Below are 64,156 nucleotides of genomic sequence, written 5' to 3'. Positions count from 1 at the left end.
AATCAACAGACCCCCCACAAAAAAACAAACCCCTACAAGCACCACCCCCCCCCCCCACCCCCCCCCCCCCCCCCCCCCCCTGTACAGTAACCTGAAAGTCTGTTGCTTTAAATCTATATCCGGAATGCACATTTCGACATTATAAAATACAAAATAAATAAAATTTACTAATCTCAAGGATTCGATCTCAAAAGTACGAGACTTGGATTCAATTATAAAGCTACTTTTTTATCTTAAAAATAAAATTTTAATATCCCAGATAAAGGGCCTCAGTGGTTGGGGCCCCTGAGGTTCCTCGCAGTTCAAACAAAGATAAAAAAAAATGCATCATAAGAAAGACATAATTAAAATATCACAGAATTTTTGTCAGGCAGCTTTCAACATGAATAAAGGCAGGTGACGTACACACGTATTATATACTCAAAAACTCACAGTAACACCATCAAAATCGACAGAAACCAGTCTATTATCGTTACAAAATATTTCTTAAAAAGCTTCATGTTATCCCGATTGCGATAATATGTGAAAATAAAAGAATTTTTTTTTCACTTAAATTTAAAAAATCACAACATTGGACCATTTCCTTCACTGAGCATCATCATATGCCTACGCTTATGAATGCAAAACCTCGCCACACTAAGAATGAAATCAACAAAATACCCATTCACATATTTCCATTTATCACTAAAACCCAGAATAATAAGTCCTTCATGATTAAGTGAGCTAGCATTATCAGGACCTACTTTCGAAAACAGATTCTCCAATATTTCAACCATAAAAGCTTTTAAATCTGATCGTTCTGGACAGTATACAAACAGATGATATAAATCTTCTGGCTGTGTCTGACAAACCAGACAATCAGCCGAATCCGAAATACCGCACCTTAGAAGTTTCTGTCTGGTAAAAATCGCATTATGAACAACTTTATAGTGCACTTCAACACATTCGACCGGATAATGAGGCACGTGTACAGCTCGAAAAATAGTATCCACTCGTTGGGCCGGAAAACTACTCGACCAGGACGACAACGCGCCCGGTGTTGTAAAGTGCATTCTTGCCAGCAACGATGTTATACATTGCACCATTTCGTGTGTTATCATATACATTGTACTTAGAAATAATTAACGATGATTCGTGTATTGCTGCAGGATATACAACCAGGACAAGGATATTATGCAATTAAATTAATAACGAAGGCCGCAGGCCTGAGTTATTAATTAGAATTGCAAAATATCCGAGTCCGAGTTGTATATCCTGCAACAATACACGAGTCAAAGTTGATTATTTCTATTCTACCATGTACTGTTTAGTTCTGAGATCGACCTCTTTCTAATAGAAAAACAGCAAAGAAACCCCAAGAAAAACCTTGTAATTTATTTCTTGAGTATTGCATTATTTGCTGATGAAATATACAGGCAATACAGTACTACGATCAAAAGCATCTATCATATGGCATTGATTTTGAAAAGAAAGAAAAAGGATAAAAAATTAAAAAAAAAAAAAATTAAAAAAAATGAGGGCCTCCGTAGGATTCGAACTCGCATCGTGATAAAAATTTATTGAAAGACTAACCCATTAGCCCACTCGGCTATAGTTACCCTTTTATGAAATGGGTGAATATTAGGTATATAAAATTGTAACAGCCTTGACTCACGAGCGTGTATTATTGGCACGAGCGTGTATTATTGGCACGAGCGTGGGTTATTGGAAAATAATACACGGTTTTAAACCAATCAAAACTGGCGTTGCATAGCAAACATGGTAGAATGGTAATTAATATACTCATAGACACTTGCTTTATATCTATAAATATAATTCACCACATATAAATAGAAATCATCACAAATACAGGTATAGCTGAAACGAATTTACAAAACGATCTAATTATAACTATTTTGCAAATACTTAATATACTGATTCATCAAAAGAAATTTACTGACAATTATGCCATTATTGATCCGGAATCGATTATTCGCACAGCTAGAAAACTGGAGCGACAATCACATATTGATCATCAGCTGCCTGATCTTGAACTGACCAGTAACAAAGGCCTTGTGTTTAAACTGACTTTCCGTGAATTCATGTTTTATATTTTCTTTCTTAATTTAAGAACATATCAGTGATGGTCCGAATTATATTAGAAATATTGCTAAAACTAATTTGTAAAAATAACACTAATATAGCGTATACAAATAGTTGAGCTCACGTGATTATCATATGATCCACGCCCAATAAATAACCTAGTGAATACAAAGTATGTACAATTCACCTTGTTACAATTACATCAAAGGCCTGTAAGAAACCATCAAGAGAATTTTTCGTGGTCATGGCATTGCTACAGCCATGAAACCTCACAAGACTCTTCAAAATATGCTAGTCCAGCACAAGGGTAAAACATCCAAAGTATAAAACATCCAAAGGTTAAAACATCCAAAGTATAAAACATCCAAAGGGTAAAACATCCAAAGGGTAAAACATCCAAAGTATAAAACATCCAAAGTATAAAACATCCAAAGTATAAAACATCCAAAGGGTAAAACATCCAAAGTATAAAACATCTAAAGGATAAAACATCCAAAGTATAAAACATCTAAAGGGTAAAACATCCAAAGTATAAAACATCCAAAGGGTAAAACATCCAAAGGTTAAAACTTCCAAAGTATAAAACATCCAAAGGGTAAAACATCCAAAGGTTAAAACTTCCAAAGTATAAAACATCTAAAGGGTAAAACATCCAAAGTATAAAACATCTAAAGGGTAAAACATCCAAAGTATAAAACATCCAAAGGGTAAAACAACCAAAGGGTAAAACATCTAAAGGGTAAAACATCCAAAGTGTTAAACATCCAAAAGGTGGGAAAAACAACCAAAGGGTAAAACATTAAAAGTATAAAACATCCAAAGTATAAAACATCCAAAGCATAAAACATCCAAAGGGTAAAACATCCTAAGTATAAAACATCCAAAGTATAAAACATCCAAAGGTTAAAACTTCCAAAGTATAAAACATCCAAAGGGTAAAACATCCAAAGGTTAAAACATCCAAAGTATAAAACATCCAAAGTATAAAACATCCATAGGGTAAAACATCCAAAGGGTAAAACATCCAAAGTATAAAACATCCAAAGGGTAAAACATCCAAAGTATAAAACATCTAAAGGGTAAAACATCCAAAGTATAAAACATCTAAAGGGTAAAACATCCAAAGTATAAAACATCTAAAGGGTAAAACATCCAAATTATAAAACATCCAAAGGGTAAAACAACCAAAGGGTAAAACAACCAAAGGGTAAAACAACCAAAGGGTAAAACATCTAAAGGGTAAAACATCCAAAGGGTAAAACATTAAAAGGGTAAAACAACCAAAGTGTTAAACATCAAAAAGGTAGGAAAAACATCCAAAGGGTAAAACATCCAAAAGGTAGGAAAAACAACCAAAGGGTGAAACATCCAAAGGGTAAAACATCCAAAGGGTGAAACATCCAAAGTATAAAACATCCAAAGGGTAAAACAACCAAAGGGTAAAACAACCAAAGGGTAAAACATCCAAAGGGTAAAACATCTAAAGGGTAAAACATCCAAAGGGTAAAACATTAAAAGGGTAAAACAACCAAAGTGTTAAACATCCAAAAGGTAGGAAAAACATCCAAAGGGTAAAACATCCAAAAGGTAGGAAAAACAACCAAAGGGTGAAACATCCAAAGGGTAAAACATCCAAAGGGTGAAACATCCAAAGTATAAAACATCCACAGGGTAAAACATCCAAAGGGTAAAACAACCAAAGGGTAAAACAACCAAAGGGTAAAACAACCAAAGGGTGAAACATCCAAAGGGTAAAACAAAAGGGTAAAACATCCAAAGGGTGAAACAACCAAAGGGTAAAACAACCAAAGGGTTAAACATCCAAAGGGTAAAACATCCAAAGGGTTGGAAAAACAACCAAAGGGTTAAACATCCAAAGGGTGGGAAAAACAACCAAAGGGTAAAACAACCAAAGGGTTAAACATCCAAAGGGTGGGAAAAACAACCAAAGGGTAAAACAACCAAAGAGTAAAACAACCAAAGGGTAAAACATCCCAAGGGTAAAACATCCAAAGGGTAAAACATCCAAAGTATAAAACATCTAAAGGGTAAAACATCCAAAGTATAAAACATCTAAAGGGTAAAACATCCAAATTATAAAACATCCAAAGGGTAAAACATCCCAAGGGTAAAACATCCATTCTCTGTCTAAGCTCAATAAATAGGCACTTACGGACCATTCTGTGCACCGAAAGAACATGATGGAACGAGAAAAATAGAAAAATCGTCGACAGGGAAAACCATCTACCGTCTTTGACATAACACCAGTCAGTCATAGTACGCTTTATATTGGTCATAAGTCTGATAAAACTGACAGTTTAGTCATCAAAACGTTACACTCTTAAATATCATATTGGTTGTGTTATCAAGCTTAAGAAGATAATTTATTATATATCTCCTATATTTTATTATATCTCTCCTATATTTTATTATATCTCTCTTATATTTTATTATATCTCTCCTATATTTTATTACATCTCTCTTATATTTTATTATTTCTCTCCTATATTCTATTTCATCTCTCCTATATCTATTTTATCTCTCCTATATTTTATTATATCTCTCCTATATTTATTATATCTCTCCCATATTTTATTGTATCTCTCCTATATTTTATTACAGATGCATCTCTCCTATATTTATTATATCTCTCCCATATTTTATTATATCTCTCCTATATTTATTATATCTCTCCCATATTTTATTATATCTCTCCTATATTTTATTATAGATGCATCTCTCCTATATTTTATCATATCTCTCCTATATTTTATCATATCTCTCCTATATTTTATTATATCTCTTCCTATATTTTATGATATTTCTCCTATATTTTATTATATCTCTCCTATATTTTATTTTATCTCTCCTATATTTGATTATATCTTTCCTATATTTGATTATATCTCTCCTATATTTTATTTTATCTTTCCTTTATTTGATTATATCTCTCCTATATTTTATTTTATCTTTCCTATATTTGATTATGTCTCTCCTATATTTTATCATATCTCTCCCATATTTTATCATATCTCTCCTATATTTTATTATATCTCTCCTATATTTTATGATATTTCTCTTATATTTTATTTTATCTCTCCTGTATATTTTATCATATCTCTCCCATATTTTATCATATCTCTCCTATATTTTATTATATCTCTCCTATATTTTATCATATCTCTCCTATATTTTATCATATCTCTCCTATATTTTATCATATCTCTCCTATATTTTATTATATCTCTCCTATATTTTAATATATCTCTTCTATATTTTATCATATCTCTCCTATATTTTATCATATCTCTCCTATATTTTATCATATCTCTCCTATATTTTATTATATCTCTCCTATATTTTATCATATCTCTCCTATATTTTATTATATCTCTCCTATATTTTATCATATCTCTCCTATATTTTATCATATCTCTCCTATGTTTTATCATATCTCTCCTATATTTTATCATATCTCTCCTATATTTTATTATATCTTTCCTATATTTTATTATATCTCTCCTATATTTTATCATATCTCTCCTATATTTTAATATATCTTTTCTATATTTTATTATATCTCTCCTATATTTTATCATATCTCTCCTATATTTTATTATATCTCTCCTATATTTTATTATATCTCTCCTATATTTTATCATATCTCTCCTATATTTTATTATATCTCTCCTATATTTTATCATATCTCTCCTATATTTTATCCTATATCTCCTATATTTGATTATATCTCTCCTATATTTTATTATATCTCTCCTATATTTTATTATATCTCTCCTGTATACTTTATCATATCTCTCCTATATTTTATCATATCTCTCCTATATTTTATCATATCTCTCCTTTATTTTATTATATCTCTCCTATATTTTATTATATCTCTCCTATGTTTCATTTTATCTTTCCTATAATTTATTATCTTTCTTCTATATTTTCATCCGCATTCACTCAATGACCTCTTTTGACATGTTCTCAGATTTTAGACCAATCCCAATCGAGCTATGCTTTTATTCTATCAAGCACTTTCATGATTCAACACAGAGTAAAGAAACCATTGTTCAACAAAAATTGTTTTTCTAACCCAGAGTAGATAAAACATGGTTCAACAAAAACGAGATAAACCATGGTTTAACCCAGAGTAGATAAAACATGGTTCAACAAAAACGAGATAAACCATGGTTTAACCCAGAGTAGATAAAACATGGTTCAATGTATCTTGTGACCTGTCGTGGTAACGATGGAAGTAAAACTAAAATGTAAGATGAGGTCTGTCGTGGTAAAGACGGAAGTAAAACTAAAATGTAAGATGAGGTCTGTCGTGGTAAAGACGGAAGTAAAACTAAAATGTAAGATGAGGTCTGTCGTGGTAAAGACGGAAGTAAAACTAAAATGTAAGATGAGGTCTGTCGTGGTAAAGACGGAAGTAAAACTAAAATGTAAGATGAGGTCTGTCGTGGTAAAGACGGAAGTAAAACTAAAATGTAAGATGAGGTCTGTCATGGTAACGATGGAAGTAAAACTAAAATGTAAGATGAGGTCTGTCGTGGTAAAGACGGAAGTAAAACTAAAATGTAAGATGAGGTCTGTCGTGGTAAAGACGGAAGTAAAACTAAAATGTAAGATGAGGTCTGTCGTGGTAAAGATGGAAGTAAAACTAAAATGTAAGATGAGACCTGTCATGGTCACGGCGGAGGAAACAGCTGTCTAACTGTTTGTTTATATATATAAATAACCAGATTAAGTCGTTGTTATAAGTTTTTATTTCGTGTGACAGTCATCAGTGCGGAATCATTTCGATGTAATCGATAATCATGGCGACATCCTCACCACGCCACGTGTGTTGCCATGAACCTCTGGCCTCCCAGAAATCCCTCATTGGATGGCTGGAGTGACCCCAGGGCTTGTAAGTGTCATACTGTCCGTCTCCAAAGAAATCTCCTCCGACAGCTACGTTCAGGATCAGGTGGAACTAAAAATACAATTGCATCAACGTAAATCACAACACAATTTGCAATGATGTAAGCTTCCTGTCGAAGTTGTACGGAGAACACGGGTCCGAATAATCTCACGGGAAAATTAACTTAAAGAGAATATATATATTGACACATAGATTTTCTCGTTTGTCCATTTTGATCCTTTGCACTTTAATTTATATTGCGTTTGAAACTCTAATTGTCGTTACGTTTGACAACTTACTGCCGTTCCGTTTGATATACTTACTGTCGTTACGTTTGACATACATACTGTCGTTACGTTTGATATGCTTACTGTCGTTACATTTGATATGCTTACTGTCGTTACGTTTGACATAGTTACTGTCGTTACATTTGATATACTTACTGTCGTTACGTTTGACATACTTACTGTCGTTACGTTTGACATACTTACTGTCGTTACGTTTGATATGCTTACTGTCGTTACGTTTGACATAGTTACTGTCGTTACGTTTGAAAACTTACTGCCGTTCCGTTTGATATACTTACTGTCGTTACGTTTGACATACTTACTGTCGTTACGTTTGACATACTTATTGTCGTTATGTTTGACATACTTACTGTCGTTACGTTTGACATACTTACTGTCGTTACGTTTGAAAACTTACTGCCGTTCCGTTTGACATACTTACTGTCAATACGTTTGACATACTTACTGTCGTTACGTTTGACAACTTACTGTCGTTATATTTGACAACTTACTGTCGTTACGTTTGACACACTTACTGTCGTTATATTTGACACACTTACTGTCGTTACGTTTGACACACTTACTGTCGTTACGTCTGACACACTTACTGTCGTTACGTTTGACACACTTACTGTCGTTACGTTTGACACACTTACTGTCAATACGTCTGACATACATGTACTTACTGTCGTTATGTTTGACATACTTACTGTCGTTATGTTTGACCTAGTTACTGTCGTTACGTCTGACACACTTACTGTCGTTACGTCTGACATACTTACTGTCGTTACGTTTGACACACTTACTGTCGTTACGTTTGACACAATTACTGTCGTTACGTTTGATACACTTACTGTCGTTACGTCTGATATACTTACTGTCGTTACGTTTGACACAATTACTGTCGTTACGTCTGACACAATTACTGTCGTTACGTCTGACACACTTACTGTCAATACGTCTGACATACATGTACTTACTGTCGTTATGTTTGACATACTTATTGTTTTTACGTTTGACATACTTACTGTCGTTACGTTTGACATACTTACTGTCGTTACGTCTGACACACTTACTGTCGTTACGTTTGACACACTTACTGTCGTTACGTTTGACACACTTACTGTCGTTACGTTTGACACACTTACTGTCGTTACGTTTGACATACTTACTGTCGTTACCTCTGACATACTTATTGTCGTTCCGTTTGACAACTTACTGTCGTTACGTTTGACATACTTACTGTTGTTACGTTTGACACACTAACTGTCGTTACGTTTGACACACTTTTTTGTTTTTGAAAACGGTTCACATTGTTTTGATAGCGTTATATAGATGACGCTTACAGGTTTATCAAATGGAGCATTCCTGCCACCACTGGACCAAATGTTGTTCCCGCTGAATCCGCCCCAGTTCCAGAATCCCTGACTCGGAGTATTTATCCTCAAGATCTCCGCATTGTCCACATACGTACTGTAATATTCAAACATAATATATTTCAATTACATAACGTATAATGACAACAAGAAGGATACCAAGATATTACTTTTATATCCGAATTACAGGGCTGAAATTTCTGATTGATATGCTCGACTAACATGATGTGGTCAGCTGTTACTCGACTAACATGATGTGGTCAGCTGTTACTCGACTTACATGATGTGGTCAGCTGTTGTTTACGACTTACATGATGTGGTCAGCTGTTGTTTACGACTTACATGATGTGGTCAGCTGTTGTTTACGACTTACATGATATGGTCAGCTGTTGTCCGACATACATGATGTGGTCAGCTGTTACTGGACTTACATGATGTGGTCAGCTGTTGTCCGACCTACATGATGTGGTCAGCTGTTGCTTAAGACTTACATGATGTGGTCAGCTGCTGTCCGACTTACATGATGTGGTCAGCTGTTGTCCGACTTACATGATGTGGTCAGCTGTTGTCCGACCTACATGATGTGGTCAGCTGTTACTGGACTTACATGATGTGGTCAGCTGTTGCTTACGACTTACATGATGTGGTCAGCTGTTGCTTACGACTTACATGATGTGGTCAGCTGTTGTCCGACTTACATGATGTGGTCAGCTGTTGTCCGACTTACATGATGTGGTCAGCTGTTGCTTAAGACTTACCTGATGTGGTCAGCTGCTGTCCGACTTACATGATGTGGTCAGCTGTTGTCCGACTTACATGATGTGGTCAGTTGTTGTCCGACTTACATGATGTGGTCAGCTGTTGCTTACGACTTACATGATGTGGTCAGCTGTTGCCTGCGACTTACATGGTGTGGTCAGCTGTTGTCCGACTTACATGATGTGGTCAGCTGTTGTCCGACCTACATGATGTGGTCAGCTGTTACTTACGACTTACATGATGTGGTCAGCTGTTGTCCGACCTACATGACGTGGTCAGCTGTTGCTTACGTCTTACATGATGTGGTCAGCTGTTGCTTACGACTTACATGATGTGGTCAGCTGTTGTCCGACTTACATGTGGTCAGCTGTTGTTCGACTTACATGATGTGGTCAGCTGTTGTCCGACTTACATGATGTGGTCAGCTGTTGCTTACGACTTACATGGTGTGGTCAGCTGCTGTCCGACTTACATGATGTGGTCAGTTGTTGTTCGACTTACATGATGTGGTCAGCTGTTGTCCGACTTACATGATGTGGTCAGCTGTTGCTTACGACTTACATGATGTGGTCAGCTGCTGTCCGACCTACATAATGTGGTCAGCTGTTGTCCGACTTACATGATGTGGTCAGCTGTTACTCGACTTACATGATGTGGTCAGCTGTTGTCCGACCTACATGATGTGGTCAGCTGTTGTACTACTTACATGATGTGGTCAGCTGTCCAGTCAAGTGAGTATGTGTGCCAGCCGTGCCAATCATCACCTCCGTCCTTCCTCCTGGAATCACATAACGTATTAAGGACGACAGCTTTATTGATAATTTAGTATATACTGATATATCACTTAATATGTCAACGACGTCAGGCGTAGTGATGGCGAAATTTATATTGAACACGTTAATTTCAGATGAAGATATTCAGACGATGGGGGTATAGATTTGTACATATAAAATTATTAATATGGATGACGTTATTGGTATTGATGAAGGTATTTATATCCATGACAAGATTTGTACACATTAATATATTGATATGGATGGTGTTATTTATAGATGACGTTATTTGTATTAATATGATTTGCATTTAGATGGTGTCATTTATTAGGATAAAGTCATTGATATGAAAGGAGTTATTTATTTTGATGAAGTTATTTATAGGGGAGACATTATTTATATTGATGAGGTTATTGATAGGGGAGACGTTATTTATATTGATGAGGTTATTGATGGGGAGACGTTATTTATATTGATGAGGTTATTGATGGGAGAGACGTTATTTATATTGATGAGGTTATTAATGGGGGAGACGTTATTTATATTGATGAGGTTATTGATGGGGGAGACGTTATTTATATTGATGAGGTTATTGATGGGGGAGACGTTATTTGTATTGATGAGGTTATTAATGGGGGAGACGTTATTTATATTGATGAGGTTATTGATAGGGGAGACGTTATTTGTATTGATGAGGTTATTGATAGGGGAGACGTTATTTATATTGATGAGGTTATTGATGGGAGAGACGTTATTTATATTGATGAGGTTATTGATAGGGGAGACGTTATTTATATTGATGAGGTTATTGATGGGAGAGACGTTATTTATATTGATGAGGTTATTGATGGGGGAGACGTTATTTATATTGATGAAGTTATTGATGGGGGAGACGTTATTTATATTGATGAGGTTATTGATGGGGGAGACGTTATTTATATTGATGAGGTTATTGATAGGGGAGACATTATTTATATTGATGAGGTTATTGATGGGAGAGACGTTATTTATATTGATGAGGTTATTGATGGGGGAGACGTTATTTATATTGATGAAGTTATTGATGGGGGAGACGTTATTTATATTGATGAAGTTATTGATGGGGGAGACGTTATTTATATTGATGAGGTTATTGATAGGGGAGACATTATTTATATTGATGAGGTTATTGATAGGAGAGACGTTGTTTATATTGATGAGGTTATTGATAGGGGAGACGTTATTTGTATTGATGAGGTTATTGATGGGGGAGACGTTATTTATATTGATGAGGTTATTGATAGGGGAGACCTTATTTATGTTGATGGGGTTATTGATGGGGGAGACGTTGTTTATATTGATGAGGTTATTGATAGGGGAGACGTTATTTATATTAATGAGGTTATTGATGGGGGAGACGTTATTTATATTGATGAGGTTATTGATGGGAGAGACGTTATTTGTATTGATGAGGTTATTGATAGGGGAGACGTTATTTGTATTGATGAGGTTATTAATGGGGGAGACGTTATTTATATTGATGAGGTTATTGATGGAGGAGACGTTATTTGTATTGATGAGGTTATTGATAGGAGAGACGTTATTTATATTGATGAGGTTATTGATGGGAGAGACGTTATTTGTATTGATGAGGTTATTGATAGGGGAGACGTTATTTGTATTGATGAGGTTATTGATAGGGGAGACGTTATTTATATTGATGAGGTTATTGATAGGGGAGACGTTATTTATATTGATGAGGTTATTGATAGGGGAGACGTTATTTATATTGATGGGGTTATTGATGGGGGAGACGTTATTTATATTGATGAGGTTATTGATGGGGGAGACGTTATTTATGTTGATGGGGTTATTGATGGGGGAGACGTTATTTATATTGATGAGGTTATTGATGGGGGAGACGTTATTTGTATTGATGAGGTTATTGATAGGGGAGACGTTATTTGTATTGATGAGGTTATTGATAGGGGAGACGTTATTTGTATTGATGAGGTTATTGATAGGGGAGACGTTATTTATATTGATGAGGTTATTGATAGGGGAGACGTTGTTTGTATTGATGAGGTTATTGATGGGGGAGACGTTATTTATGTTGATGGGGTTATTGATGGGGGAGACGTTATTTATATTGATGAGGTTATTGATGGGGGAGACGTTATTTGTATTGATGAGGTTATTGATAGGGGAGACGTTATTTGTATTGATGAGGTTATTGATAGGGGAGACGTTATTTGTATTGATGAGGTTATTGATAGGGGAGACGTTATTTGTATTGATGGGGTTATTGATAGGGGAGACGTTATTTGTATTGATGAGGTTATTGATAGGGGAGACGTTATTTATATTGATGAGGTTATTGATGGGGGAGACGTTATTTATATTGATGAGGTTATTGATAGGGGAGACGTTATTTATATTGATGAGGTTATTGATGGGGGAGACGTTATTTATATTGAGGAGGTTATTGATGGGGGAGACATTATTTGTATTGATGAGGTTATTGATGGGAGAGACGTTATTTATATTGATGAGGTTATTGATGGGGGAGACGTTATTTATATTGATGAGGTTATTGATGGGGGAGACATTATTTATATTGATGAGGTTATTGATGGGGGAGACGTTATTTATATTGATGAGGTTATTGATAGGGGAGACGTTATTTATATTGATGAGGTTATTGATGGGGGAGACGTTATTTATATTGATGAGGTTATTGATAGGGGAGACGTTATTTATATTGATGAGGTTATTGATGGGGGAGACGTTATTTGTATTGATGAGGTTATTGATGGGGGAGACGTTATTTGTATTGATGAGGTTATTGATGGGGGAGACGTTATTTGTATTGATGAGGTTATTGATGGGGGAGACGTTATTTATATTGATGAGGTTATTGATGGGGGAGACGTTATTTATATTGATGAGGTTATTGATGGGGGAGACGTTATTTATATTGATGAGGTTATTGATAGGGGAGACGTTATTTGTATTGATGAGGTTATTGATAGGGGAGACGTTATTTGTATTGATGAGGTTATTGATGGGGGAGACGTTATTTGTATTGATGGGGTTATTGATGGGGGAGACGTTATTTGTATTGATGAGGTTATTGATGGGAGAGACGTTATTTATATTGATGGGGTTATTGATGGGGGAGACATTATTTATATTGATGAGGTTATTGATAGGGGAGACGTTATTTGTATTGATGAAGTTATTGATGGGGGAGACGTTATTTATATTGATGAGGTTATTGATGGGGGAGACGTTATTTATATTGATGAGGTTATTGATGGGAGAGACGTTATTTGTATTGATGAGGTTATTGATGGGGGAGACGTTATTTGTATTGATGAGGTTATTGATAGGGGAGACGTTATTTGTATTGATGAGGTTATTGATGGGGGAGACGTTATTTGTATTGATGGGGTTATTGATGGGGGAGACGTTGTTTATATTGATGAGGTTATTGATGGGGGAGACGTTATTTATATTGATGAGGTTATTGATGGGGGAGACGTTATTTATATTGATGAGGTTATTGATAGGGGAGACGTTATTTATATTGATGAGGTTATTGATGGGGGAGACGTTATTTATATTGATGAGGTTATTGATGGGGACACGTTATTTATATTGATGAGGTTATTGATGGGGGAGACGTTATTTATATTGATGAGGTTATTGATGGGGGAGACGTTATTTATGTTGATGGGGTTATTGATGGGAGAGACGTTATTTATATTGATGAGGTTATTGATAGGGGAGACGTTATCTATATTGATGAGGTTATTGATGGGGGAGACGTTATTTATATTGATGAGGTTATTGATGGGGGAGACGTTATTTATATTGATGAGGTTATTGATGGGGGAGACGTTGTTTATATTGAGGAGGTTATTGATGGGGGAGACGTTATTTATATTGATGAGGTTATTGATGGGGGAGACGTTATTTATATTGGTGAGGTTATTGATAGGGGAGACGTTATTTATATTGATGAGGTTATTGATGGGGGAGACGTTATTTATATTGATGAGGTTATTGATAGGGGAGACGTTATTTATATTGATGAGGTTATTGATGGGGGAGACGTTATTTATATTGATGAGGTTATTGATGGGGGAGACATTATTTATATTGATGAGGTTATTGATAGGGGAGACATTATTTATATTGATGAGGTTATTGATAGGGGAGACGTTGTTTATATTGATGAGGTTATTGATGGGGGAGACGTTGTTTATATTGATGAGGTTATTGATAGGGGAGACGTTATTTATATTGATGAGGTTATTGATATGGGAGACGTTATTTATATTGATGAGGTTATTGATAGGGGAGACGTTATTTATATTGATGAGGTTATTGATAGGGGAGACGTTATTTATATTGGTGAGGTTATTGATAGGGGAGACGTTGTTTATATTGATGAGGTTATTGATGGGGGAGACGTTATTTGTATTGATGAGGTTATTGATAGGGGAGACGTTATTTATATTGATGAGGTTATTGATAGGGGAGACGTTATTTATATTGATGAGGTTATTGATGGGGGATACGTTATTTATATTGATGAGGTTATTGATAGGGCAGGCGTTATTTATATTGATGAGGTTATTGATGGGGGAGACGTTATTTGTATTGATGAGGTTATTGATGGGGGAGACGTTATTTATATTGATGAGGTTATTGATGGGGGAGACGTTATTTATATTGATGAGGTTATTGATGGGGGAGACGTTATTTATATTGATGAGGTTATTGATGGGGGAGACGTTATTTGTATTGATGAGGTTATTGATGGAGGAGACGTTATTTATATTGATGAGGTTATTGATGGGAGAGACGTTATTTATATTGATGAGGTTATTGATGGGGGAGACATTATTTATATTGATGAGGTTATTGATAGGGGAGACGTTATTTATATTGATGAGGTTATTGATACTATGAAGTTATAATGACATTACTTACTTAGAGCCGTGTGTTTTGTAAAACGCGTTGTGGTTGTAAGCAGGCCCCCAATGAAGTGTTGATTGTACATCGTTGACTCCTTGGTTTACACCTCCCAAAATAGCCTTGACGTTACCTGTGTTAAAAAACATGAAATATTCCGTGTGTTTGCCTTATAACTTGGATTAATATTCTACACCCTTTTATATACCATTAACAGAATACATTCGTTAGACCACAGTCTTGTCTATCTAACACCCGAACTGGCTTGTTTCCCACTTAAAACAATTAAACTTTCATTTCCGAAGATAAGGAACACTAATTCATTGAAATATCGAAATAACGATTTATAGATTGTCCAAATGATTACAAAAATACATGATTCATAAGACATATTTCTGATATACAGATACTGGTTCAGAATGTCAATATACAGATAATGGTTCAGGATGTCAATATACAGAAAACAGTTCAGAATGTCAATATACAGATAATGAAACAGTTCAGAATGTCAATATACAGAAAACAGTTCAGAATGTCAATATACAGATAATGAAACAGTTCAGAATGTCAATATACAGAAAACAGTTCAGAATGTCAATATACAGATAATGAAACAGTTCAGAATGTCAATATACAGAAAACAGTTCAGAATGTCAATATACAGATAATGGTTCAGGGTCATACGAGGGGAGGTATCAATGAGACACCAACAACCAGGGTCATACGAGGGGATTTATCAAGGAGACACCAACATCCAGGGTCATATGAGGGCAGGTGCCAAATAGGACATCATCAACCAAGGTTTTACAATGGCCGGAATCGAGGACAGACCAACAGTCTATGTAACATGAGGGCAGGTGTAAAATCTACACCGACAGTAAGGGTTCGGTCAGGTATCTGTGATAGGTGCTGTGGAGACGCCAACAGCCAAGATCATATTAGGCGGGTGTCTGGTGGGACACAACCAGCAAGGGTCGTATGACGACAGGTGTAAATTGATACATCAACAGTCAGGGTGAGACGAAGGCAGGTGACAAGGAGACACAAACATCCAGTCAGGGTCACATGAGGGCAGGTCACAAGGAGATACAAACATCAAGTCAGGGTCACATGAGGGCAGGTCACAAGGAGACACAAACATCAAGTCAGGGTCACATGAGGGCAGGTCACAAGGAGACACAAACATCAAGTCAGGGTCACATGAGGGCAGGTGACAAGGAGACACACACATCCGGTCAGGGTCACATGAGGGCAGGTGACAAGGAGACACAAACATCCGGTCAGGGTCACATGAGGGCAAGTGACAAGGAGACACAAACATCCAGTCAGGGTCACATGAGGGCAAGTGACAAGGAGACACAAACATCCAGTCAGGGTCACATGAGGGCAGGTGACAAGGAGAAACAAACATCAAGTCAGGGTCACATGAGGGCAGGTGACAAGGAGACACAAACATCCAGTCAGAGTCACATGAGGGCAAGTGACAAGGAGACACAAACATCCAGTCAGGGTCATATGAGAGCAGGTGACAAGGAGACACAAACATCCAGTCAGAGTCACATGAGGGCAAGTGACAAGGAGACACAAACATCCAGTCAGGGTCACATGAGGGCAGGTGACAAGGAGACACACACATCCAGTCAGGGTTTGGTTTGTTTTTGTTTAACGTCCTATTAACAGCCAGGGTCATTTAAGGACGTGCCAGGTTTGGAGGTGGAGGAAAGCCGGAGTACCCGGAGAAAAACCACCGGCCTTCGGTCAGTACCTGGCAACTGCCCCACGTAGGTTTCGAACTCGCAACCCAGAGGTGGAGGGCTAGCGTTAAAGTGTCGGGACACCTTAACCACTCGGCCACCGCGGCTCCAGTCAGGGTCACATGAGGGCAAGTGACAAGGAGACACACACAGAAGAAAACAGCAAGAAGACTAGCGATAAAAGCTTCAAATCTCCCAGTGCCAGCATTAAATGGCGTTAAGGCATCCCATAGCATATAACTGAATAATTGAATGTATAAGGAAAGGTACAAAAAAGAAACATCCAGGAGAGACAAACTGAGACGAAATATATTTAGATTACTGAAGACAATGTTATATATCCTATATATACTTCGCTGTGTATTACTGAAGACAATGTTAGATATCCTCTATATACTTCACTGTGTATTACTGAAGACATTGTTATATATCCTCTATATACTTCACTGTGTATTACTGAAGATAATGTTAGATATCCTCTATATACTTCACTGTGTATTACTGAAGACATTGTTATATATCCTCTATATACTTCACTGTGTATTACTGAAGACATTGTTATATATCCTCTATATACTTCACTGTGTATTACTGAAGACAATGTTAGATATCCTCTATATACTTCACTGTGTATTACTGAAGATAATGTTAGATATCCTCTATATACTTCACTGTGTATTACTGAAGACAATGTTAGATATCCTCTATATACTTCACTGTGTATTACTGAAGATAATGTTAGATAGCCTCTATATACTTCCCCGTGTATTACTGAAGACAATGTTAGATATCCTCTGTATACTGTGTTTTACTGAAGACAATGTTAGATATCCTCTATATACTTCCCCGTGTATTACTGAAGATAATGTTAGATATCCTCTATATACTTCACCGTGTATTACTGAAGACAATGTTAGATATCCTCTATATACTTCCCCGTGTATTACTGAAGACAATGTTAGATATCCTCTATATACCTCCCCGTGTATTACTGAAGACAATGTTAGATATCCTCTATATACTTCACTGTGTATTACTGAAGACAATGTTAGATATCCTCTATATACTTCACTGTGTATTACTGAAGACAATGTTAGATATCCTCTATATACTTCACTGTGTATTACTGAAGACAATGTTAGATATCCTCTGTATACTGTGTTTTACTGAAGACAATGTTAGATATCCTCTATATACTTCCCCGTGTATTACTGAAGATAATGTTAGATATCCTCTATATACTTCACTGTGTATTACTGAAGATAATGTTAGATATCCTCTATATACTTCACTGTGTATTACTGAAGACAATGTTAGATATCCTCTATATACTTCACTGTGTATTACTGAAGACATTGTTAGATATCCTCTATATACTTCACTGTGTATTACTGAAGACAATGTTAGATATCCTCTATATACTTCCCCGTGTATTACTGAAGATAATGCTAGATATCCTCTATATACTTCACTGTGTATTACTGAAGACAATGTTAGATATCCTCTATATACTTCACTGTGTATTACTGAAGACATTGTTAGATATCCTCTATATACTTCACTGTGTATTACTGAAGACAATGTTAGATATCCTCTATATACTTCCCCGTGTATTACTGAAGACAATGTTAGATATCCTCTATATACTTCCCCGTGTATTACTGAAGATAATGTTAGATATCCTCTATATACTTCACTGTGTATTACTGAAGACAATGTTAGATATCCTCTATATACTTCACTGTGTATTACTGAAGACAATGTTAGATATCCTCTATATACTTCACTGTGTATTACTGAAGACAATGTTAGATATCCTCTATATACTTCACTGTGTATTACTGAAGACAATGTTAGATATCCTCTATATACCTCCCCGTGTATTACTGAATACAATGTCAGATAACCTCTATATACCTCCCAGTGTATTACTGAAGACAATGTTAGATATCCTCTATATACCTCCCAGTGTATTACTGAAGACAATGTTAGATATCCTCTATAAATTCACTGTGTATTACTGAAGACATTGTAAGATATCCTCTATATACTTCACTGTGTATTACTGAAGACAATGTTAGATATCCTCTATATACTTCACTGTGTATTACTGAAGACATTGTTAGATATCCTCTATATACTTCACTGTGTATTACTGAAGACAATGTTAGATATCCTCTATATACTTCACTGTGTATTACTGAAGACAATGTTAGATATCCTCTATATACTTCACTGTGTATTACTGAAGACAATGTTAGATATCCTCTATATACTTCTCAGTGTATTACTGAAGACCATGTTAGATATCCTCTATATACTTCACTGTGTATTACTGAAGACAATGTTAGATATCCTCTATATACTTCACTGTGTATTACTGAAGACAATGTTAGATATCCTCTATATACTTCCCAGTGTATTACTGAAGACATTGTAAGATATCCTCTATATACTTCACTGTGTATTACTGAAGACATTGTTAGATATCCTCTATATACTTCACTGTGTATTACCTCTTGATTCCATAATGTCGATTTCCCCAGAGCGAGGCCAGCCACCATAACTCCAATCCCGGGGCAGCAACCATATCGCTACAGTAAAAAAATACTGTACAGACAGGACATATAATGCAATCAGTTCATGAGAAGTAGTACAGTAATGTCATCAATTAAAAAAAAACAATCAATCTCATTTATATAAGATAACGTTCCTGAAATTCCAATCTTACTGAATGGTTATTACAATACTAAAGTAGTCGGTGGCGAAACACCTTGAAGAGGTCAAATATAAACGAGGTCAAACCTAAACACCGAGAGGCCAAACCTAAAAAAAAGATGTTAGAGGTTTAACCTGAATAAATTAGGGTGTGAAAGGTCAAACCTAAATAAATTAGGATGTGAGAGGTCAAACCTAAATAAATTAGGGTGTGAAAGGTCAAACCTAAATAAATCACGGTGTGAGAGGTCAAACCTAAATAAATCAGGGTGTGAGAGGTCAAACCTAAATAAATTAGGATGTGAGAGGTCAAACCTAAATAAATTAGGGTGTGAAAGGTCAAACCTAAATAAATTAGGATGTGAGAGGTCAAACCTAAATAAATTAGGGTGTGAAAGGTCAAACCTAAATAAATCACGGTGTGAGAGGTCAAACCTAAATAAATCAGGGTGTGAGAGGTCAAACCTAAATAAATCAGGGTGTGAAAGGTCAAACCTAGATAGATTAGATTGATACATTAATGTACACAATAGTAGCGACATTAGATTTATACATCAATGTACACAATAGTAGTGACATTAGATTTATACATTATTGTACACAATAGTAGTGACATTAGATTTATACATTAATTTACTCAATGGTAGTGACATTTGATTATTACATTAATGTACACAATAGTAGTGACACTAGATTTATACATTATTGTACACAATAGTAGCGACATTAGATTGATACATTAATGTACACAATAGTAGTGACATTAGATTTATACATTAATTTACTCAATGGTAGTGACATTTGATTATTACATTAATGTACACAATAGTAGCGACATTAGATTTATACATTAATGTACACAATAGTAGCGACATTAGATTTATACATTAATGTACACAATGGTAGTGACATTAGATTTATACATCAATGTACACAATAGTAGCGACATTAAATTTATACATTAATGTACACAATGGTAGCGACATTAGATTTATACATTAATGTACACAATAGTAGCGACATTAGATTTATACATTAATGTACACAATAGTAGCGACATTAGATTTATACATTAATGTACACAATAGTAGCGACATTAGATTTATACATTAATGTACACAATAGTAGCGACATTAGATTTATACATCAATGTACACAATAGTAGTGACACTAGATTTATACATCAATGTACACAATAGTAGTGACATTAGATTTATACATTAATGTACACAATAGTAGTGACATTAGATTTATACATTAATGTACACAATAGTAGTGACATTAGATTTATACATCAATGTACACAATAGTAGTGACATTAGCTTTATACATCAATGTACACAATAGTAGAGACATTAGATTGATACATCAATGTACACAATAGTAGCGACATTAGATTTATACATCAATGTACACAATAGTAGTGACACTAGATTTATACATCAATGTACACAATAGTAGTGACACTAGATTTATACATCAATGTACACAATAGTAGAGACATTAGATTTATACATTAATGTACACAATAGTAGTGACATTAGATTTATACATCAATGTACTCAATAGTAGCGACATTAGATTTATATATTAATGTACACAATAGTAGTGACATTAGATTTATACATCAATGTACACAATAGTAGTGACATTAGATTTATACATTAATGTACACAATAGTAGCGACATTAGATTTATACATCAATGTACACAATAGTAGTGACATTAGATTTATACATCAATGTACACAATAGTAGTGACATTAGATTTATACATCAATGTACACAATAGTAGCGACATTAGATTGATACATCAATGTACACAATAGTAGCGACATTAGATTTATACATTAATGTACACAATGGTAGCGACATTAGATTTATACATTAATGTACACAATAGTAGCGACATTAGATTTATACATTAATGTACACAATGGTAGCGACACTAGATTTATACATCAATGTACACAATGGTAGTGACATTAGATTTATACATTATTGTACACAATAGTAGTGACATTAGATTTATACATTATTGTACACAATAGTAGCGACACTAGATTTATACATTAATGTACACAATAGTAGCGACATCAGATTTATACATTAATGTACACAATAGTAGTGACATTAGATTTATACATTAATGTACACAATGGTAGCGACACTAGATTTATACATTAATGTACACAATAGTAGCGACACTAGATTTATACATTAATGTACACAATGGTAGCGACACTAGATTTATACATCAATGTACACAATAGTAGCGACACTAGATTTATACATTAATGTACACAATAGTAGCGACATCAGATTTATACATTAATGTACACAATAGTAGTGACATTAGATTTATACATCAATGTACTCAATAGTATCGACATTAGATTTATACATTAATGTACACAATAGTAGTGACATTAGATTTATACATTATTGTACACAATAGTAGCGACATTAGATTTATACATCAATGTACACAATGGTAGCGACACTAGATTTATACATTAATGTACACAATAGTAGCGACATTAGATTTATACATCAATGTACACAATAGTAGTGACATTAGATTTATACATTAATGTACACAATGGTAGCGACACTAGATTTATACATTAATGTACACAATAGTAGCGACATTAGATTGATACATCAATGTACACAATAGTAGTGACACTAGATTTATACATTAATGTACACAATAGTAGCGACATTAGATTGATACATCAATGTACACAATAGTAGTGACATTAGATTTATACATCAATGTACACAATAGTAGTGACATTAGATTGATACATCAATGTACACAATAGTAGTGACATTAGATTTATACATTAATGTACACAATAGTAGCGACATTAGATTTATACATTAATGTACACAATAGTAGCGACATTAGATTGATACATCAATGTACACAATAGTAGTGACATTAGATTTATACATCAATGTACACAATAGTAGCGACATAAGATTTATACATCAATGTACACAATAGTAACGACATTAGATTTATACATTAATGTACACAATAGTAGTGACATAAGATTTATACATTAATGTACACAATAGTAGTGACATTAGATTTATACATCAATGTACACAATGGTAGCGACATCAGATTTATACATTAATGTACACAATAGTAACGTTATTGGTATCGGATCACTTACCCGGCCACAGCCAGTCTCCCTTTGGTATCTTTGCACGGACATTAACACGTCCGTAAGTCATGGCGAAGTTTGTGGTGATTTTTCCGGACATGACCGGAGGCAGGATCTCGTTGCCATGGGCGGTCTTATGGCAGCCGTTGTTGTCATGCTGAGTGCACTGTCCCCATATGGCTTGAGAACATGATATATATTGTAGCTATATAGATATAGATATGTAATAACTTGATTAATTGAGTATTAATTTTTAATAAGCTTCGTTTTATATTTTTTCATATATTTTTGAAGCGAGAAAACGAATGTAAGGTTAATTAATATGAATACGTAATAAACGTGTCCTTACAATAGAGGTTCATGTCCCCGTTGTACAAATTCTGGCCGGCAAAACGCGAACTGTTTGTTGTAAAAGTCTGAAAATGGTCAAATGATTGATATAGTCAATTAATTTGAAACAAAAAATTATCAAACTTAACTATCAACAAGCACACAGTATCTTGTCTAAGGAACAACGACGGTACAGACCGGTGCGTTTCTTATTTTCCCGAGAAACACAAACTGATACGGTTGGAAGTGAGCCAAAAATACTTCGTTTCTGAACCATTTACCTCGGATCTTTACCGACCTAATCATTTACCTCAGAATCTTTACCGACCGAACCATATACCTCAGATCTTTACCGGCCGAATCCATTTACCTCAGATCTTTACCGACCGAACCATATACCTCAGATCTTTACCGACCGAACCATTTACCTCAGATCTTTACCGACCGAACCATTTACCTCAGATCTTTACCGACTGAACCATATACCTCAGATCTTTACCGACTGAACCATATACCTCAGATCTTTACCGACCGAACCATATACCTCAGATCTTTACCGACCGAACCATATACCTCAGATCTTTACCGACCGAAACATATACCTCAGATCTTTACCGACCGAACCATTTACCTCAGATCTTTACCGACTGAACCATTTACCTCAGATCTTTACCGACCGAACCATATACCTCAGATCTTTACCGACCGAACCATATACCTCAGATCTTTACCGACCGAACCATATACCTCAGATCTTTACCGGCCGAACCATATACCTCAGATCTTTACCGACCGAACCATATACCTCAGATCTTTACCGACCGAACCATATACCTCAGATCTTTACCGACCGAACCATATACCTCAGATCTTTACCGACCGAACCATATACCCCAGATCTTTACCGACCGAACCATATACCTCAGATCTTTACCGACCGAACCATATACCCCAGATCTTTACCGACCGAACCATATACCTCAGATCTTTACCGACCGAACCATATACCTCAGATCTTTACCGACTGAACCATTTACCTCAGATCTTTACCGACTGAACCATTTACCTCAGATCTTTACCGACTGAACCATTTACCTCAGATCTTTACCGACTGAACCATTTACCTCAGATCTTTACCGACCGAACCATATACCTCGGATCATCACCGACCGAACCATATACCTCAGATTTTTCCCGGTATCATCATACCCCAATGCCTCTGAAGTCACAGTAGTACAATCGACATTCGTGTCGACGATGCAGGTTGATAACCGGCGTTTAGTAAATATCTTACAAAAATAACGAGAAACCCATAAAAATGAGTGTTATTTAGACTATTGAACTATTGGTGATATTGTATGTGATAAGACGGGCAAACGAAGTCGAGACGTACCGGGCGGATGTACAGGTGACCATCCCTCACGTATAGGTTTTCATGTTCCGGAGTGTAAACCTGGAACTCGTGATTCTGAAAGGTAATAACGTACAACATGTTATAGAGGTAATAACGTACAACATATTATAGAGGTAATAACGTACAACATATTATAGAGGTAATAACGTACAACATATTATAGAGGTAATAACGTACAACATGTTATAGAGGTAATAACGTACAACATGTTATAGAGGTAATAACGTACAACATGTTATAGAGGTAATAACGTACAACATGTTATAGAGGTAATAACGTACAACATGTTATAGAGGTAATAACGTACAACATGTTATAGAGGTAATAACGTACAACATGTTATAGAGGTAATAACGTACAACATATTATAGAGGTAATAACGTACAACATGTTATAGAGGTAATAACGTACAACATGTTATAGAGGTAATAACGTACAACATGTTATAGAGGTAATAACGTACAACATATTATAGAGGTAATAACGTACAACATGTTATAGAGGTAATAACGTACAACATGTTATAGAGGTAATAACGTACAACATATTATAGAGGTAATAACGTACAACATATTATAGAGGTAATAACGTACAACATGTTATAGAGGTAATAACGTACAACATGTTATAGAGGTAATAACGTACAACATATTATAGAGGTAATAACGTACAACATATTATAGAGGTAATAACGTACAACATGTTATAGAGGTAATAACGTACAACATATTATAGAGGTAATAACGTACAACATATTATAGAGGTAATAACGTACAACATGTTATAGAGGTAATAACGTACAACATATTATAGAGGTAATAACGTACAACATGTTATAGAGGTAATAACGTACAACATATTATAGAGGTAGTAACGTACAACATGGTATAGAGGTAATAACGTACATATTATAGAGGTAATAACGTACATATTATAGAGGTAATAACGTACAAAATATTATAGAGGTAATAACGTACAACATGGTATAGAGGTAATAACGTACAACATGTTATAGAGGTAATAACGAACAACATATTATAGAGGTAATAACGAACAACATATTATAGAGGTAATAACGTACAACATATTATAGAGGTAATAACGTACAACATATTATAGAGGTAATAGCGTACAACATGGTATAGAGGGTGTTTGGTATAATTAAGGGTGTTTGGTATGGTTAAGGGTGTTTGGTATGATTAAGGATGTTTGGTATGGGGTAAGGGTGTTTGGTATAATTAAGGATGTTTGGTATAATTAAGGGTGTTTGGTATGATTAAGGATGTTTGGTATGATGAAGGATGTTTGGTATAATTAAGGGTGTTTGGTATGATGAAGGATGTTTGGTATGATTAAGGATGTTTGGTATGATTAAGGATGTTTGGTGTGATTAAATGTGTTTGGTATGATTAAGGATTTTTATTTTGGGTTTTTTTTTTTTTCCCCCCTTTTTTTTTTTATTTTTTTTTTTTCCTTTTTTTTGGTTTTTTTTTTTGTTTTTTTTTTTTTTTTTTTGTTTTTTTTTTTTTTTTTTTTTTTTTTTTGTTTTTTCCCTTTTTTTTTTTTTTTTTGTTTTTTGTTTTTTTTTTTTTTTTTTTTTTTTTTTTTTTTTTTTTTTTTTTTTTTTTTTTTTTTGGTTTTCCCGGGGTTTTTTTTTTTTTTTTTAAATTGGGGTTTCGTTATTGGGGTTTGTTGGTTTTGGTTTTGGGTTTTTGGTTTGGGGTTTTTTTTTGTTGGGTGTTTGGTTGATTAAGGGTTTTGGTTTTTGGGTTTTGGGGGTTTGGGGGTTTTGGTTTTGGGGGGTTTTGTTTTTAAGGTGTTTGGTTTTGGTTTTTTTGGTTGTTGGGTGTTTGTTCTTGGGTGTTTTTGGGTTTTTGGGTGTTTGGGTTTTTTGGTGTTTTATGGGGTGTTTGGTATGATTAAGGGTGTTTGGTATGATTAAGGATGTTTGGTATGATTAAGGATGTTTGGTATGATTAAGGGTGTTTGGTATAATTAAGGATGTTTGGTATAATTAAGGGTGTTTGGTATGATTAAGGATGTTTGGTATGATTAAGGATGTTTGGTATAATTAAGGATGTTTGGTATGATGAAGGGTGTTTGGTATTATTAAGGATGTTTGGTATGATTAGGGATATTTGGTATGATTAGGGATATTTGGTATGATTAAGGGTGTTTGGTATGTTTAAGGATGTTTGGTATAATTAGGGATGTTTGGTATGATTAAGGGTGTTTGGTATAATTAAGGGTGTTTGGTATGATTAAGGGTGTTTGGTATGATTAAGGATGTTTGGTATAATTAAGGGTGTTTGGTATGATTAAGGATGTTTGGTATGATTAAGGGTGTTTGGTATGATTAAGGGTGTTTGGTATGATTAAGGATGTTTGGTATAATTAGGGATCTTTGGTATGATTAAGGATGTTTGGTATGATTAAGGGCGGATGCTATGATTAAGGATGTTTGGTATGATTAGGGATGTTCGGTATGATTAAGGAAGTTTGGTATGATTAAGGATGTTTGGTATGATTAGGGATATTTAGTATGATTAGGGATATTTGGTATGATTAAGGAAGTTTGGTATGATTAAGGATGTTTGGTATGATTAGGGATATTTGGTATGATTAGGGATATTTGGTATGATTAAGGAAGTTTGGTATGATTAAGGATGTTTGGTATGATTAGGGATATTTGGTATGATTAGGGATTTTTGGTATGATTAGGGATATTTGGTATGATTAAGGGCGGATGCTATGATTAGGGATGTTTGGTATGATTAGGGATGTTCGGTATGATTAAGGACAGATGCTATGATTAAGGATGTTTGGTACGATTAAGGGTGTTTGGTATTAGTAAGGATAGATGCTATCATTAAGATTGTTTGCTATAATTGAGGATACATGCTATGATTGAGAATCGATGTCATAATTAAGGATGTATGCTATAATGAAGGACGGATGCTGTTTTATGGATGTTTATACTGTACGTTAATCTTCGTAAAGCGTGTTATAAGTATGGATATTTTTTATCAATATAATAACTTTACCTTTTACTAGACAAAAGAAGATATTTAGAAGTCAGTGTACATTGATGACACTTAAGGATAACTTACCCCGCCACCCCAGGCTGTCACGTCGACCTTATAGTTACCGGCATTCCAGGAGTTAAAATCGTCACGGAAAGCTACAATAGAAAACATGAATTAACATACAGGTAAGGTATATATAGGTGTGGTATATATAGGTGAGGTATATATAGGTATGGTATATATAGGTATGGTATATATAGGTATGGTATATATAGGTGAGGTATATACATGTATGGTATATATAGGTGAGGTATATATAGGTGTGGTATATATAGGTGTGGTATATATAGGTGTGGTTTATATAGGTACGGTATATATAGGTATGGTATATATAGGTATGGTATATACAGGTATGGTATATATAGGTATGGTATATATAGGTATGGTATATACAGGTATGGTATATATAGGTATGGTATATATAGGTATGGTATATATAGGTATGGTATATACAGGTGTGGTATATATAGGTATGGTATATTTAGGTATGGTATGTATAGGTATGGTATATATAGGTATGGTATATATAGGTGTGGTATATATAGGTATGGTATATATAGGTATGGTATATATAGGTATGATGTATACAGGTATGGTATATATAGGTGTGGTATATATAGGTATGATATATATAGGTGAGGTATATATAGGTATGGTATATATAGGTGTGGTATATATAGGTGAGGTATATACAGGTATGGTATATATAGGTGTGGTATATACAGGTATGGTATATATAGGTATGTATATATAGGTATGGTATGTACAGGTATGGTATATATAGGTATGGTATATATAGGTATGGTATATATAGGTATGGTATATGGTATATATAGGTATGGTATATACAGGTATGGTATATATAGGTATGGTATATACAGGTATGGTATATATAGGTATGGTATATATAGGTATGGTATATATAGGCATGGTATATACAGGTATGGTATATATAGGTGAGGTATATACATGTATGGTATATATAGGTATGGTATATATATATATGTAGGTATGGTATATATTGGTATGTTATATACAGGTATGGTATATACAGGTATGGTATATACAGGTATGGTATATATAGGTATGGTATATATAGGTATCGTATATACAAGTATGGTATATATAGGTATGGTATATACAGGTATGGTATATATAGGTATGGTATATATACAGTTGAGTGTAGACTAAAGGTTACACCCAAGTGCACTCCGAGTGCACTCCATTTGGACTTGGAGTGCACTCCGTTTGGACTCCAGGTAAACTTGGAGTGCACTCCAAGTGGACTCCGAGTCTACCTGGAGTCCTATAAGACACCATGCGTACCCCAGTTCTATAATCAGACTATATCTATATATATTAATACTTTGATGCTTTTAATATAATTTACATATAAATAAATGGATTTTTACAAATTACTTTTGTTCTGTTAATATTACTATTAACATTTGTTTAGTCTACTAGGAATATTTCTTTTATTGTTAATACATGGTAATAATGCCTTCATGTTAAATTTATATTTATTAAGATCCATAAAAGACAGTTATACAATTTATGCTATAATCAGGTTTCTATGAAAGTTAATTACTTATTATTTCATATTTCATTAAGATGTAAGTAAATTGTATTTCATTTTATTAAGGAATTGAAAATTATTTCAATTAGAATATTTATTACTGTACATATATCATGACTGTTCAGGAAGTTTAGATAATATATCTATATTATGTTATTGAAAGTTTACAGTATTTAATGAATTATGTGTTTTTTAATAAGACATTCTCTACATACATGTACTCAATTCAGGCACGTAATTATGAAATAAACAATACATCATGTATATTAATCATTTTAGTTTCATTAGAAAAATATACATTTACAACTGTACATATTTACGAGCATTACCTAGTTAAATTAATGTTCTGACATAACGTACACACAAGTATGTAGTTCTAGACTACCCATAATAAATGACAGTATCTGTTTAATTGCTATTATTATTGGTCATGCATGACCGACTCTGGCCTGACACCCCTGATAACTGTGCCAGGTGAGTTTTAGGAGCCAGCTACAGGTACTGTCCTGAGTTCACAGAGAAATACCTGTGTCAATTTAGTCACTGTATGGCTTCAAATGATGAAGCTGTGCAAAGCAGGGTCACAGTGTTATAACCTCAGGCCAATTAACAGAACAGTAAGATTATCTCCTGACTTGAAGGAAAGGATTGTAGCTCTCCATTTGAGAGGCCTTAATCAGACCAAAATTACATGTATAAACGAAATACCAGTGTAATTAAGGTGGAAATGTCAAGATAAGTAGTAAAACCATTAACAAATTGGTTAACATGTTTAAGAAGACCAACTCTATTGAAATGAAGTCATTCTATACTGAAATTAGAAAGTAAAAATAAGCTGTTTCTTATATTTTATTACATTGTAATCTGTCTAAACCATAAGTCATTGAGACCAAACGTATTGGCTGGTTTATGCAGGTGTCCGGTATGTAGAGGTACAATGTTGAATGATATAAGTTCAAAAAAATTAATGCAAATCAAATTAAGAAATGATGCAGTTCTTATCTTGTTATATTCAAAAATATAAAGACATTGCTTTAAAAAATTAATTGTAAAGAAAGAGGCTAAAGTAAAAAAAAAAAAAAAAAAACTCAGTGTAATTCCAAATGGTATAATGAATGTAAATTCACCTTTTCCCAAACCAACCTATAGCCTTAAACCCGTAATTAGTACACATTGTTCTCATCCAGGAAATAAGATTATAGAGCCTGAGGTAAAATTTGCCTAAGGGCAGTTGGACACGGCAACCTATGTACCATTTACCTGTAAAACTGACCTGTTGGAACTACATCGTTTTCTATTCCCATTCAGTCAATATCTATCATGATATGTGTCACTCTATCATTATATGTAACAGATACAGTTCATGAATGTACAGTGGTTGTTCAAGTCAATTATAAAATCATAAAGTTAAATGTTCAAACTTTAAAAAAAAAATGACATAAGGCCAGCAGCAGTTGGTGTATGGAATGTTTGATAAGTAAATATTTACCTGGAAGTTGGGGGGGGGGGGGGGGGGGGGGGGGGGGGGGAGGGGGAGATTGTATCTTATATAACTGTTAAAAGAACTCCATTTATGACCAGGATTTACTACATTGTATCTTATATAACTGTTAAAAGAACTCCATTTATGACCAGGATTTATGAGGCAGGTATAACAAAACAAAGTTGGTTTACCAAATGGAAATTTAAGTCTGATGTTAAACTGTAAATCAATATTAGACATTGGATCCGGAATATGCTATCATGGTGATAAAAATATAAACTGTTGGAAGTAGAGTATTTGAAATATTAAAAACAGTAGTACTTTGAGTACAAGATAGTTCCAGTACACATTCAGACTCTACATTTTAAGAGACCACAAACAACTTAGGGGGGATTGTATATATCTTATATAACTGTTAAAAGAACTCCATGTATGACTTGGATTTAATGAGGCAGGTATAACCAAAACAAAAAAAAGTTGGGTTTACCAAATAGAAATGTAAGTCAATCTGATGTTAAACTGTAAATCAAAATTAGACATTAGATCCGGAATATGCTATCAAGGTGATAAAAAAAACCAACAACTTTCTTTTTTATTGTATGTTAAGATAAATATAAACTGTTGGAAGAAAAGTATTTGAAATATATATAAAACGGTACTTAGTACTTCGAGTACAAGTTATGTCCAGTACACAATCAAACTCTACATTTTGAGAGATAACAAACTGCCAATTTTCTACTAATTGACGTGGCTTGTTAAAACTCTTCAAATCAAAGGAATGCTATCATACATTTTTCAATGAAGTGCCAGATCTATTCATTTTATATAGGTTTAACTAATAGAAAAAATCAATTATATAAGATGCTGTTAGTTAACCAACGAAAAATGAACCATCAAAATAATAAGATGATATATATACAAAGATAAAACAGTAACACATATCTTATTGTTACATGTTTAAGGAGTCTAAATGTATAAGAGTATACATCTATCTATAAACATTATGTATATATGTACTTGGTTACAGGTACATGCGATACATGTGGACCCAGGTAGGATTGGGGCCTGATAGGACTCCAGGTAAACTTCGAGTGCACTCGGAGTGCACTCCAAGTTTACCTGGAGTCCAAACGGAGTGCACTCGGAGTCCAAACGGAGTGCACTCGGAGTGCACTTTGTGTAACCTTTAGTCTACACTCAACTGTAGGTATGGTATATATAGGTATGGTATATACAGGTATGGTATATACAGGTATGGTATATATAGGTATGGTATATATAGGTATGGTATATACAGGTATGGTATATACAGGTATGATATTTATAGGTATGGTATATATAGGTATGGTATTTACAGGTATGGTATATATAGGTGAGGTATATACATGTATGGTATATATAGGTATGGTATATATAGGTATGGTATATATAGGTGAGGTATATATAGGTATGGTATATACAGGTATGGTATATATAGGTATGGTATATATACATGTAGGTATGGTATATATAGGTATGGTATATACAGGTATGGTATATACAGGTATGGTATATATAGGTATGGTATATACAGGTATAGTATATATAGGTATGGTATATACAGGTACGGTATATATAGGTATGGTATATATAGGTGTGGTATATATACATATAGGTATGGTATATATAGGTACGGTATATACAGGTATTGTATATACAGGTATGGTATATATGATTGATAGACGATGTATACGTCCAGTATGATTGATAGGTGATGTATACGTCCAGTATGATTGATAGGTGATGTATACCTCCAGTATGACTGATAGGTGATGTATATGTCAGTATGATTGATAGGTGATGTATACGTCCAGTATGATTGATAGAAGATGTATACGTCCAGTATGATTGATAGGTGATGTATACGTCCAGTATGATTGATAGGTGATGTATACGTCCAGTATGATTGATAGACGATGTATACGTCCAGTATGATTGATAGGTGATGTATACGTCCAGTATGATTGATAGACGATGTATACGTCCAGTATGATTGATAGGTGATGTATACGTCCAGTATGATTGATAGAAGATGTATATGTCCAGTATTATTGATAGGTGATGTATATGTCCAGTATGATTGATAGACGATGTATACGTCCAGTATGATTGATAGGTGATGTATATGTCCAGTATGATTGATAGGTGATGTATATGTCTTTTATCTTTGATAGGTGATGTATATGTCCAGTATGATTGATAGGTGATGTATACGTCCAGTATGATTGATAGAAGATGTATATGTCCAGTATGATTGATAGGTGATGTATATGTCCAGTATGATTGATAGACGATGTATATGTCCAGTATGATTGATAGGTGATGTATATGTCCAGTATGATTGATAGGTGATGTATATGTCCAGTATGATTGATAGGTGATGTATACGTCCAGTATGATTGATAGACGATGTATATGTCCAGTATGATTGATAGGTGATGTATACATCCAGTATGATTGATAGAAGATGTATATGTCCAGTATTATTGATAGGTGATGTATACGTCCAGTATGATTGATAGGTGATGTATACCTCCAGTATGATTGATAGGTGATGTATACGTCCAGTATGATTGATAGGTGATGTATATGTCAGTATGATTGATAGACGATGTATATGTCAGTATGATTGATAGGTGATGTATATGTCCAGTATGATTGATAGGTGATGTATATGTCCAATATGATTGATAGGTGATGTATATGTCCAGTATGATTGATGGGTGATGTATACGTCCAGTATGATTGATAGGTGATGTATACGTCCAGTATGATTGATAGGTGATGTATATGTCCAGTATGATTGATAGACGATGTATATGTCCAGTATTATTGATAGGTGATGTATATGTCCAGTATGATTGATAGACGATGTATACGTCCAGTATGATTGATAGAAGATGTATATATCCAGTATGATTGATAGGTGATGTATATGTCCAGTATGATCGATAGACGATGTATATGTCCAGTATGATTGATAGGTGATGTATATGTCCAGTATGATTGATAGGTGATGTATATGTCCAGTATGATCGATAGACGATGTATACGTCCAGTATGATTGATAGGTGATGTGTATGTCCAGTATGATTGATAGGTGATGTATACGTCCAGTATGATTGATAGGTGATGTATATGTCCAGTATGATCGATAGACGATGTGTATGTCCAGTATGATTGATAGGTGATGTATACGTCCAGTATGATTGATAGGTGATGTATATGTCAGTATGATTGATAGGTGATGTGTATGTCCAGTATGATTGATAGGTGATGTATATGTCCAGTATGATTGATAGGTGATGTATATATCCAGTATGACTGATAGGTGATGTATACGTCCAGTATGATTGATAGGTGATGTATATGTCAGTATGATTGATAGGTGATGTGTATGTCCAGTATGATTGATAGGTGATGTATATGTCCAGTATGATTGATAGACGATGTATACGTCCAGTATGATTGATAGGTGATGTATATGTCGAGTATGATTGATAGGTGATGTATACGTCCAGTATGATTGATAGGTGATGTATATGTTAGTATGATTGATAGGTGATGTGTATGTCCAGTATGATTGATAGGTGATGTATACGTCCAGTATGATTGATAGGTGATGTATACGTCCAGTATGATTGATAGACGATGTATATGTCAGTATGATTGATAGACGATGTATATGTCAGTATGATTGATAGGTGATGTATACGTCCAGTATGGTTGATAGAAGATGTATACGTCCAGTATGATTGATAGGTGATGTATATGTCCAGTATGATTGATAGGTGATGTATATGTCCAGTATGATTGATAGGTGATGTATATGTCCAGTATGATTGATAGGTGTATATGTCCAGTATGATTGATAGGTGATGTATATGTCGAGTATGATTGATAGGTGATGTATATGTCAGTATGATTGATAGGTGATGTGTATGTCCAGTATGATTGATAGGTGATGTATATGTCGAGTATGATTGATAGGTGATGTATGTGTCCAGTATGATTGATAGGTGATGTATATATCAGTATGATTGATAGGTGATGTGTATGTCCAGTATGATTGATAGACGATGTATATGTCAGTATGATTGATAGGTGATGTATACGTCCAGTATGATTGATGGACGATGTACACGTCCAGTATGATTGATAGAAGATGTATATGTCCAGTATTATTGATAGACGATGTATACGTCCAGTATGATTGATAGGTGATGTATACGTCCAGTATGATTGATAGAAGATGTATACGTCCAGTATGATTGATAGGTGATGTATACGTCCAGTATGATTGATAGGTGATGTATACGTCCAGTATGATTGATAGGTGATGTATATGTCCAGTATGATTGATAGACGATGTATATGTCCAGTATGATTGATAGGTGATGTATATGTCCAGTATGATTGATAGGTGATGTATATGTCCAGTATGATTGATAGGTGATGTATATGTCAGTATGATTGATAGAAGATGTATATGTCCAGTATTATTGATAGACGATGTATACGTCCAGTATGATTGATAGGTGATGTATACGTCCAGTATGATTGATAGGTGATGTATACATCCAGTACGATTGATAGAAGATGTATACGTCCAGTATGATTGATAGGTGATGTATACGTCCAGCATGATTGATAGACGATGTATACGTCCAGTATGATTGATAGACGATGTATATGTCCAGTATGATTGATAGGTGATGTATATGTCTTTTATCTTTGATAGGGTTTAGGGTTATGTTAGGTTTAGGGTTTAGGGTTAGGTTAGGGTTAGGGTTAGGGTTTAGGGACGTTGAATACGCCCACTTGGTTAGGGTTAGGGTTAGGGTTAGGTTAGGGTTAGGGTTTAAGGACGTAGAATAAATCCATTGGTAGCCTTATGTTCTATTCACATGACTTAAAACTAGGTTATCTATGTCTACAATAGACTTCTACACAAAGCAGTATTCGATGTGAGATTAATGACACTGAAAACAGACAAATAAATATATGAATAAATAAATAAATAAATAAAAAGAAAACATATAAACCATTTATAATATTGTACTTACTATAAGATGATAAATTTATCATATATCAATGTTGCATATCTATATAAGGTAGCTTAAAATGAAATTCTATTATAGAAAATTTATTACATAACTCGAGTACATTTAAATTCTATTTCATTTTTCTTGATGTTGTGTAGGGTTAAAAATAGTCTTGTCACAAGTAAACTGTTTTCAGAAGTACTCAGTAATATAATATGTTCTCAGATTCAGAGCCTAAAGAAGTTCTCGGCAGAACTCAGAGCTAGTTTTAAAAAGGAATTGGAATATAGAAAACGTGTCAGTATAGAAAACGTGTCAGTATAGAAAACGTGTCAGTATAGAAAACGTGTCAGTATAGAAAACGTGTCAGTATAGAAAACGTGCGAGTATAGAAAACGTGCGAGTATAGAAAACGTGCGAGTATAGAAAACGTGCGAGTATAGAAAACGCGCTTCATTATTATCTAATCATTAGTACTGCCTAATAACTGATGTTACCATTTCTTCTAAAAAGTGTGGTAATGATTACCTCAGAGAGGAATGATTGTAAAAGAAAAGTCATCTAAAAAGACAATCAATCTGTGTGTTAATAAGTATAAGGTATATATCTAAATCAAACTCTGACGTATTCTCAATTGATTTTGTGTACTTTAGGGGTGCGCCAAGGCGATATCCTATCTCAGTTATTATTTTCCATTTTTCTTAACGATTAAGAAGATATTATTGAGTCACATGATTGTAAAGGTTTGTCTTATATAAGTTACAATTAAAAAAATAATTAAATTTATATTTGAAATGGTATGTAATGCTATATTACTATATTACAATCAGACCCTGCTGATTATTTTCGAAAGCAGCTAATACATTTTTGAAATCAATAACAGCAATACCTGCTTTTGATTTTTGAAAAGAAAAGAATTCTTGGTGAATTTTCCAAATACGGTGAAAATAATCTTACAGAAATAACCAATGAAGTATCTTGGGATTTATTTTACTTAAACTGTTTAAACACAATTTAATATCAAAACACTATATAAAAAGGTGTTAAAGCAATGTATGGTACAATTGTTATATGCAGAGATCATAATTTGTCTATAGATTGTCAACTTGACATATTTGATAAAGCTATCAAACCTATTGATTTATATGGATGTGAAGTTTGGCGTTTCTATAACTATACCATGTTGTACTGTGTTGAATAAATGTAATATGTGTATAAGTCGCTGCCACACCATCATTACACCACTGAAACGTTCTTTTTAAGAATGTGGAAGTGGCTAAGTGGTATTAACTGCGGATATTTCTGGCTAGGCGATTAGGTGGGCAGATCATGAGTTCGATTTAAGGCACGATCGTGTCATAAAATCATCATTTGTGTAACTACCCCATATATATTTAAGAAGGATTTAGTAATTATCTCCAAACATTTTTTTAGATATAAATTAAAGAATAATTTCAAAATCGTTTTCACGTTTTTGATGGTTCTTTCAAAATCTCGCAACCTTTTTTTAAGGAAAATTCGCATGAATCTTTCGTAGTCAAAAATGAATTACAACCGAAGATTACACGTTCCAAGCCCTCTCCCAATATAAATTGTATACTTAAGTTAAGTGCCTGTGATACAGAAAACCGTGACAGGTTGAACACTATTTTGTACATTGATTACACAAACAGAATATCATTCTGACGTCATTATTTGGACAATTACTTTACTTCGTGAACATGAAATGGGACAATAAATGAAACTTGACTTTGACCTCAAAAAGTTCATTTAAAAACCTGTCATAACAATACTTTTTTAGTAATATAATAATTAACATTTTTTAATTTGGTTTGACGTTTCATGTAAAATGCCTGGAAATGCTAATATTTTTGCTCACCAAGCCTCGCAAAGATATAAACTTCTAAAAAAGAAAGGATTAATTTAATAAAATCTCAAATAAAACAAAAACTAGTTTACGTAACAATACGATACCTGTGACGGCCAGAAATGGCAGCAGAACCAGGGACAGGAGACGATCCATGACTACACCTGTCTCTATCGTCACGTGCCTTATAAAGCCAGAGATAAGGCCTTATCGGTGAACTTGTTCGCCATTATCTAGTGTTCAGACTATCTCTAAAACAGACGTCATTATCGTGTAAAATTATACATTCTATTATTTTTTTACCTGTAAACAGTAGTTTGTTATAGACTAAATAGGTAATTATTAAGCCAGGTAATAATTAAGTCAGGTAATTATTAAGTCAGGTAATAATTAAGTCAGGTAATTATCAAGTCAGGTAATTATTAAGTCAGGTAATTATTAAGCCAGGTAATTATTAAGTCAGGTAATAATTAAGTCAGGTAATTATCAAGTCAGGTAATTATTAAGTCAGGTAATAATTAAGTCAAGTAATTATTAAGTCAGGTAATGATTAAGTCAGGTAATTATTACGTCAGGTAATTATTAAGTCAGGTAATAATTAAGTCAGGTAATTATCAAGTCAGGTAATTATTAAGTCAGGTAATTATTAAGCCAGGTAATTATTAAGTCAGGTAATAATTAAGTCAGGTAATGATTAAGTCAGTAAATGATTAAGTCAGGTAATTATCAAGTCAGGTAATAATTACGTCAGGTAATAATTAAGTCAGGTAATACTTAAGTCAGGTAATAATTAAGTCAGGTAATTATCAAGTCAGGTAATTATTAAGTCAGGTAATAATTAAATCAGGTAATAATTAAGTCAGGTAATTATTAAGTCAGGTAATTATTAAGTCAGGTAATTATCAAGTCAGGTAATTATCAAGTCAGGTAATGATTAAGTCAGGTAATTATCAAGTCAGGTAATAATTACGTCAGGTAATAATTAAGTCAGGTAATACTTAAGTCAGGTAATACTTAAGTCAGGTAATTATCAAGTCAGGTAATTATTAAGTCAGGTAATAATTAAATCAAGTAATTATTAAGTCAGGTAATGATTAAGTCAGGTAATTATTACGTCAGGTAATTATTAAGTCAGGTAATTATTAAGTCAGGTAATAATTAAGTCAGGTAATTATTAAGTCAGGTAATTATTAAGTCAGGTAATAATTAAGTCAGGTAATGATTAAGTCAGGTAATTATTACGTCAGTAAATAGGCAGTTTCCTCAAGAAATAGAGCAGGCTCGTAGAAGTCTGTCCCCAAAAATTAAGCAATTCCGCGAGAGAGGCGATCACGTTAAAATGGTGCGCGATGTACTATATGTAAACAGACGTCCCTACGAAGAAAGTAGATCACCGACACCGCAGTCTACAGGAAACGTCCAGTGTACGCGTGATGTGTATGAAACACCCAATCGACGTCGGTGTCCAAAACGAGGCCGTTTTGACTCCACCCCTGAAAATCGCTAGGGACGCGAGGGGAACAGCACGAGCTCTAAGACTAGCCCCCAATTAAAGTGTTTAAAGGTACTTTCGCTCAACTGTTGCGGAATTAAACGCAGACTGAATTATCCTGAATTTCAAAACTTAGTTACACAGTATGATTTGATATGTTTCCAAGAAACTAAAACTGATGATATTGATGTACTGGAACTAGAGGGTTATGAATTTGTCATGAAAAACAGAACAAAATATAGTAAAAAAAGGTCGGGAGGAATTGTATTAGGTTATAAATCTGAGATGAAGCAGTATTTACATTTACATGAAAATGAAAGTAGCTTTGTTTCATGGATTGAATTGTCAAAAAATGTGATAAGCCTAGATAAAAATCTTATTGTTGGTATAGTATACATCCCACCGGAAAATTCAAAGTACAGTAGTAGAGATGCTTTTAACAGTATTGAAACGGAAATGCATGATTTAATGAATTCAGAAAGCTATGTGCTACTAGTTGGAGACTTTCATGCTAGAACCGCCGGTACAGAAAATGATTCTTATAATTTTAAGATGAAAATGATGTTGATTTTTTCCCTCAGTCTTTGATCTTGAAACTATAGGAGTGAACAAACACAGAAACACTTCAGACAATACCATAAATCCGTTTGGAAAACTACTACTGGAAATGTGTCGAGGAAATAACTTACATATAGTAAATGGTCGTATAGGCGACGCCACAACTGGAAATCTAACATGTAAAAGTACATGCGTAGTTGACTATTTTATCTCTAGCTATAATATTTTACAACATATATCAAATATGTCTGTCGGAGATGTAGATATACTATTATCAGATGTACATTCACCTATTACATTGTCTATCCAACCACATGTACCTATAGATTATTCATCAACTGAAAACAATGTTTACCCAGAGGTTCTTAAACATGGGATAACACTAAAAAGGCCGAGTTTGTTAATGCCATATGTGTGGAAAAAATCAACAGCATGATAGAACATCTAGATATATTACAACAATAACGTGATGTCACAGCAGCATCGGTAAATGAAATAGTGGAAAAAATGAATTCGATGTTTGTAGATGCTGCTGCTGCTGTATTCGGAACATTCACTCTGAAGAAGAATATTACTTAACTAATTAAGGATGATAAAGCATGGTTTTCAAAAGAATGTAAACAGGCACGGAAAAAATATAGAAGAAGTAAAAATTACTTTAACAGATGTGAAACTGAGAATGCGAGATTATGTATGACACATAACAGGAAAACATACAAGACGATTTTGAACAAAGATTTAAGTAAATATAGGAAAAATATACAAAAAAAATTGAACAATATGAAGTCAAAAAATCCGAAAGATTACTGGAAAATAATTAACAGTACTAAAAGAAAACAAAACAATATTAGCACTGAAACCCTCTTCAATTTTTTCCGTGACCTAATTAATAGCTCACCCACTATCAGCTCAGAGACCATGCACGATTTGGAAAACGAAATCGACAATACTGGTTTACAACAAATTAATGTAAAACTTAATGAGACAATAACTATTGAAGAAATAGAAAAATGCATAAAACTTTAAAAAAATAACAAAACAAGCGGCGATGATCAGGTTAAGAATGAATATATCAAAGCTACTAAAGAGATCATGTTACCATTATATGTAAAACTTTTCAATATTGTATTTCCAACAGGAGTCGTCCCTAGTTGTTGGGTCGAAGGTAATATTATCCCCATCTTCAAAAATAAAGGCTCCGAATCTGATCCTAAAAACTACCGCCCCATCACCATTCTGAGCTGTGTGGGCAAGCTATTTACAGCTATACCTACCTGTAGATCAACTAACTATTCCGAGGAGTTCCGGGTCATCAATGAAAGTCAATCTGGGTTCCGAAGAGGTTACTCCACAACTGACAATATCTTCACTATACATACCATACTTGAATTAATGAAAACTCAAAAGAAAAATAGTTTATATTGCGCCTTCATTGATTTCGAGAAGGCTTTTGATACCGTTTGGAGAGAGGCTTTATGGCACAAACTTCTAATAAATAATATTAACGGAAATATGCATAAAATTATTGTAAATATGTATAGTGAAATTAAGTCAAGAATAGTAAAAAACGGAGAAACTTCAAACTTCTTCAGGTGTGAAAACGGTGTAAGGCAAGGTGAAAATATGTCATCTTTCCTTTTCTCTATTTTTCTTAATGATTTACAATATTTTTTATCAACAATGAATGTTAATTGTCTTACTACAGTATCTAAATTACTAGAAGACAAGCTCGGTGTGTATTTAAAGTTATTCTGTCTTGTATACGCTGATGACACTGTATTGTTAGCAGAAAGTCACGATGATCTCCAAAATATGTTAAATAACTTCCACCCGATCCGAAACATGTTAGCTTTCACCAAAAGAAATTTGTTAGAATTGTTAGCCTTTCTATAACAACAGTACAGGAGCCGGTGCTGCCGGCAACACTAACAATATCCTTTCTCAGAAAGATAACGGCGGCTAACAAAAAATCCGGCGCAGACTCAGTAGTCGATATTGGCAAACAGTCGGCAACACTAACAATATCCTTTCAGCCAATCATAAGCACCCTAGTACAATTATAAAGTGATGTGTTAATAGCTTTCAACACTTGCACCTAAAACTTAATGCAGAATTATTATAAGTCCAACAATTTGAAAAATCTGGTCCAAAAAATTTCAAAAATCAGTTTTTTTCCCCAAAAAATCTTTTAGTTTAACTCTGGCAGGGGATAGTTTAACCCCCACCGGGACCATATTACCATAAATTACTATGCCTTTCAACACTTGCACCAAAAACTTAACATTTGAAAAACCAACGCCAACGCCAGAGTGACAACATAAGCTCTCACTCTTCTTCGAAGAGACAAGCTAAAAATTATCACAATATTACAAGTATAAGAAGCCAAAACATTATCAGACAAAATGATTACAACTGCAGCAACTATTAAAACCATTAAACTATTCTAAGTATCAAAATGTTATGTAAGATAAGGTTATCTCAAAACACTGATCTAGCCAATAATAATCAAATCAGGACCTGTCAGGTCATTACGATGCATCAGTTTTAATGGTGAAGAAACATATTGCAGAATTTGCTAACCTTCGGTGTTGAGAAAGAACCTGTAATGTTTATTATACAATCTGGGGCATTGGTTAGGCAATTTCGAAAGGTCCACTGAGGACTATTCAACTGAAATATATATTTATCCGAGGGAACCCATTAGTTTTTTCATTAGGACCACACAGAGAAGATTTCTCCTAAATATGCCAAATTAATAGGAAGATTCAAAAAAAAAAATCACTACAACACAAAATATCATATTTAATTGAATATCTGATTGTGCATACCCAAGATCAACTGTAATTTTGTAGCATAATGATGCAAGCTGTCAACAAGACAATCATGGCGATTGTCTAATGACATTTCCTTGGTGATTCTCGACATGGTTCTCAAATAGGACCACAATCTCTCAGTTCCCTCACCATTAGCAAGTCCTGTGCCTTCCACATTCCTTTGTGCAAACTGTAACTGTAATATCAATGATATTCCACTTTAGTGTATTAACAGGTAACATGGTAAGTAGTGATGGTCAGTAGTTGTAAACAGGTAACATGGTCAGTAGTGATGGCCAGTAGTTGTAAACAGGTAACATGGTAAGTAGTGATGGTCAGTAGTTGTAAACAGGTAACATGGTCAGTAGTGATGGCCAGTAGTTGTAAACAGGTAACATGGTAAGTAGTGATGGTCAGTAGTTGTAAACAGGTAACATGGTCAGTAGTGATGGCCAGTAGTTGGAAGCTGACAATCATTTATAATTGCTATATTACTGTATAAAGAGAATTAAACCTCAGTGTTTAACGCTGGGACAACACTTTATAATAAAACAATACCTTACTTAATCATATTAAACATGTATCTTACAAAAGTTACCAGCAACCTTTTCACACCAGGCTGAACAATTGACCTCATGACAAATATCAAAAAGTTTTATTTGTGTTTGATTCTATGGCAGTGAGGGGCAGTGTGGTTTGAAGTCAAAAACCTAAATTATTGATTGAGTTGCCACTGCTCCAGTAATTGTAGGAAAAAACTGAACATATTGAAAGTTTACCTGACACTGGATATTATGTGCAAATCTGTGGAACACTGGAACAGCAAATGTGTAGCCTAACAGCAAATCATCCTTCCCATTGAGCTTTAAATCACAAGAGGCCCAGAGTGCCTGTATCGCTCACCTGGATTTCATGATATATGAAACAAGAATGATGATTAAGTATATTTGTCACTGGTATTGCTATGTCAATATATCTTAGGCGTTTTATATGGGTACGTGAGGTATGCTAAAAAATGCATTGATTCATGAAATGAAATTGACTTTTGGCGCAACCCCTTAGGGATGATACCACACAAATGTGAGTGATATCCATTGCTTAGTTTCAGAAAAGAATTTGTTTAAACCAATTGACCCCTTTTGACCCCGCCCTCTGCACCCAGGAGGTCAGTTCCTTCCTTTATAAAATTTTTATTCCTTACCAAAGAATGCTACCAGTCAAATATGAGCTGTTTCAGAGAAAATGTTGTTCATATCAATTTAGCCAAATTGACCCCTTTTGGCCCCGCCCCTCAGCCCTCTGGGGGGTCAACCCCACCATTTGTACAATTTTACATCCTTACCCCAAGTAGATGCTACCAGGCGAATATGAGTAATATCCATTGCTTAGTTTCAGAGAAGAAGTTGTTTATATCAATTTAGCCAAATTGACCCTGTTTGGTCCCGCCCCTCAGCCCCCTGGGGGGTCAGCCCCACCATTTGTACAATTTTACATCCCTACCCAAGGGGATGCTACCAGGCAAATATGAGCAATATCCATTGCTTAGTTCCCGAGGAGAAGTCGATTATATCAATTTAGCCAAATTGACCCCTTTTGGCCCCGCCCCTAAGACCCCTGGGGGGTCAGCCTCACCATTTGTACAATTTTGAGTCCCCACCCCATAGGGATGCTTTTGACCAAATTTGGTCAAATTCGGATCAGTGGTTATGAAGAAGAAGTCAATTGTTGACGGACGGACGGACGACGGACGGACGTCACGGTATGGCATAAGCTCACCTTGGTCCTTCGGACGAGGTGAGCTAATAAACAGTAAAACACAACAAGTATTAATTAACAGACATATATACATTTTATACCAATGTCACTGCAGGTAAACAAGCATGTTGTCTGCCACTTTATATGAGGTCTTTTCATATAAACAAAAGGCCCAAATGCCTAAATGGTAACCTCAGTTTACAAGTACATCCTTATTTAACTGTAGAACCGTTGCCTACTACCGTGCTCAAAGGTTCTTTGCCTAAATCATTACTAAATTGGGCCGACATGCCGTAATTTGCACAGAAGATAGTTCAGAATACTCAGGGATAAAATAGGTCACTGTGTACGATTTTAATTGATTTTCTATATTATAGTTATCTTAAAAATATGTCTTCAAACATATATATAAAAGCATCAATCAGATTTCTAAATTACAATCAAGTACTTCGCGGAAGGAGATAGATTATGTAATGTGTTGATAGATATTTTTTTGGCAAAAAATATTTCCGCTCCCATGCTGAACTCATCATGATTTATCATAGAAATAAGCGACATTTTGATTTCCCTGAGAGTTCTGAATGAATTTGTTCTAGCGAAATTTGGCGAGGATCGCTTTAGGTTACTGTTTCACAGCACCTAAAAATTGCTATAACAGTGTCTTAGTTCTTTAGAAATAAAATTTTTAAGTTAAAATTTGCGTTGTATTACTTACCTTCAGGTATTTGTATAGGAGACAAGCTATGTCATACATGAAGATTGTTTTTTCAAAAGGGTTCCCGAATTGAATTTTCTCCATGAAATAAACTGCATATGCAAGTCTGAAAGACAATTTTCAAAGCTTTAATAATAGTTATTTCAAGTAACTCTCTGTCGTAAATTACGTTGTTATGTATATTAGTTAGACATGTTAAATGTGATAATACTACAAAATGCAGACTTTTCACAGTCCCAGTATTGATAAAATGTTACAATAATTTACTTTATGGTATTAATTTGATAATGATTTACCATGGTACAATAATTTACTTGATGGTATTAATTTGATAATGATTTACCATGATGCATTTAAGAATGGACATTTGTGGATTTCATCGAGTCAAATATGAAGATAAACTGATTTGCAAATGTAGAGATTTGTAACCTTCTAATTAATCAACAAATATTTTACACAAGGGAAACAAAATTAAAAAAAACTGAAACAAAATTTTAAACAAGGAGCCGCAAAGCTTGGCATTATCCCCTGCGCCCCGCAGTTGGTATGCAAACCCAAATACATGTTTATATCAAGCTCAAAGTAACAGTAATTTGGTATTTTTGATTTAAGTCTCCATGGCGACAGAAGAAATACCGAAAATGGAAGGTCCGCAATAGCAAAAGGCACAACTAGTCTGATATATTCAGAAAGTTTCAAGCAGCTGTGTTGAACAGTTTTGGAGTTATAGCCCGGAAACAAAAGGAAACAATAATTTGGTATTTTTGACTAAGTTTCCATGGTGACAGAAAAAATACCGAAAATGGAAGGTCCGCAATAGCAAAAGGCACAACTAGGGCACTAGTCTGATATATACAGAAAGTGTCAAGGAGCTGCGTTGAACGGTTATGGAGTTATAGCCCGGAAACAAAAGGAAACAGTAATTTGGTATTTAACTATTTTTGACTAAGTTTCCATGGTGACAAAAAAAATCCCGAAAATGGAAGGTCCTCAATAGCAAATGGCACAATTAGGGCACTAGTCTGATATATACAGAAATTTCCAAGGAGTGCGTCGAACGGTTTTTAAGTTATAGCCCGGAAACAAAAGAAAACAGTAATTTGGTATTTTTGACTAAGTTTCCATGGTGACAGAAAAAATACCGAAAATGGAAGGTCTGCAATAGCAAAAGGCACAACTAGACCACTAGTCTGATATATACAGAAAGTTTCAAGGAGCTGCGTTGAACGGTTATGCAGTTATAGCCTGGAAACAAAAGGAAACAGTAATTTGGTATTTTTGACTAAGTTTCCATGGTGACAAAAAAATATCGAAAATGGAAGGTCCTCAATAGCAAAAGGCACAACTAGGGCACTAGTCTGATATATACAGAAAGTTTCAAGGAGCTGCGTTGAACGGTTTTGGAGTTATAGCCCGGAAAAGAATCTCGGACGGACTCACGGACGGACGGAGCCCAATTTAATACCCCGTAAACGCGTTTCGCGGGGGATAATGAGGTATTTTGTCATTCATTAAAATATTCGGTAATAACAGTTAACATTTTTCTCCTAGATGCAGAAATAAGAAACAACAAATCCCCATTCATACAAGTAGTGTCCTCTTTATGGTTGTCAATGGTTTCAGTCTGAGTGAATGAATCCCAGTGAAGTGTCTGTCTTAGTCTACCTCCTGAATTTCCATCTAGGTGATAACTCTACAGCACCAACGAATGTTTTGGATGTCGGAAATTATTACCATTACCTTTCACCATGTCTAAGGTTGCAAAATTTCTGGGGGAAGTCGTGTTTACACACTGAACCAAATACTCCAGTGATGTCAAGTTTGTCATTTTTAATTTTGGATCGCAGCACATTCCCTGCTTGAAAACGAACAGTCCTACAACAAGAGACAAATCTGAATAAACAAGGTTCTCCTACAGTTACACCTTAAATTGAATGGCAGAAATTGTAAGAGCTTTTAATAATTGCACAGTTCACTGGGTTAGTAAGGTGGTAGGATTTGATAGAAATTGCCCCTTTTAATGTTTGCCCTCCAGCTACTTTTCAGAACTCTTCTACATCTCTGAAACTTAATGACAACCCTGCAATATAGTGGATGAATTAAGATGTACAGTGGTTCCCCTATTTACGACCACTCTCAAGAACGACCACTCCCTGTATGCGACCAAGTTTCGCGTTCACCGACATTTTCCAACAATAAATTACCCCTTCTAAACGACCACCCGCTAACCAGACCAACGACCGCTTAATCATGTCCCAAAAACATGAAATGTACTTTGGTATTCCTCTCGTGAACAACCAAGATTTGGCAACGTTTTGGTAAGACATTAAAATCATAGAATAATCAATAATAAAAGCGTGTAACGTCCAGCTCATTGAAATTCATGAACCCGGGTAAAATTTGACACATGTATTTGATTGACAGGTTGTTTACACTGCGATAGCCTGTTAGGAAGCTGTTTTATCCATCGATGTTTTCTGATTGGTTATAGAAATGTGTTTAACCAATCAGAATGCCTGTTCAAATTTACCGCGGCTGACACAACATGGCTACTCAAGGGGAAAATCTGCTATCAGTATGCATAAAAAGTCCCGGGGCCGTCGATAGGGTGCTCGTATACATAAAGTAAGTGTATGTAATAGTTGTATTCGGTGATCTGATGAAGCGTACCTCTTGATTAACCCGTCGACTTCGTATTTAAAGCTATGTCCAATAGAGTCAAAGTGTGGTGACCCCGATACGTCAACTTGTCCGACTAAACAAAATCGAGGGGGTTTTGAAGTTTCACGCCCGATTTCGTAAACTAATATCGAGAAATCGACAACACGTTATGGCTTATTTTAAAGATTGACCATTTCTCTTCAATTTAAGTCCTACTTAGAACCTTTCTCATTTATATGTACTCTATATGTTATTATTTTAAAAAACGAGTCAGGCACCTGTGGATGGATTTATCAGTTGGGCAGAGTCAAGTGCTTTGAATAGATGAAGATCATTCCTTTATCCTTACCTGGTCATATGTTATTGGGACTTATCTGTCTCTTGTTCAGATACCGCTGGCGTGGAGCGAAACAACTTCGCGGTGGAATAAATCTGTCCTCTATTATATAAACATGTGGTCAAAAACCACAATGGCGTACACAACGCTGAATAGCGCGCGCGGGCCTAGTTTATAACCTACCTCTTTGCATTGAAGAGTTCCACATCCCAGTATCCCATCCCGTATTCTGCTTGAAGTGTTTTAAAACACCAATACCGCACGGTTTACACGGTATCCCGTGTTACGCTTCCTAGCGGCTAACCCCACTAACATAATACCGCTTGAAACGTATAACATCAGTCGTATCGGGTGTCAAATCAGTTTCTAGTTGTTAAATCCTCTTTATAAAAAGAGGTCATGTAAATCCGGAATTTAGTCTAAACCATATTTTATTACATTTCTTTACATTTCATACATTATATACAAAAATATTAACAGGATTCAGAAAAAAAGTATATGCATACGTATATTAATCCGTCTCCTTAATTGAGGACAGGCGGATGACAACACTAGAAGAGCTGAACAAGAATCCAGAATTTCGATGCCGGTTTCCGATTTGACTATTAAAACTGCCAAATAGGTGTTTTCTACGATTTCACATCTTCGTTGTCAAATATTATATATACATTAGGCCCATGGCTTAACCTGACATGTTAAACTATATTTAATTACATTTCTTTACATTCTTTACAGGTTCTCTTCGAGATTCTCGAGAGGCTCAACGTGATTGAAAATATCAACTAGGCTTCCGAGCCTGCGCTGGATTTTTTGTTAGCCGCCGTTATCTTTCTGAGAAAGGATATTGTTAGTGTTGCCGACTGTTTGCCAATATCGACTACTGAGTCTGCGCCGGATTTTTTGTTAGCCGCCGTTATCTTTCTGAGAAAGGATATTGTTAGTGTTGCCGGCAGCACCGGCTCCTGTACTGTTGTTATAGAAAGGCTAACAATTCTAACAAATTTCTTTTGGTGAAAGCTAACATGTTTCGGATCGGGTGTAACTTCGGTATATATTGTAACAAGTGGAACTTGAAGGTAAATATAGGAAAATCAAAAGTAAGGATTTTTGGCCGACAGAAGGTACCAGCAGATTTTAGATTCATTTTCGATGGCGAAGCCTTAGACATAGTTACTGAATTCAATTACCTTGGTATATTATTTTTTAAATCGGGGAATTTCTTAAGAGCTAAAAAGAACCAAGCACTTAAAGGAACTAGAGCCATGTATGAAGTGTTAAAAAAGGGGAGATTACATAATCTATCAATACAGTGTCAACTGGATTTATTTGACAAAATTGTGTCACCAGTTCTGCTATACGGTTGTGAAGTGTGGGGTTTTTCAAATAACACTATAATTGAAAGAGATCATTTAAAGTTTTGTAAGATGTTACTTCACCTTAAATCATTGTAGCAGTTGGTTATTTTGTTTTACTGTAATAAATGTATTATTGTATATGAATTGCCAAAGTGGCATATATATTAAAAGATGGTGTGAGTATTGTATGTGTGAATTTTAATCGTCATTTTAGATATTAGGTATACTTAATGTGCATCAGGTCTGGTTTGTAAAAGTTTTGTATTCCCGCGTCTTGTGCTTACATTTACGTAATGTTCAGTTTCCCGCGTCTTGTACATGTACCTTGTGTTGCCCGTGTATGTCATGTATATGTTGTCACGTGACTGAGTGTACCCGACCTGTAGGACCGCGCCACCCGTGGACTATCACATCAGCGACACACGGGTGAGGACGTATATACATGCACGGCTTGACTGTTGACTATCTGCCAGATTATTGTTAAAGGATAAAGTAAGTTTAAAGTATAAATTTCTAATTATAATAGAGAAGGTGTATAACTGTATTTCTATTTTCTATTATTGTTGAATATAAATATATATCTAGTGGGGTCCTCCGTTGTGCTTTTTACAACGAGAGGCCGTATTCTATCTTTAAAATAAAGTAAGTTCTGGTAATTTTAAATGGTTTTATTTATTATATTTAGTAAAATGGATAACGTTAACTTGAGGCGGGTTATTTATTTTTGGCTTTCTTTTCCTTAACAGAACGCTTGTGTGCTCGTAAGTTATACTTTGTCTACGAGTCCCGTAATATTATCGGGAGAGGAACCCCTGTCCAAGGGATAGGGTATGTATGTTATTTCTAGTGTAGGGTAATTGTAATGTAATATGTAACATGTATAATATAGCCGTTATGGACTTTTATGTAGTTTAATTGTCTAGAATTGTATATCCTCTGAAGATATGTATAAATTGTAAAAAGAGGTTGTAAATATATCGTAATGTAAAGCGCATTAGGTATTGTGTATTGTAGTTTTAAAATTGTGTATTTGTATGTTTTTACAGGGTTTTTACCTGGAGAATAAAGTGTAAACCAAACTATGGCTTTTTGGATTCTCTATAACCCGTGGCAGGCATGAGCACCCTGTTACATCATCAACTCCTGATTTTATGGTTTATGGAGAGCTCGGCAGACATCCACTAGATATCGAAATTAAAACCAAAATGATAAGTTTTTGGACACGATTAACAGCAGCTAAAGAAGGTAAAATAAGTAACTTATTATATAAGACATCAGCCATAGTAAATGAAGAAAATGGTGGTTAAATTGCCTGGACCGAATGCATTAAAAACATATTGAATAACTGTGGACTCTCCAACATATGGTTGAATCAAAATTCTGTAAATCCGAAATGGATTCCTTTAAAAATAAAACTAACATTGACCGATCAATTTAAACAAAGCTGGGCGGAAACATGTAGAAACTCTCCAAAATCCATAAATTATAGAGTTTTTAAATCTGAAGTTACTTTTGAAAATTATTTTAATATTCTTTCCAGAAAAGATGCTATATTATTGTGTAAATTCAGAACAAGAAATAGTTATTTACCTATTGAAACTGGAAGTTGGCGACATATACCGAGGGAAGAACGTCTCTGCCAGAAATGTAATAAAAGAGATATTGGAGACGAATATCACTATATTTTTGAATGTTCGACCTTAGATTTGGAAAGGAGAAGTTTTTTCCTCAAAAATTAATCATCCGACATAGTGTAATTTCATTGCAAGATATCATGATGTCCAAAAGACTCTCTTCCTTAAAAAAGTTATGTAACTTTATCAAAAAAATCAATTTCGTATGTTCCCCTGAGTAGATATTTTAATTCAAATAAATTTACATGTATTGCATTTTGTAGTCTATCTCTGTATACCTTTTCTGTACAGGTGTTGAGATAATAAATGAAATGAAATGAAATGTCAGGTAATGATTAAGTCAGGTACTTATTAAGTCAGGTAATGATTAGGTCAGGTAATTATTAAGTCAGGTAATGATTAAGTCAGGTAATGATTAAGTCAGGTAATAATTAAGTCAGGTAATTATTAAGTCAGGTAAGGATTAAGTCAGGTAAGGATTAAGTCAGGTAATTATTAAGTCAGGTAATGATTAATTCAGGGAACGATTAAGTCAGGTAACGATTAACTCAGGTAATTATTAAGTCAGGTAATTATTAAGTCAGGTAATTATTAAGTCAGGTAATGATTAAGTCAGGTAACGATTAAGTCAGGTAATTATTAAGTCAGGTAATGATTAAGTCAGGTAATTATTAAGTCAGGTAATGATTAAGTCAGGTAATTATTAAGTCAGGTAATGATTAAGTCAGGTAATGATTAAGTCAGGTAATTATTAAGTCAGGTAATGATTAAGTCAGGTAATGATTAAGTCAGGTAATTATTAAGTCAGGTAATAATTAAGTCAGGTAATAATTACGTCATGTTCGATACGATATACTGACGTCACTATGCTTTTTGATCTCAATATACAATTGTATAGATAACTTTACTTATACCTATTCTGGTGAAATGCAAGTTCAAACCATTCATCTATATATTTTATCATTTGATGGTAAAAATTGATGCTATGATGCGAGTCATTTAGTCGTCAATTTAAAACTTTGCCTGTCGGGAATTCATCATCACCGATCTCATTTGTTTTCGCTTCTGAAGACGAAGTCATGTTTCCGACTCAAAATGGCCCCTTATTGTGTAGACATACTAGTACTGTTAACACGATAAAAAAAAATACAGATCATGAACTCTGTGATAATCTGACTGTAAGGGGCCCTGATGGCCATTCAACCAAACAATCATGAATCTCGACAACAAAATTTTGCCAGCATCTGTTTGACCTCGGCAACCTCATGGTCGGTCCTTACTGAATAGATAACATCCAATGTAAACTTATATCAAGCAAACCAAAATGGCTGCGTCTATCGCCAGCCGCTCCAAGTCCAAAACAACATATTTAATATAAACTCCATTCCAATACGCATAGTACAAATGTTTACAACAGTACAGACAAAATAAACAGGAGTAGGTTCCGGATACAAGTTTAAACAACTTTGTTTAATCCGTCTCCTATAGTAAATATTTAACTTAACATTAGACATGGTGGTATAGGTTTGGAACGCTTCGAAATGTTTTTCAAACATAGTTTGAGAGATTGTGTGGAGTGTGAAAGAGATTGGGATGAGGTTGGAGTGCGGAAGAGTGAAAAGGGAAGAAGAATGTGAGTAAGGGATTGGTTTGATATTTGTGAAAGACGTAGGATCGCTCGTGCCAATGAGAATAGAAAATAATTGGTATAGAATAACGACTGCTGAAAGAAAGACCACAGTTAAATCGTTTGGAGCTGTGAATGAAAGATTGTACACATGAAAATAATGTAAAATTTTCACCATCGGAGAGCAAATCATCCTGGAACAAAAATAAATCAGATATCAATGGATTATTTGTGTAATTTAATATACGCAGGCTGATGTTTTTAATACAATACAATAGACAATATAGTAGATAATGCTCGTTGGTTTCATCATAAAAGGAAAAATAGGATAATCAATAAGAATCAATGAAGATAAAACTCACGTGAACTACACTCGATTCCCAATCTAGCACGGTGACCTGTTTTAGTACTAATGCACTAGTACATTTAGACGTTGTGGGTATACTGACGTAAATATGATTTCAGTTTACAAATTGAAGGATCATTTTTAACAGTCTGGCAAATAGTTCCTTATAATGATGACTGATGATAGAGTCGTGTTGCAAGAAGGTGGTGGAAAAGTGCTTCTCGGGCAAGTATCCTGATTTTGGTAGTTACGGTTTCGTTGGGGAAGAATGTATAGACGATCTTGAGGAGTTAGACCATGAGCCGTTCTATAAAAACGCACAAGCTTTGGTTGTTTCGTCTTTCCCCGAGAGGGAGCCAACCTGTTTCAATATATAATTTCACTCTACTTGTTAGTCTAGTACCGCCTGTCAATATACGTACGGCTTCTAGCCGAAGATTTTTTTAGTAAATCAGAATGATTTTTAATAAGACCATCCCACAAGATATAAGCATACTCTAATATGGCTCCAAGAATAGTGAAATACATAGTTTGGAGACTATATCTATCAAAGGAGAATTTAAATTAGCGTAAAACATTCATTTCAGGAGAAATCTTAGAAATAAAAAGGTCGATGTGTTCATTCCAATAAGCTTCTCCAGAAAGAAAATACCTAAAAGCTTGTGTGAAGTAACCTCAGAGACGTCAGTATTGTTCATGGTTAATGGAGGATGCAAGGGTTTAATGATTTTTCTACTAACGAGAAGGCTTTCTGTTTTAGAAGGGTTAAAATTTACCAACCACCTCTGCGATCAGTTAAAAATTTAATCAAGATCACTATTACTAATGTCTATGCTTACTCCAGGAATATCCTAACGTTGACGTAGAGAGGTGTCATCGACTAACAGTGACGTAGAGAGGTGTCATCGACTAACTGTGACATAGAGAGGTGTCATCGACTAACGGTGACGTAGAGAGGTGTCATCGACTAACTGTGACGTAGAGAGGTGTCATCGACTAACTGTGACATAGAGAGGTGTCATCGACTAACTGTGACATAGAGAGGTGTCATCGACTAACTGTGACATAGAGAGGTGTCATCGACTAACTGTGACATAGAGAGGTGTCATCGACTAACAGTGACATAGAGAGGTGTCGTCGACTAACGTTGACGTAGAAAGGTGTCATCGACTAACAGTGACATAGAGAGGTGTCATCGACTAACGTTGACGTAGAGAGGTGTCATCGACTAACGTTGACGTAGAGAGGTGTCATCGACTAACGTTGACATAGAGAGGTGTCATCGACTAACAGTGACATAGAGAGGTGTCATCGACTAACGTTGACGTAGAGAGGTGTCATCGACTAACTGTGACATAGAGAGGTGTCATCGACTAACAGTGACATAGAGAGGTGTCATCGACTAACGTTGACGTAGAGAGGTGTCATCGACTAACAGTGACATAGAGAGGTGTCATCGACTAACGTTGACGTAGAGAGGTGTCATCGACAACTACTTTATCGTAGCGTGTATGTCTATAACGTTATCGTCTATATTTATCAGAAATAAAAGAGGGCCGTGGACAGAGTCCTGTGGAACACCAGCCTCAACATTTAACTAAGTAGATTTTTACATTGATGACAATCCCTGTTTACGATGAGATAGATAATTTTCAAACCAAGCTAATCACGAATTACGGATGCCAAAGCTGGTAATTTAGAAATGAGACCTTTATGACAAACCCGATCAAAAGCTAAATAAATATAAAAGTAGGCAACAATCCGTATCTAATTAACATATCAAAAGATAACTTACTTAAAGGAACACATATGATATGTATTGATTTTCTGAGGAGACGAGGATTTACTAGATCAGGACCAATAACCTTTAAACAATCAATGGTGAGAAAAGCCTCCCCGACCTCGTTAGCTGTGATGTTTATATCTGATAGAGAATTATTACATTCGTCGTCAAGATTAGGAAGGTTTATGTTAGTGTCGTCAAATGTTGACAGCGCACAAAAGAATTAACAAAATATACAAGCTGTCTTCAAATCCCCTGAAATTACATAATTGTTATGATGCAATGTTAGTATATAAAAATAACTTCACAGTTTTCCACCATTGTATAGCACTTTAGTAAGAAGGTTTATGACGTTCAATACATAAATTAGAGAAATATGTTCATTTAGCAAGCTTGATAGTGTTAACACATTTATTGCGGAATTGACAAAATGGTTCCAAGTTAAGTGTTATTATAAGCACGTATACGAATTTATGTCTTGGTTCATTGGACATTGGTATGACAGTTATTGTTAAGGTAATCCAGGAACAGGCAGCTAGCCCAGTTGGTAAAGAGAAAGAGGACAATGAGCATGGGCTTGAAAGAAGTGAAAAATCTCCTCCAAAATAATGAAATGTCTTTCCAAGAGGCGGCTATAGAGAGGAACTTTTGTCTGGAATTGCATAATGGAACTCTGAGTCTAAAAAAACCCACAATTTGCCAAGGTTAGATGAACATTGTCAAATTACCTAGGGTGGATTTTGTGGTACGTAGGACCAACCCTGTCAGCTTCATATTGAACGGATATTTAGGGATTTTTGGCAAGATATTATGGTACCAAAATTAACTGCTTTCTACTACAAGGTAATGCTTCCCGAGCTAACTTTACCCAGGAAGGACAGTACCACAGGCATACGAGAACCAGATAAACTATGGGTAATTATTATAATACCCGGTATATAAAATATATATTACATATTATATAAAACAAATCAGCATTTAATGCTATAATACACTGCCCTAAATTTTGTAAACACTTGGCATCACGACAGGGCAATGTCCATACGCTAGTATGTAGTGTGTCAGTCGTTCCTCTCTTCAAAGTTTCCTCATAGAAATGATTGCTGCATATTTAGAATAGCATTTGTACTTTGTTTTTTTAGATTTTTCATTTTGTATGAGGTCAAATGTCACATAAGATAGTGGCCAATGGTTAATATGTAGTTGAGAATTAAATGCTTTGATGCTTTTTTTTAAGTTTCAGAAGGCTCTGGTTACTGGTCATAGAATTGATTGTCATAAATGCCTCAAGTTACTTTAGATTTACAGTTTTTAATGTTTATGGAAGAGGTGAAAACAATCATTATGCTCTATCAGTCACCACGGCTAAATATGTTTGTGAGCTATAGATATGCATTTTATGCCTCTTGTTTGTTGTCCTGATAATGTTATTACAATGGATGGTTTGTTTTCCTTTGTAACTTGTTCTGGTAAATACCACACAGACAAACCCAAGGGGACGGTACATAGGCAGTAAAGCCTACTGTAATCAGGGTGTCCATCTGCTAATGTAACATTTTCCAAGGCAGTGCTGCTAACTCGCTCAAGTGATTTTTATCAAACTTTACACACCTTATCACTAACTAAGGTAAGATCACAACAGATTTCCAAAATATCCCTTGGAGTTGTGCACTTTTATGACATCCGTATCTATTACATATGATGGTTCTTATAAATTTCATTTCTGCTAGTTATGGTATAACAGTAAGCACTATGTTTACAGCACTTGCTATTACTGTTTTGGGTATTGCTTTAATCTTAACAAGTTGTGAGATTTCACCAATGAATTGTGAAGCATAATTGTGCGGGATCCTCATCACGTCTGTTTTATATTTCCTTTTATTATATTACACACATAAGTGGTACAGAATCATGAATTTAGTGTAAGGGGTTTTCTGAATATTAGAAACATTGTATAATCTAAATACATGATACATCATTGAGCATTTATGTATATATGGGACGCCATTTGAGTTTTTACCTCCTTCATTCAGATGTCTGTATTTATTTGATATTCATAGATGTCAGTATTTATTTGATATTCAGAGATGTCTGTATTTATTTGATATTCAGAGATGTCTGTATTTATTTGATATTCAGAGATGTCTGTATTTATTTGATATTCAGAGATGTCTGTATTTATTTGATATTCAGAGATGTCTGTATTTATTTGATATTCAGAGATGTCTGTATTTATTTGATATTCAGAGATGTCTGTATTTATTTGATATTCAGAGATGTCTGTATTTAAAACAGATGTATCAGTATTTTAGAAAGACATATATAATTAATTTTGAACAAGGATATCTTTAATTCAGTAAGAGATATATATTAAGTAAATAAGACATATACAATTTTGTAAGAAGCTTCTATAACCTAGATTAAGATATCCGAATTAAATGTGTAGAAACCCTCACAGATTGCCATCAATAAATATCAATTGTATGGTACAGTTCCATGTTATTTGCATGTTTATTTGAGATTGTGTACTCGACTAACAGTGACATAGAGAGGTGTCATCGACCAACAGTGACATAGAGAGGTGTCATCGACTAACAGTGACATAGAGAGGTGTCATCGACTAACAGTGACATAGAGAGGTGTCATCGACTAACGGTGACATAGAGAGGTGTCATCGACTAACGGTGACGTAGAGAGGTGTCATCGACTAACGGTGACGTAGAGAGGTGTCATCGACTGACGTTGACGTAGAGAGGTGTCATCGACTAACGTTGACGTAGAGAGGTGTCATCGACTAACAGTGACATAGAGAGGTGTCATCGACTAACGTTGACGTAGAGAGGTGTCATCGACTAACGTTGACGTAGAGAGGTGTCATCGACTAACAGTGACATAGAGAGGTGTCATCGACTAACAGTGATGTAGAGAGGTGTCATCGACTAACAGTGACATAGAGAGGTGTCATCGACTAACAGTGACATAGAGAAATGTCATCGACTAACGTTGACGTAGAGAGGTGTCATCGACTAACAGTGACGTAGAGAGGTGTCATCGACTAACGTTGACGTAGAGAGGTGTCATCGACTAACAGTGACATAGAGAGGTGTCATCGACTAACGTTGACGTAGAGAGGTGTCATCGACTAACGTTGACGTAGAGAGGTGTCATCGACTAACAGTGACATAGAGAGGTGTCATCGACTAACGTTGACATAGAGAGGTGTCATCGACTAACAGTGACATAGAGAGGTGTCATCGACTAACGTTGACGTAGAGAGGTGTCATCGACTAACGTTGACGTAGAGAGGTGTCATCGACTAACGTTGATGTAGAGAGGTGTCATCGACTAACGTTGACGTAGAGAGGTGTCATTGACTAACTGTGACATAGAGAGGTGTCATCGACTAACGTTGACGTAGAGAGGTGTCATCGACTAACGTTGACGTAGAGAGGTGTCATCGACTAACGTTGACGTAGAGAGGTGTCATCGACTAACGTTGACGTAGAGAGGTGTCATCGACAAATACTATATCGTAGCGTGTATGTCTATAACGTTATCGTCTATATTTATCAGAAATAAAAGAGGGCCGTGGACAGAGTCCTGTGGAACAGCAGCCTCAACATTTAACTAAGTAGATTTTTACATTGATGACAATCCCTGTTTACGATTAGATAGATAATTTTCAAACCAAGCTAATCACGAATTACGGATGCCAAAGCTGGTAATTTAGAAAGAAGACCTTTATACCAAACCCGATCAAAAGCTTAATAAATATAAAACAAAAACAAAAAAACATACGAATGCCCTTACCATTAGATTATGCTAAATATATTACATGAATGAAGTTGATTAGTTGGTGAGTCACCGTGCCTTAAACCATATTGGTTGGGAGTGAGTGTAGTTGTAGACATATTGGAAGACACATCTTTCCAATAATTTACCTATCACAGATACATGTAGCAGTGAAATAGGTATGTAGTTTGTTAATATAGACATGTTGGGGTAACGTTAGCAGATTTCCATTCATTAGGGAATAATCCGTATCTAATTGACATATCAAAAAGATAACTTACTTAAAGGAATACATATGATATTTATTGATTTCCTGAGGAGACGAGGATTTACTAGATCAGGACCAATAACCTTTAAACAATGAATGGTGAGAAAAGCCTCTCTGACCTCGTTAGCTGTGATGTTTATATCTGATAGAGAATTATTACATTCGTCGTCAAGATTAGGAAGTTTTATGTTAGTGTCGTCAAATGTTGACAGCGCACAAAAGATTTAACAAAATAGACAAGCTTTCTTCAAATCCCCTGAAATTACATAATTGTTATGATGCAATGTTAGTATATAAAAATAACTTCACAGTTTTCCACCATTGTATAGCACTTTAGTAAGAAGGTTTATGACGTTCAATACATAAATTAGAGAAATTTGTTAATTTAGCAAGCTTGATAGTGTTAACACATTTATTGCGGAATTGACAAAATGGTTCCAAGTTAAGTGTTATTATAAGCACGTATACGAATTTATGTCTTGGTTCATTGGACATTGGTCTGACAGTTATTGTTAAGGTAATCCAGGAACAGGCAGCTAGCCCAGTTGGTAAAGAGAAAGAGGACAATGAGCATGGGCTTGAAAGAAGTGAAAAATCTCCTCCAAAATAATGAAATGTCTTTCCAAGAGACGGCTATAGAGAGGAACTTTTGTCTGGAATTGTATCATGGAAGTCTTAGAATAAAAAACCCACAATTTGCCAAGATCAGATGAACATTGTCAAATTACCTAGGGTGGATTTTGTGGTAAGTAGGACACAACCCATATCAGCTTCATATTGAACGGATATTTAGGGAGTTTTGCCAAGATATTATGGTACCAAAACTGACTGCTTTCTACTACAAGCAAACGCTTCCCGAGCTAACTCTATCCAGGAAGGACACTACCACAGGCACACGAGAACCAGATAAACTATGGGTAATTATCATAATACACGGTTTATCATATATATATATTACATGTATATCAATTTATATAACACAAATCAGCATTTAATGATATAATACACTGCCCTAAATTTTGTAATCACTTAGCACCAGGACAGGGTAATGTCCATACGCTAGTATGTAGTGTGTCAGTCGTTCCTCTCTTTAAAGTTTCCTCATAGAAGTTTCAGAAGGTCCTGGTTACTGGTCATAGAATAGATTGTCATCAATGCCTCAAATTACTTTAGATTTACAGTTATTTAATGTTTATTGAAGAGGTGCGAAAAAGCATTATGTTCTATCAGTCATCACGGCTAAATATGTTTGTGAGCTGTAGATATGTCTTTTATGCCTCTTGTTTGTTGTCCTGGCCTTGTTCTGGTAAACATCACACAGACAAACCCAAGGGGACGGTACATAGGCAGTAAAGGCTACTGTAATCAGGGTGTCTATCTGTTATGTAACATTGTCCACGGCAGTGCTGTTAACTCGCTCAAGTGATTGGTTTGTTTTTGTTTAACGTCCTATTATCAGCCAGGGTCATTTAAGGACGTGCCAGGTCTTGGAGGTGGAGGAAAGCCGGAGTACCCGGAGAAAAACCACCGGCCTACAATCAGTACCTTGCAACTGCCCCACGTAGGTTTCGAACTCGCAACCCAGAGTAGGAGGGCTAGTGATAAAGTGTCGGGACACCTTAACCACTCGGCCACCGTGGCCCCATTAGTACCAAAGAAGTGAAAATTATGGGAAAATGTGTTTCTTAATAAATTATATCTAAATGGCTTGAAATTGAGAGAATAGTAGGACATGGAGGGTAATTTCATGCAGTCAGACGTCTGCAATTACAATAACTGTCTAAACTTTCTTATTCTTCTTATTTGTCACAGTTGCAATTGTAAAAGATGTGAATATTGAAGATAATAGTGTTATCCCAATATCAAAATACTTTAAAGTTGAGAGAATTTTTCTACAATATGAAAATAAAGCCAGATTTTATGTAAAGTTTCAAAATTCTGAATATGTTTCTTCAATAGAACAAAGAGGGAAACTAACTGTGGTCTTTGGCAAGCAATTTAGAACATGCTTCCTATTATGTAAAAAATTGCCTATGGCGGCGTTGGCCTAAAAATAGAAACATATAAACTATTTACACTAGTCCCTGTGTTACTGTATTTTACCTGTGTGCAGATGACTTTTCGAAGAAGACTATTTTGTAAAATTGTTATCATTAAATCCTGGTCATTGTTTTAATTTGTCACATAATTTTCTATAATACCTTTAGCAATAAGTTGAAATGAATTTAAATTCAAAAGATAAAAAAAAATCAACTACATGGTTCCCCTACCCAAAATAATTGAATCTAACTTCGTCGACACAATATATACATAATAGTTCAAAAACTTTTAGTATAAATTTGTCAAAATTGGTTTCTTGCATATTTTTTATTTTTTTTATTTTTTTTTGGTATATGTAAGCGAAAGGTTGAAATATGTTGGTATGGCATTTAAAGATATTTCTAAATTTACTGATTGCTACTTGTATGCAGATGACATTTTGAAGAAAAACTATTTTGTAAAAAAGTGATAATAAAATATTGGTAATTCCATAATTTTGTCAAGTAGTTTTCTATAGTACCTTTTGTAATAAGCTAAAACTGATTTAACCTCAAAAGATATGTAAAAAAAATACAACATGGTTCCACACCCTAAGTTAGTTAATGAAACAATTGACATAATTTTAGTAAAATTTTGTCAGAACAGGTATCCCGGATATCGAAAAACTAAACAGGCGGTTTTGTTCAGGAAACATTCATCTATTTACATGTGCATCATATATGTTTCTGGACGATTTTGTCATGTTTGACCCAAAACATCTCATAAATACGAACTTCCACAGGGATACCAGATACATCCAGACCTAGACCGAGCCGAGTTCTACAGTGGTTCAAAAGGTCATCAAAATTGTATGTGCCATTTTTCCGCTCCCAAATCGCTACAATAGCCGGCAAACTCGCGAATTAGCTCATACTATCATTACGTTCCGTTAACAACGATAACGAGTTATCGCCCCTTAACTACACTTCATTCTTTACTATGTGTGCATGCTTTATCTGTAGTTAACATGAGTACAGCTTATGACATCCAATCTCCGTACTTCATTAGCTCATCTAGTCAAAAAGCGGCTTTTAGACTAGTTCCATGCTAATCTGTTTAACAATGTGTTAATAATGAGTTATCCTGTTCTGTTACTTGTAGGTGGGGACAGTGTCTGAAATGAAGGATGCGTGCATGCTTTATCTGTAGTTAACAACAGTTGAGCGTATGACATCCAGCCTCCGTACATTTTAGCTCATCTAGTCAAAAGGGGGCTTCGGCTATGACATTTGTTATTTCACAGCATAACTGTTATGTTTCTCAGATTATGTATACAAATACTTATGTTGGCCTGCTATGTATAAGTGTAATAGACTACTAGTGTTTTGGGATCAGTAGGTGTAAAACAATATTACTGCTACTAACAATAACTAAATATCTTACTATCTTCCTAGATTGAGATGCATAAAATTTATATTAAATTCATGTTTGTAAAGTTGTGTAATTTTCAATTAATAAACCCTTAAATAAAACCTTACAAAGTTATCAAAAAAAAAACTTAACATCAAGAAGGATTGTCATACTCTTCAGTTAGTTGTTGACCTACTGCTTGGTTAGTTTGTAGGAGTTTGGCCACAAGAATAAAAATAAACACAGTTTGTGGGCGTATGGGTTCTTCCTTACTCACCTTGATGTTAAGACAAGTGACTACACAGCAATGGAGCTTTATGTCAACACGCTGGTGGAGGATGAGAACTACATTTTTTTGCCAATGAACTGTGCCCTCTATCTTTCCAGCATAGATGTGGATTCCACAGAATTTCAAATAGACATAAGTGTAACAGCAGGTTGCAACTATTGTAAACAAACAACTCGAGGTAGGCCAAAAGTCACAGATATTTGTATACCCAATGTACTTGTATTTTTGTAGTATGTTTAAATTTAAAAATTCTGATAGATAAACAATCTGATTAAAATCAGCTGTTACATGTCTACGTTTACTATGCACTACGCCTGAACAGATGTTCAGATGTTCAGGCGTAGTGCATAGTAAACGTAGCCATGTAACAGCTGATTTTAATCAGATTGATAGATAAAGATAATATTTTGGTGTTGAATGACATTCTGTCCACCTATAGTTCCTTTGTCAAAATATGTAGTTTTTTTTATAAACTAATGCATGCAAAATTAGTATACTTCCAAATCACCTACAAAATTAACAAAATATATCGAATGGAATGACTTCCTTCTCACTATGGAAAATGATGTTTATCATGACTATGGACAATGTCTATAAGAAATATGTTGTCACATGGAACACTGATTGTATACACTGTTTTATAGTATAAAACCTCCCTGGACTGGTACCTGTTCCACTGTGTATAGTCTTCTGTGTCTGGTACAGGAGGCTGACAAGAAGGTGGAGAAGCTGAAACAGATGCAATGCCAGGAGAATCATCGCCAGTTTATGTTTGGTATTTCTACCAAGGAAATCCATCATGAAGGAGACATTGACTCTTTACTTGGGGTCCCGATAGGTCTCCAGCCTTTGTGTCAGCGGTTTCGCCCCCGCAGTACAGTAGAGGGACCCACACCAGTCCAACACCTCAAAACACAGGATATGTCTAACTTGTACACCCGTCAGCAGACAGGTCCCACTTCATTGGTCTTTTACCTCTTTCACAACCGATAGTTAACAAACCATTCTGTTGTGGTTGTATTAAGTAAATCTATAGGAGGTAACTCCTATTACATCAATTTGAATAAACATTAAATTATAAAAGCTGCCGTAACCCCACTCACAAATCATTTGTACCTATGTGGTGGAATAGGGTTTTGATACCGAACAGTGGATGGCTAATGTGTTATTCATATGGACTTAAAGGCCTGCATTTATTGGGGATAATAACTTAAACTCAATTTGACCAATTAGATACACTTATCAAATAAAAAAAATATCAATCTTAAGAGCGTAACTTCATTTTTGAATAATGAAACAATTTCTTCACATTAATGAGTTATCTCCCTTTTTTATTACATCATCTTCGCCTTCGTTTATATATATATGTTCATGCTTGTTAACCACCTGTTATATAAGGAGATGACTAATATAGGCAATGCCTGCTGTCCAATCCTATTAACAAAATTTCATCTGTGTCAATAAAATATGTTAAAATTGAACAAACTAGACACTTTACAGACAGAACCGTAAAGTCTGTTTGCTCCAGGAGTGTCTCTGTGTCTAGATATATGCAGAGGACTTTACTTGGTGATGCGTTAGAAGAGGAGAGGAGATCTGACTTAATCTCCATGGACAGTCTGGACGGGGAATTCACCCAGGGACAGGATGATCCTCCT

General features: G+C 34.9%; 2 protein-coding genes across 2 annotated transcripts; both read right to left on the bottom strand.

Moving 5' to 3' along the window:
- Positions 1–6,841: 6,841 nt before the first annotated feature.
- Positions 6,842–37,831, bottom strand: LOC117317080 (beta-1,3-glucan-binding protein-like). Its single transcript, XM_033871867.1, has 10 exons — positions 37,752–37,831; positions 27,659–27,729; positions 24,528–24,602; positions 23,154–23,220; positions 22,814–22,984; positions 19,425–19,502; positions 15,173–15,287; positions 10,126–10,197; positions 8,631–8,757; positions 6,842–7,069 (listed from the first exon to the last, which is right to left on the bottom strand). The coding sequence occupies exons 1-10, from the start codon at positions 37,798–37,800 to the stop codon at positions 6,878–6,880; spliced, it is 1,017 nt and encodes a 338-aa protein (XP_033727758.1). The 5' UTR covers positions 37,801–37,831; the 3' UTR covers positions 6,842–6,877.
- A 4,188-nt stretch (positions 37,832–42,019) lies between these two features.
- LOC117316961 lies at positions 42,020–46,875 on the bottom strand. The gene is made up of 5 exons (XM_033871739.1): positions 46,718–46,875; positions 44,978–45,083; positions 43,287–43,370; positions 42,523–42,703; positions 42,020–42,042 (listed from the first exon to the last, which is right to left on the bottom strand). The coding sequence occupies exons 2-5, from the start codon at positions 45,059–45,061 to the stop codon at positions 42,020–42,022; spliced, it is 372 nt and encodes a 123-aa protein (XP_033727630.1). The 5' UTR covers positions 45,062–45,083; positions 46,718–46,875.
- Positions 46,876–64,156: the final 17,281 nt, after the last annotated feature.

This window comes from Pecten maximus, chromosome 18 (genome assembly GCF_902652985.1).
Source record: "Pecten maximus chromosome 18, xPecMax1.1, whole genome shotgun sequence".
Classification (NCBI taxonomy): domain Eukaryota; kingdom Metazoa; phylum Mollusca; class Bivalvia; order Pectinida; family Pectinidae; genus Pecten; species Pecten maximus.
This window is presented reverse-complemented; position numbering and strand designations above follow the sequence as displayed.

What these genes read in the sequence shown, in the direction of transcription:
- LOC117317080 (XM_033871867.1), bottom strand. Translation starts at nt 37,800, where the DNA reads ATGGATCGTCTCCTGTCCCTGGTTCTGCTGCCATTTCTGGCCGTCACA. An exon ending in CGACATTATGGAATCAAGAG is followed by an intron (nt 15,288 to 19,424) that starts GTAATACACAGT and finishes TTTTTAACACAG; the next exon opens with GTAACGTCAAGGCTATTTTG. An exon ending in ATGCTCCATTTGATAAACCT is followed by an intron (nt 7,070 to 8,630) that starts GTAAGCGTCATC and finishes TTGTATTTTTAG; the next exon opens with TTCCACCTGATCCTGAACGT.
- LOC117316961 (XM_033871739.1), bottom strand. Translation starts at nt 45,061, where the DNA reads ATGGAGAAAATTCAATTCGGGAACCCTTTTGAAAAAACAATCTTCATG. An exon ending in TCCTATACAAATACCTGAAG is followed by an intron (nt 43,371 to 44,977) that starts GTAAGTAATACA and finishes TGTGATTTAAAG; the next exon opens with CTCAATGGGAAGGATGATTT. An exon ending in AAAATTACAGTTGATCTTGG is followed by an intron (nt 42,043 to 42,522) that starts GTATGCACAATC and finishes GATAATTTTTAG; the next exon opens with CTTGTCTCTTCGAAGAAGAG.